Source organism: Canis aureus, chromosome 19, assembly GCF_053574225.1.
Source record: "Canis aureus isolate CA01 chromosome 19, VMU_Caureus_v.1.0, whole genome shotgun sequence".
Lineage (NCBI taxonomy): Eukaryota > Metazoa > Chordata > Mammalia > Carnivora > Canidae > Canis > Canis aureus.
In genome coordinates, this window is record NC_135629.1 from 45,805,302 (window position 1) to 45,866,249 (window position 60,948).

The 60,948-nt window shown below is 46.8% G+C and overlaps 1 protein-coding gene and 1 pseudogene across 5 annotated transcripts; both read right to left on the reverse strand.

The window, feature by feature from the left end:
* Nucleotides 1-8,967: 8,967 nt before the first annotated feature.
* LOC144290294 (peptidyl-prolyl cis-trans isomerase A pseudogene) lies at nucleotides 8,968-9,694 on the reverse strand (annotated as a pseudogene).
* Nucleotides 9,695-20,472: 10,778 nt separating this feature from the next.
* Nucleotides 20,473-54,555, reverse strand: PGPEP1 (pyroglutamyl-peptidase I). 5 transcript variants are annotated; one of them, XM_077859383.1, is made up of 5 exons: nucleotides 54,333-54,555; nucleotides 50,851-50,903; nucleotides 33,487-33,603; nucleotides 29,759-29,991; nucleotides 20,473-25,562 (listed from the first exon to the last, which is right to left on the reverse strand). In XM_077859383.1, exons 1-5 carry the CDS (start codon nucleotides 54,340-54,342, stop codon nucleotides 25,370-25,372), a joined length of 606 nt encoding a protein of 201 aa, XP_077715509.1. In that variant the 5' UTR covers nucleotides 54,343-54,555; the 3' UTR covers nucleotides 20,473-25,369. The 5 variants fall into 5 exon arrangements, with proteins under 5 accessions (XP_077715509.1, XP_077715512.1, XP_077715508.1 ...); XM_077859386.1 differs by lacking the exon at nucleotides 54,333-54,555 and adding an exon at nucleotides 53,377-53,492 and having other exon boundaries at nucleotides 20,473-25,522; XM_077859382.1 differs by lacking the exon at nucleotides 54,333-54,555 and adding an exon at nucleotides 53,377-53,492.
* Nucleotides 54,556-60,948: the final 6,393 nt, after the last annotated feature.

Below are 60,948 nucleotides of genomic sequence, written 5' to 3' on the forward strand. Positions count from 1 at the left end.
CCCCCCTCAGGCCGGGGGTTGGGGGGACCGAAAGTTAAATTCCCTACTCCCACAGTTAGGTGTTTTCCAAAAGTCACCTCATTAAGAAAACAAAAGACATGTTTGTAGCTCTTGGGGCACCTGGCTGGCTCAGTCGGAAGAGCATTGAACTCTCAATCTCAGGTCATGAGTTCAAGCCCTATGTTGGGCATGGAGCCTACTTAAAAAAAAATTGGGGATCCCTGGGTGGCTCAGTGGTTTAGCACTTGCCTTCGGTCTGGGGCGTGATCCTGGAGACCTGGGATCGAGTCCCGCGTCAGGCTCCCTGCATGGAGCCTGCTTCTCCCTCTGCCTGTGTCTCTGCCTCTCTCTCTGTGTCTCTCGTGAATAAATAAATAAAATATTTTTAAAAAGACACACAGCTCTCATCACAGGAATTCCAGGTTCAAGGACCAAACACATATTTCTTATTATAAGTGACAATGTCACACACATATGTGAAATCATACAACAGGCGGCCTTTCGTGTCTGACTTCTTTCACGGAGCACGATGTTTTCAAGGTTTATCCGTTTATCCACGGTGTAGCGTAATGTCAGGGCTTCGTTCCTTTTTACCAGCTGAGTAATACTCCACCAGATGGATGGACCATGTTTTGTTCATCTACTCATCTATTGATGATCATTTGGATTATTATCACCTTTTGGCAATTGTGAACAGGGCTGCCATTCGTATGCAAGGATTTGAGGAACTTGTCTTCAGTTCTTGGGGGGGATATGCCCAAAAGTGCAATTGCTGGGTTGTACCGGTTCAGTGCTCTTCCAACTGGGCCAGCTAAGTGCCCCAAGAGCTACAAACATGTCTTTTGTTTTCTTAATGAGGTGACTTTTGGAAGACACCTAACTGTGTGATTCTGTGTTTAACTTTTTGAATAGTGGCCAGCATATTTTCCACATCCCCTGCCCTTTCATTTTTAAATGTTTATTGAAATACGACTTCTATAAAACAAAAAGAAGGAATCTTAGCGTTTGGCTCGATGACATTTCACATACAGTAGTCCTGTGGGACCACTTCCCAGATGAGGTTCCAGATCATTCCTGGCCCCAGGAACACCATGGGCCCCCTCCCATCATTCTCCCTATCCCTGGATAATGGCCATGCCCACCTCTGTTACCATGGATGAATTTGCCCATTATCCAACTTTTTAAAAGATTTTATTTATTTATTCATGAGAGACACACAGAGAGAGGCAGAGACACAGGCAGAGGGAGAAGCAGGCTCCCTGAGAGGAGCCTGATGGGGGACTCAATCCCAGGCCCCCAGTATCATGACCTGAGCCAAAGGCAGACACTCAACCACTGAGCCACCCAGGTGTCCCTGGCCAACTTGATAGAACACAACCAGCCAGTTCATTCTCTTTTTTGTCTGGTGTCTTTCACCCACCACCATGTTTGAGACACTTGCTCTTCCTCTGTTGTGTGGTTCATCTTTTTTCCTAGCAGTAAAGTGGTCTGCTCTACAAATCCAGGAGTGGAGCTGCTGGCTTGTGAGTGGGTATCTGTCACTTTATGAGCAGGACCAGTAATTAATTTATTCCTGGAATTTCCCAAGGGTACACAGCTACACTGAGGGCCTCGGGGTTCCCCAGGGACAGGGAAGAGGGGACATTAACTCCTTGGTGTTTCCGGCTCACCAAACTCCAGAATGCTGGCAGCCAGGCCCATCTGGCTCTCCTTTACAACATAGTTAGCTGATGACCTCATAGCCAGCCCCAAGGCCAAGCTGGGAGGAGCAGTGGGGCGGGCTGTGGGCAGCCAGCCAGCGATGAGCTCAGCAGGCCAGGACCCTGCATTCCTCTCTGGCAGCTTCGATGGGTCCCCAGGGGCCAATTCAAGGTGGAAGTAAACAGCATGGAGGCCAGGGGTCAGGCTGTTTCTACCACCTGGCTTGGCCCCAAACCTCCCAGAATTTTTCCTCACCACTCTTGGCCATAGTCACCCTTGTCAAACACACACAACACACAACAAGACACACACCCACTTTTATTGTTTGTTTCTCGTGACATGAGGCAAACACAGTCATGGCAGATCTGGAAGAGGCAAAAAAGCAGGTTATTTTAAAATTTCTTATGAGTTTGCAGGACAAGGAGAATTAATATCCCATTATGTGAATGTACTTCCAGGCCAGCATGTGCCTGTGTCATCTAGGGGGTTCCACAGCCAGCCCTGGGGTCAAATCCCGGCTTAGCCCTTGAGATGCCCAGCAGATTTGGAAGCATTGCTAATCTCTTCCAAACATTGGTTTCTCAGTATGACACACCCTTAGAGAGTAGCACTGAAAAGATAAAGCTTGATTTGAGGTATAATCCCAAAAATTTAGGATTAATAACCATTATTAGGATAGGTTGGGCAACAATGTCTCTGCTTCAGCCAGAGTTGGGTTGAGCCAGGCCTGGGCAAATTTGCTTAGAAAGAATGTCTCCTTCCAACAAACTCCTATTTATCTGTTAAACCCAAGCTTTGAGGTCCTATATTCCAATAAGCATTTCCTATTCTCTGTCCAGGTTCCGTTCCCAGGCTGAGGGGTCTCCTGGCACTATCCTGCCCACACAAGACTGGAGTTTCTGATTCTGGCCCTGTGCCCCCATAGACCAGCATCTTATCAAGGACCAAGCTCCAGTATTACTATACTAGTTTCCTAGGCCACTGCAACAAAATCCCACCAACGGAGTAGCTTAAAACAACAGAAAACTATTCTTTCGTGGTTTTGTAGGCCAGAAATTTAAAATCAAGAATCTGCAGGATCTTACATACTCCTGCTAAAGGCTTTAGGGGAAGAAAGCCTCTTCCAAAAAAAAAAAAAAAAAAAGAAAGCCTCTTCCTGTCCTCTTCCAGCTTGTGGTAGTCCCGGGTGTTCCTTGTGTAGGGGCCAAGGGCAAGCAGCCCCAAGATGGGCTACTTTAGCAGGAACAGTATTTTGAGTTAAAAGCAATCAAAACCCAGCAGATTCAGGGCACCTCAGTTGGTTAAGTGTCTGCCTTAGGCTTGGGTCATGATCTCTACATGAGCCCTAATTGGGCTCCCTGCTCAGCGGGGAACCTGCTTCTCCCTCTCCCTCTGCCCCTTGCTTATGCACGCATTCTCTCTCTCTCTTTTTCTCGCTTGCTCACTCTCTCTCTGTGTCCAATAAATAAACAAAATCTTTTTTTAAAAGTTTCTCCTTTTAATCTGTCTCATGTCAATTTGCTTCTTAGGCCTGCTAAAGGGACCTTGAAGGGCAGAGAGGATTCTTTCTCCCCAACACTTGGCTTGTGGACACATCACTCCAAACTCTGTTATCTGTCTCTACATGGGTTTCTCCTCTTCTCTGTCTCTCCTCTTCCCTCTCTAAGGACACCTGTCATATTTAAGGCCCACCATAAATCCAGAATGATCTCATTTCAGATTTTAACTTAATTACATCTGCAAAGGCCCATTTGCCAACTAAGGTCATGTTCACAGGGACTGAGGGATAGATGTCAGATCACACATGACCCAGAAAAGGGACGCAGAAGACCCTGGAGACATCCGCAGCAGGGAATGGGGGTGGCAAGGGGTAGGGGGGAATGCCTACTTCTGCGGCACAATGTGGAGTAAAGAAATAAATACCAAGGGGGAGATTTCTGAGCCCCTATCTTGTGTCAAGTGCTTAAGACACAATCTTTATAAAACCTGGTGAGTTGGATGTGTAATCTCCATTTCACAAATGACACACTGAGGCCAGAGAGGTAGGCTTGCTAAGATCACATGGCTGGCAGCTAGTGGGGCCAGGAGTGGAGCCCCTTACAGACAGCCCCAAGCCTGCTCCACCTCCTTCAGAGCCACCAACGTGACAAGATATGGCCACCCTGAGGCTAAGTGTGAGATGCGGTGGGAAGGAAGAAGAATTTCTCCCCATCCTTCTTAGCTCTTGGGTGAGACCTTTTTTTTTCTTTTTTTTTTTTTTATTTATCCATTTGTTCATGAGAGACACACAGAGAGAGGCAGAAACACAGGCAGAGGGAGAAGCAGGCTCCCTACAGTGGATGTGGGACCCAATCCTGGATCCTGGAATCAGGTCCTGAGCTGAAGGCAGACACTCAACCATTGAGCCACCCAAGTGTCCCAGCTGAGACCTCTTGTAATAAAAAAAAAAGATTAAGAAGAGAAAAATAAAAGTTTAACATGTATACCTCAAGTATACATAGGAGAGACACAGGAAAATAGTAAACCTTTGAGACGGCCTGTTATCTTAAATTAATTACCATCTAAAATTAAAGACAAAAGGAAGTACCTGGGCGGCTCAGTGAGCTAAGCATCCAACTCTTGGTTTTGGCTCAAGTCATGATCTCAGGGTCATGAAATCCAGCCTCATGTGAGGTTCCACGCTCAGCATGGAGTCTGTTGGGGATTATCTCCCTCTCCCTTTGCCCCTCCCCTGTTTATTCACAAGTGTGCTCTCTCTCTCAAGTAAATAAAATCTTTAAAAAAAAAATTGGGACACCTGGGTGGCTTAGTGGTTGAGCGTCTGCCTATGGCTCAGGGCGTGATCCTGGGGTCGTGGGATCGAGTCCCACATCAGGCTTCCTGCAGGGAGCCTGCTTCTCCCTCTGCCTGTGTCTCTGCCTCTCTCTCTGTGTGTCTCTCATCAATCAAATCTTAAAAAATAATAATAAAATAATTTTAAAAATAATAAAGACAAAAGAAAAATGTCGGGGGTGGGCCTAAGGCTAGTTATGTGCTTCTCCATTGATTCTCTTGTGGTTTAGAGCCAGCCTTCTTGTCCTAAAGAGAGAGAGAGAGACATTCTTATAAATGGAGACCCCCTTTATAAATGTAAATTTCCCGTACAAAAGGTCACTCCTACTGTATTCAGAGCTTTTCCTGTGTCTCAAAATAATCCTTATGCCAAAGAGGCAGTTTCTGCAGTGGCGTTGTCTTCTGCTACCTCTGGATGGGAATGATATACACATAGTGTGAGGCATATGATGGGCTTGCAGTACTTAGGCATTGTGGAATGAACCCACGCTCAGGGAAAGGAGACTCAAGTTCAAATCCTGATTTTCCCAGTTCTTAGCTGTGTGATCTTTGGCAGGTGTCTTGACCTTTCTGGGCCAGGCTCCTCCTCTGATGTCCTGATCCCTGGACAAGCCACAGCTATGAAGATTCACAGGTCTTTCTCCTTTGTTCTGATAAGGGTAATTCGTATACTGGGACTCACAAAATAGAAGCCGTTCCAGTGGCCCTGTCCACATCACAAATCTAAACCTGTCAGTCTGCACTTACAGGAAGCCTAACATACACCAATCACGATCTTCCCATTCAGCTTTAGCTAGCTTACCTTCCCCTAGAAAACAGGACATGCTAGCCTTGTAGGAAATCCCTGCCCTCCTAGCCAATCATGCCCTCTTTCTGAGTTGCTTCTTCTAAAGTTCTATAAAATCCCACAGTCCTCAGGAAGTGCGCTTCTCTGCTTCTGACCCATATACTCTCCCAATTCATGGATTGTTTTCCCTTGAGAAAAGGACATCAAACTCGTTGCTAAACTGTAGTATTTTTGTCATTGGACAGTGCTCACATGGGAGGTACTTCAAAGAAACCCATCGATTGATTCATTCACTCGTTCATTCCACAGTACTGCTTTAACATCTCTCATGTGCCAGGTCTCCTTTCAAGGGCAAGAGAAGGCACTAAGTATGAAAGGAGTAGAGAGAAGGGAAATCCCAGAAGGAGACACAGCCCTGAGGTCAGAGACTCTCACACAGACAACCTGGAGGTGATAGCCTGGCTAAGGAACTTGAAAACAGACCCAGGCCCAAAGACAGTTCACAGCAGATAAGCCTGTTTGATGTCCGGTTTGGCTTCTCCTCAGCTCTGTGAGCTAGTGAGCTCTTCACATCCTGGATTCCTTCTCTTGTCAAGGGCAATTTCCCTCACCTGGAGAGGCTTATTTGCCCACTCTTCAGGATTGAGGTAAGATTAAAAATCTGTGAGCATGTAGAGTCACCCCAAAAGTATCCAGTCGATGGCAAGAGCTTCTTCTTGAGCAAAGTCAGTTTCATTATTAAAAAAAAAATTTTTTTTATTGTGTAAAAGACACATAACATAAAATATATCATTTTAATCATATTAAAATGTGCAGTTCAGTGGATTTAGTACATTCATAGTGTTGTGTAACCACCACATCTGTCTAGTTCCAGAACTTTTCATCACCCCTAAAGGAAACCCCATCCCATTAGCTGTCACTCCCCACCTCCCTCCCCCTGCCCCTGACGACCACCAACCTATTTTCTCTCCCTATAATTTTGCCTCTTCTGAACATTTCATACAAGTGGAATCATACAATATTTATATTATATTTTGGCAACTGTGAATAGTGCTGCTATAAACATGCATGTATAAGTTTAGTTGAACCCCTGCATTCTATTCTCTTGGGCCTATACTAAGGAGTGGAATTACTGGGTCATGTGATAATTTTATGTTTAACTTGTTGAGGAACTGCCAAACCTTCTCTTGTCAGTTTTATTTTCATCATGAAATATTTCAGGTATACACAAAAATATCAATAATAAAATAACTAAACAGTTACCTACCTCATACCCAGCTAAAGAAAGAAACATTCAGTCACCTGGGTGGCTCAGTTAGTTAAGTGTTTGCCTTTGACTCAGATCATGATCCCAGGGTCCTGGGATTGAGTCCCACATCGGGGCTCCCTGCTCAGCAGAGGGTCTGCTTCTCCCTCTCCCCCTCTCCCATGCTAAGCTCTCTCTCTCTCTTGTTCTCTCTCTCAAATGAATAAAATCTTTAAAGGAGAAAAGAAACAACAAAATAACAATAATAAAAAAGAAACTAAATATTCCCCAAAGAGTTGAAGCCCCTGTACGCTCTCCATTATCCATCTATCATCATGCTTTCCTCTCCAATCTCAGGGAAGTCTCTGTCTGAAACTGGGATTTGATCATCCCCAGGTCTATTTTTATAATAGTATATATATATATATATATATATATATATATATATATATATATATATACATTTAAGAGATAAGCATATTTAAAACTTTATCAGAAAGGGATGCCTGGCTGGCTCAGTCAGAAGAGTAGGCAACTCTTGATCTCAGGGTTGTAGTTGAAGCCCCACATTGGACGTAGAAATTACTTAAAAATAAAATCTTAAAAAAGAAAAAAAACAACTTTATCAGCAAAATTGTGGTGTGGACGGCTCCAACTTCTCCTTCCCCCACAGGAACATCAAACAAAAAACTATCAGAATTGACTTTGTCAGAACTCGGGAAAACAGTCAAAGGTTTGCAACAACTAAGTAAATGTTGAAGCCAAAAAAAAAAAAAAAGGCAGTCTGAAAATGGTAGGAAAGATTTGTGGCATTTTTACTTGCCCCTGCCAAGAGATAATTTCTCTGCCAAAGATGCTCTTGCCCTCCCTAGCTCACCAGTAGTGGTTTAGCAGATGCAGCCTGTGTTTCCAGTGCTAAACCCTGGTCACCGATTCTGGAGGAGGCAGAGCAGACTTTATTCACAAATTATTTTTTTTAAGATTTTATTTATTTATTCATGAAGGAGAGAGAGAGAGAGAGAGAGAGAGAGAGAGGCAGAGACACAGGCAGAGGGAGAAGCAGGCTCCATGCAGGGAGCCAGATGTGGGACTCAATCCTGGGTCTCCAGGATCACGCCCTGGGCTGAAGGCAGTGTTAAACCACTGAGCCACCGGGGCTGCCCCCACAAATTATTTTGTAGGTCTGTTCTAACCTACTTGAGGCTTCTTGTAGGACTGACAGAGAATGCTCATCTCTGAATTGCCTAACTGAGAGCTCAGGCCAGAAAAGTTGCGTGCATGCTCAAAAACACTGCAAGATGAACTCACAACCTGCAAACACGCAGGATAAAAGGTTATGGTCAAAATCAATCACCTAAACTCTGGGATGAAAAGTTGCGGGAGGGATTCCTGGGTGGCGCAGCAGTTTGGCGCCTGCTTTTGGCCCAGGGCGCGATTCTGGAGACCCGGGATCGAATCCCATGTCGGGCTCCCGGTGCATGGAGCCTGCTTCTCCGTCTGCCTGTGTCTCTGCCTCTCTCTCTCTCTCTCTCTCTCTGTGACTATCATAAATAAATAAAAATTAAAAAAAAAGTTGGGGGAGATTCTTTGGGAAATTAGGACATTCAAAGTATCCATAGATATGGGGGGAATTTAGAAAACTATGTTCATGGCCCAGAGCTAGCGTTAGACTCAGAAAAGACATGAGAAGGGCACCTGGGTGGCTCAGTGGTCGAGCATCTGCCTTTGGCTCAGATCGTGATCCTGGAGTCCTGGGATCAAGTCCCACATCAGGTTCCCTGTGGGAAGCCTGCCTCTCCCTCTGCCTATGTCTCTGTCTCTCTCTGTGTCTTTCATTAATAAATAAATATTAAAAAGAAAACGAAAAAGACCTAAGAAGATACTAAGTTTTCTTCTCAGGGTAATCCCTAGACTCAGTACAAGCCTGGCTTAATGTTGAAGGAATGCCCTAGCACAGAACCAATCTGCAAAAAACAGGATAGGTGGATTCTTTTGTTGTTTGATTGTAGGGTTTGGCTTTGTTTTTCAGTTCTTTTTTTAGCTCCTGGCATTCAAAGAAATCTCTATCAAGACAGTAACAGAGGGATCCCTGGGTGGCGCAGCGGTTTGGCGCCTGCCTTTGGCCCAGGGCGCGATCCTGGAGACCCGGGATCGAATCCCACGTCGGGCTCCCGGTGCATGGAGCCTGCTTCTCCCTCTGCCTGTGTCTCTGCCTCTCTCTCTCTCATTCTCTCTGTGTGTGACTATCATAAATAAAAATTAAAAAAAAAAAAAAAGACAGTAACAGAATCTGAACTAAAGAACGGAGAAGCCAGTAACCACACACAATAAAAAATACAGTCTTTGCACAAAATAGTTTGCAAAAATACCTACACAAACTAAATAATACACCCTTCAACAATTTATTTTTTATTTTTATTTTTATTTTTTTGTGGTTTAGGTTTTATTTCATCATCATAAACTGAACTCTGCAATCCAGCTAGACCTGGGGAAAGGAACCACGGAGCCCGCAGAACCGCAGTGAGAGTGGGAGACTCTGGGCTATTTCAAGCAGGTGGGGGTGGAGGGGCGCTCTCCTGAGCTAAAGGAACGGTCTGGAAGTTCAGATAAAACAGGAGTTAGATTCATCAGATCTGTCCGCAGTCGGCGATGGTGATCTTCTTGCTGGTCTTGCCATTTCCTGGACCCGAAGCCTCCATGGCTTCCACGATGTTCATGCCCTCCTTGACCTTGCCAAAGACCACATGCTTGCCGTCCAACCACTCAGTCTTGGCGGTACAGATGAAAAGCTGGGAACCGTTTGTGTTGGGTCCAGCGTTGGCCATGGACAAGATGCCAGGCCCCGTGTGCTTCAGGATGAAGTTCTTGTCATCAAACTTCTCCCCGTAGATGGACTTGCCGCCAGTGCCATTGTGACGCGTGAAGTCCCCACCCTGGCACATAAATCCCGGGATAATCCTGTGAAAGCAGGAACCTTTGTAACCGAATCCCTTCTCTCCAGTACTCAGAGCACAGAAGTTCTCTGCTGTCTTTGGAACTCTGTCTGCAAACAGCTCGAAGGAGACGGGGCCCAAAGGCTCGCAGTCCACGGTGATGTCGTGGGGTTTGACCATGGCTGGACGGCGAGGGCTACTCCGGGGCGGCGGCGTCTGCCACCCTTCAACAATTTAAAGACAAAAACAAAACCAGCAGGCAAGCAGAGACTCTGATTTCCAAGGGTACCACATTACAATGTTCAAATGCCTAGTTTAAAAAAAAAAATCAGGGGATCCCTGGGTGGCGCAGTGGTTTAGTACCTGCCTTTGGCCCAGGGCGCGATCCTGGAGTCCTGGAATCGAATCCCACGTCGGGCTCCCGGTGCATGGAGCCTGCTTCTCCCTCTGCCTATGTCTCTGCCTCTCTCTCTCTCTCTGTGTGACTATCATAAATAAATAAAAATTTAAAAAAATGAATTTAGAAAAAAAATCATAAGGCATAAAAGGAAATATAAACTTATGGCCCATTCAAAAGAACAGAATAGGGCCACCTGGGCAGCTCAGTCTGTTAAACAGCTGATTCTTGATTTCAGCTCAGGTCATGATCTCAGGGTCATGAGATTGAGCCCCACATGCAGTTCTGCACTGGGCGTGCAGTGTGCTTAAAAGAATCTCTCTCTCCCTCTCCCACTGCCCATCTCCACCCTCTCTTGTGCTCTCTATCTCTAAAAAGAAAGAAAAAAACCCTCTCCATCATGTGTAAGCTATTTTCAATAATCTTTTTAAAGGCTTTCTTTATTTATTTGAGAGGGGGGAGCAAGAGAAAGAGAGCATGAGTAGGGGAGAGGGGCAGAGAGAGAGAGCGAGAAAGAGAGAAACAGACTCCCCATTGAGCAGGGAATCTGACGTGGGGCTGGATCCCAGGACCCCATGATCATGACCTGAGCTGAAGGCAGACACTTAACCAACTGAGCCACTCAGGCGCGCCTATTCTCAATAAGATTAACAGCCTAACCAAGAATTCTAAATCCAACAAAACTGTTCTTTAAAAATGAGGAAGAGGGATCCCTGGGTGGCGCAGTGGTTTGGCGCCTGCCTTTGGCCCAGGGCACGATCCTGGAGACCCGGGATCGAATCCCACGTCGGGCTCCCGGTGCATGGAGCCTGCTTCTCCCTCTGCCTGTGTCTCTGCCTCTCTCTCTCTCTGTGACTATCATGAATAAATAAATAAAATCTTTAAAAAAATAAATAAATAAAAATAAAAATGAGGAAGAAATCAAGACATTCTCTGATAAGCAAAAGCTGAGGGAATTTTTGCCATTATATCTACCCTTCAAGAAATGCTAAAGGGATTCCTGCAGGTTGAAGTAAAAGGACGCTAGACAGTAACTTGAAGCCATATCTAAACATATATATGTCAAACAACAGAGCTCCAAATTATAAGAAACGAACATTGACAGAATCAAAAGGAAAAACAAATAGTTCTACAAAAGCAGTTGGAGACTCAGGTGCCCCACTTTTAATAATGAACAGAACATCTAGACAGAAGATTAAGGACATGGAGGGTTGAACAACACTATAAACCAACTAGTTTGAAGAGACATCTGTAGAACATTCCATGCAAGAATAGCAGAATACACATTCCTCTCAAGTGTACATGCACTATCCTCCAGTATAGGCCATATGCTGGGGGGGGGGGGCAAAGTCTCAATAGATTTTAAAAATTGAAGTCATACAAAGTGTCTTCTCCAACTACAATGGAATGAAACTAGAGATTAATAACAGAAGGGAAATTGGAATGGTTGCAAATATGTAGATATTAAACAACATAGTTTTAAAGAAACTGTGGGTCAAAGAAATTACAAAGGAAGTTGGGAAATATCTGGAGACTAATGAAAACAAAACACAACATACTAAAAGTCATGGGATGCAGCAAAGGCAGTGGACATATTAAATTTACAGCTATAAATGACTATATTGAGAAATAAGAAAGATCTCAAGTGAATAACCTAACTTTACACTTTGAGGAAGTAGAAAAATAAGAGTAAATTTTAATCAAAGCTAGTATAAGGAAAGAAATAATAGAGATTAGAGACAAGATAAATAGAGAATAGAGAAAATAGAATCACTGGAATCAATGAAACCAAAAGTTGCATCTTTGAAAAGATTAACAAAATTAAAAAATTTTTAGCTAGATTGACAAAGAAAAAAAGAGAGAAGATGCAAATCACTAAAATCAGAAATAAAAGTGGGGGCATTACTACTGACTCTATAGAAATAAAAATGATCATAAGAGAACACTATGAAAAATTGTATGTTGGGGCACCTGGGTGGCTCAGTCAGTTAAACGTCTGCCTTCGGCTCAGGTCATGATCTCGGGTCCTGGGATCCAGCCCCATGTCCAGCTCCATGCTCAATGCTCAGTGGGGAGTCTGCTTGTCTCTCTCCCTCTCCCTCTGGCCCTGCCCCAGCTTGTGCTCCCACTGTCTCTCTCTCAAATAAATAAAAAATCTTAAAAAAAAGAAAAGAAAAAGTGTATGTCTACAATTTAGGTAACCTAAATGAAATGTACGAATTCCCAGAAATACATAAATTATCTAAACTGACTTAATAGAAAATCTCAACAGACCTATAATATATAAAGAGATAGAATCAGTAATCCAAAACCTTCCAACACCCTACATCCAAAAAGAAAGACTGAACAATTATGCCCTCAACCCTTAAAAGGTTTTAAAACCTGCCCAGAAATCCACCTCAGTAAAAGGAAAGCCCTACATCCAAAAAGAAAGACTGAACAAAACCTTCCAACAAAGAAAAGTCCAGGACTAGATGACTTCCCTGGTGAATTCTTTTTTTTTAATTAATTAATTTATTTATTTATTTATGGTAGTCACAGAGAGAGAGAGAGAGGCAGAGACACAGGCAGAGGGAGAAGCAGGCTCCATGCACCGGGAGCCTGATGTGGGACTCGATCCCGGGTCTCCAGGATCGTGTCCTGGGCCAAAGGCAGGCGCCAAACTGCTGCGCCACGCAGGGATCCCCCTGGTGAACTCTAACAATCAATTATGGAATAATTACCCTTGAAGCACATGAGGATTAGGGGCACTGACCCCCTGTGCAGTCCAAAATCAGCATATAACATTTTTAAAAGATTTTATTTATTTATTTGACACACACACACACACAACAAAAGCAAGGGGACCAGCAGAGGGAGAAAAAAGCAGGCTCCCCGCTGAGCAGGAAGCCCAATGCGGGGCTCATCCTAGGACCCTGGGATCCTGACCTGAGCTGAAGGCAAATGCTTTAACCAACTGAGCCACCCAGGTGCCCCTAGCATATAACTTTAGAGTCCCCACAAATTTAACTACTAGTAGCCTATATTGACCATAAACCTTACCTATTACATAAGCACTCGACTAACATATATTTTGTATGTTATATGTATTATATACTATATTGTTATAGTACACTAAGCTAGAGAAAAGAAAATGTTTAGAAAATCATAAGGATGAGAAGATATATTTACAGTCCTATAACACATTTATAAAAAAAAAAAATCCACATACAGACCCACGCAGTTCAAGTCCATTTTATTCAAGTCTCAACCATAATACTAATTCTTATCCAACTCTTCCAAAAAATAGAAGAGGAAGCAACACTTATAATGAAGTCAGCATCACCCTATATATATATATATGTCAGTCTCTGCGTCTGGTTTCTGGAAGAGAGCTCCTGAAGCCTTTACAATTTCCAAGTGATAAAAGCACCAGGAGCATCTTTTGTTATAATATTTGGTCTTTGACCCCAGTTCCCGGCACAGAGTTCCTAAAACCCTTGGCATTTCCTGGATGGTAGGAGTGTCTTTTGTTGTAATATGACAACTCTGGGTGGGCTCCTGGTGGGGGCTGGTCACCAGAAAGGCCAAGCCATGATTAGGAGTTTTGAATTTCAGCCACACACCCCCATTCTTCAGAGAGGGAGAGGGGCTATAAATGGAGTTAATGATTTATTATGCCTACGTGACAACGCCTCCATAAAAATCCTAAAAGTACGGGGTTCAGAGAGCTTCCGGGTTGGTGAACATATGGAGGTGCTGGGAGAGTGGTGCACCCAGAGGATGGAAGCTCCATGCCTCTTCCCACATACCTTGCCTTACAGATCTCTTCCATCTCGTTGTTCTGTATCCTGATCATATCCTTTTATATAAACAGGTAAACAGTAAGTAAACTGTTGTCCTGAGTTCTGTGGGTCACTCCAGGAAATCAACTGAGCCAGAGAAGAGGTCATGGAAACCTTTGATTTATAGCCAGTCCGTCGGGACCATGGTTAGCAACCTGGACTTGCTATGGGCATCTGAAGTGGTAGGCAGTCTTGTAGGACCCTTAATCCTTAACCTGAAGGATCTGACACTATCTCCAGGCATATAGTATCAGAACTGAGTTAAATTGTCAGATACCTAACTGGTGTTACAGAGAATTGCTTGTTGTGGCGTTGCAAAGTGTTGTGAGTGTGGTAATTGCGTGAGAGTGAAGGCAAAACACAGAAGGAGGACTGAGGTTTTTCCTTAAACACAGATCAATATCCCTTAAGAACATAGTGGCAAAATTCTGAAACCAAAAGCTGGCAAGCTAAATCCAAAAGCATATGAAAAGGATTACATAACGTAACTAAGTAGGATTTATCTCAGGAATGCAAGGATGGTTCAACATAAGAAAATTAGTCGATGTGGTACATCATATAAATGGAACAAACAGGAAAAAAAAGATCACATGATCATCTTAATTGCTGCATTACAGGCATTTGGCAAAATCTAATATCCTTTTATGATAAAAACTCTCCAAAAACTAGGGATAGAAAGAACTTCTTGCACATCATAAAGAACATTTATGAAAAACCCACAGCTAACTGCATACTCAATGGTGAGAGGTTGAAAGCTTTCCCCCTAAGGTAAGGACCAAGACAAGAATGTCTATGTTCAGCATTGCTATTCAACATCACATTGGAAGTTGGTTTTTTTTTAAGATTTAATTTATTTATTCATGAGAGACACACACACACACACACACAGAGGCATAGACACAGGCAGAAGGAGAAGCAGGCTCCCTGCAGGGAACCCAATGTGGGACTCAATCCAGACCCCGGGATCACACCCTGAGCCGAAAACAGATGCTCAACTGCTGAGCCACCCAGGCGTCCCTCACATTGGAAGTTTTAACCAGAACAATTAGACAAGAAAAATAAATTAAAGGCACCTACATTTGAAAGGAAGAGGTAAAACTACTTCTATTCACAGATGACATGACACTATATATAGAAAATCCCAAGGCATCCATGAGAAAGCTACAACATATTTGCAAATCATATATCTCATGAGGTTTTAATATCCAGAGTATACAAAGAACCCCTACGATTCAACAACAAAAAGACAAACGACCCAACTTAAAAATGGGCAAAGGATGGAATCCCTGGGTGGCTCAGCAGTTTAGAGCCTACCTTTGGCCCAGGATGGGATTCTGGAATCCTGGGATTGAGTCCCACATCGGGCTCCCTGCAGGGAGCCTGCTTCTCCCTCTGCCTGTGTCCCTGCCTCTCTCTCTCTCTCTCTCTCTGTCTCTTGTGAATAAATAAATAAAATCTTTTTAAAAATGGGCAAAAGACTTGAATACATATTTCTCCAAGAAAGATATACAAATGGACAATAAACACATAAAAAGATGCTCAACAACACTGATTATTAGGAAACACAAATGAAAACACAATGAGATACCACTTCACACTACTAGCGTGGCTATTATCAAAATAATGTGTTGATGTAGAGGAATTGGAAGCTTCTTATACCATTGGTAAGAATGTGAAATGGTGCAGCTGCTGTGCAAAACAGTTTGGTGGCTCTTCAAAACGGTAAACATAGAATTACCACATGATCCAGCAATTCCACTTCTGGGTATATATCCAAAAGAATTGAAAGCAGGGACCAGAACTGAGCATGTGCACCGATGTTCATTGCAGCACTATTGATAACAGCTGAAAGGTGGAAACCACCGAAGTGTCCATCACAGGCTGAACGGATAAACAAAATGTGGTGTATCTACGTAGTAGAATATTACTCAATCATAAAAAAGAATGAAGCTATGATACAATTTGGATGAACTCTGAAAACACGCTGGGTGAAATAAGTCAGACAGATAGACAAGTATTATATGGCCACACTGATATGAAATAATCTAGAATGCGCCAATTCATAGAGACAGAAAGTAGATTAGAGGTTACCAGGGGCTGGGGGAGGAGGGACAGGAATAAGGAATTATTGCTTAATGGTTAAAGAGTTTCTGTTTGGGGGTGATGGAAACGTTTTGGAACTAAATAGAGGTCATGTATTGTGCATATTCAACCTTGTAAATGTACTTAATGCCTCTGAACAGTTAAAACAGCAAATTTGGCATTCTATATATTTTACAATACAAAAATGCAAAAAAAAAAAAAAACCCACATTGGGGCACTTGGGTGGCTCAGTGGTTGAGTGGCTGCCTTTGGCTCGAGTCATGAACACAGGGTCCTGGGATTGAGTCCTACATCAGGCTCCCCGCAGGGAACATATTTCTCTCTCTGCCTATTTCTGCCTCTCTCTGTGTCTCTCATGAATAAATAAATAAAATCTCAAAAAATAAACCTTTATAATATTGGTATCACACCGTATGTTCCCTTTTGCAACCTGCTTAGTTTTACTCAGTGTTCTGGTTTGGAGATTTTTGTATCAAAGTCGGGCTCATCCTTTTTCTGTACTGTATAGTATTCCGCGTTGTGAATTAGCCTTAGTGCTTTTCTGGGCTCCAATTCCTCATTATTGTCATCCAGGCTTCTGGGAAGACATCCATATTGGGTTTTTCTGGGATTCACACCAGCAGCAGAAAGGCCAGGTCAGAGGGTCCAGTCATCCTCAATAGCACTAGCGTGGCCAAATTTTTCTTCAACATGGTCAGACGGATTCCCTCACCCATCACCAGTGTGCTCCCAGCGACCTCTGCCCATTGACTCTAGTGCCTGCCTGGGAGCTCCCCACAGGGTGAGGACAGGTCTCAGAGTGATTCTTGTTCCCTGACAATTAAGGGTGAGCTTCTAGTTTTGGTTGTTTTTGTTTTTGTTTTTGTTTTAAGATATTTAAAATTTATTTGACAGAGAGAGAGCAATCACACAAGTAGGCAGACTGGCAGGCAGAGGGAGAGGGAGAAGCAGGCTCCCCACAGAGCAGGGGGCTGACTGCGGGGCTCTATCCCAGGACCCTGAGATCATGACCTGAGCTGAAGGCGGATGCTTAACCGACTGAGCCACCCAGCCACCCTAGTTTTGCTTGTCCTGATTCACCTTCCCTGAATCACCTGTCTTCATTGAATATTGGGTCCCCAAAACTCACATCCACCTGGAACCTCAGATTGTGATTTTTAGGGTTTTGAGATATAATTATTTACTTTAAAGTGAGGTCACACCAGAGCAGGGTGGGCCCTAAATCCAGTGACTGGTGCCCTTATAAGAAGGCCTGTTGAAGACAGAGGCAGAGATCCGAACGATGAAGCCACAAGCCAAAGGCCATCAAGGAGGGCCAGAAGCCTGCAGAAGCCAAAAGAGGGGCCTGGGACCAATGCCCCCGCACAGCCTCCAGCCCTGCCCACACTTCCATCTAGGATTCTGGCCTCCAGACAACGAGAGAATGCATTTCTTCTTCTTCAAGCCACCAGTTTACGGTAACTGTTTCCGCCACCCCATGAAAAACAATGTCATCCACTCATCTTAATATCCGGTGGAGTTTTTTTTTTTTCCTTCTAGTGTGTCTTCATAAGTTCTGGAAGCTATTCCTTAATCAGTAAAACGCATGGCAACTATTGTCTCTCAGTCCCTGGCTTGTCTTTTCAATTTCCTTATGGACTTTCTTGGTGTCCAACACGGTGACATTGTGATTGGGTCCAATGTACCCCAAAACCCTCCAATTATTTTCTTTTTTTTTTTTCCTTGTCAAGAGTGGGTCTCCATTTGGCAGGTGGTTAAGACTGGTGCACCGTGCTCCTCCGATGTTTCCAGGCTGACCTCTCTGCATTCCAGGCTTGGGCCTCTGCCAGCCCCTCCCGTTGCCCCCCAGGAAGGCTCAGTGGGGGTGGGGTGCAGACAGCTGAGCGTGAGTCAGCGGGGCCCAGCAGCCTGGGGCGGAAGTGGTTGGCTCAGCCCCTGGGACCGGCTGTGTGGGTTCCTGGCCCAGGGGGGCTACCGAGGCCTGAGCGGGACAGGAAGTGGGTCAGCTGAGGCAGCAGGCTTCGGACCCACGTGTTCCCTGACCGGAATGTTGGGCCGGGGTAACCCCAGCCTGTGCTCTCTCCCCCTTCTCCCCCTCTACATCCCCCCCTCTCTCCCCCCTCTTCCTTCCCCCTTAAGCCCTGGTTTCCTCCTGGGCTCCAGTAATGACTCTGCTAACTGCAATGTGCACTTATGAAGCACCTGCTGGGTACCCCGGCCGTGGCAGAGCAGGAACGCACAACCCTGGGGGGGGGGTGCGTGGGAGTCAGCTCCTTAACACGGGGGAAACTGAGTCCCTGTCTCACAGGACGTCTCAAATCCTTTTCCTTGGCAGGCTAGGGCCATCTCTGTCCTTCAGTGTCCTCACTCTAAACACGGGACTTTGGAAGAGAAAATATCTCAGGAGTTTCCACATTTTCTCTTGGCCCCTCTTTGAATTTCTCCTTGCTCTCTCTGCATTTCAGCTTCTCAGTCTCTTATAGTCTTTTTCTGTCTTGGCCTCCCCACTTCCCCCACCAGGGCCACACAATGTGTGTATGGGGGGAGGGGTGCCACTTGAACCTGCCCCTCCTCCTTTCCGGGGGACCTGGACATGTCAGGGCAGGTCTGAGGCACTCCTTGTAGAAACTGCTGAATGCCTGGTGGCAAGTTGCCAGTGCAGGAAGGATCGGGTAGGAAAGTTAAAGAGGGTGTGGGGGAAGGACTTTGGGATTTCCGGTTCAGTAATTCACCCCTACCCAGGACTGTTACACTCAAGGTGTTCTAAGATGCTGTTGGGTTTTGAAGGATGCATAGGAGTTTTCCAGGTGTAAATGGGGACAGATGGGCTTCCCAGGCACTGGGGACAGCTTGTGGTCAGTAGTAGCAAGAGAAAGGAGGTTCAAATGCCCAGGAGAGGAGTTTGGCTTTCTCCTGTAAGCAAAAGGGAGCCATGGAGGGAATGAGAGGGTGAGGAGGGGCCCCCATTAGATCCCTAGAATGGGGTGGACTAGAAGGATGAGACTGGTGTCCAAGACCCTCATCTCCAAGTAAGACTGAGAATGTCCAGGTGAGGGCTGAGGGAAACTGCTGATCGGGGCCAAACAAAGTCTCTCCAAGCCTTACCTTCCAATGAACTTCCCTCCATCCGCCTTGGATTGTTCAACTGCCTGTGTGCCCCCCCATCACTGCTGGGTCCCCTGCACTGTACTCCCAGCCTGGAAACTGCTGGAACCCTGGTGTGTCCCCAGCCCCAGGAACCTATGCACAGGAGGCACTTCCTAAGTGACCCGGGCAGCCACAGGGATCCAGGCTGAGACCAGGAACAGGCCCCCTGAGCCTGGAGAAGGAAGCCGGCCTTCTGGGGCGTGCCTTCCGCTCCGGGGAGGCTGCAGCGCCTCTCTGCGCCCCCTGCTGGCCGCAGCGTGGAACACCGAGCACTCACCCCTTTCCTGCCTCCTGAGGCTTATTACACACGCATTACGGGCCTGGAGCTGTGCTGGGTGCAAAGGACACTTCCTCTGAGGGTGCAAAGACCGTGTGTCTTCAGGGAATTGGAGGAGGTGCCCCCTCCCCTGGGACCCATGTTCCCCAAGACAAGTCCTTTTGGTTTCAAAGCTCTATCTTTGAAAGCCACTGACCTTAAAACCTCTTCATTCCTCAAGGACAGACATAGGGGAATGACCAAGTCCTGTTTCTGGGTCAAACTACTCAGCTCCAGAGAAGCTGGCCTGGGTTTACTTTCCTGCCTCTCCTCTCCCTGGCCATGACACAGGAGACAAGAGGCTTCACTTGGCAGAGCCTCAGTTTCCCTGTCTGCAAAAGGTGGTAATGGTACCCCATCACCACCACAGGGTTGTAAGTGGGAACTTTGCCCATGCTGGGGGTGTAAATGATCGTGATTCAATTAAAATAAATAAGTAGGGGATCCCTGAGTGGCTCAGCGGTTTGACGCCTGCCTTCGTTCGGCCCAGGGCGTGATCCTGGAGACCTGGGACCGAGTCCCACATTGGGGTCCCTGCATGGAGCCTGCTTCTCCCTCTGCCTGTGTCTCTGCCTCTCTCTCTCTCTGTGTCTCTCATGAATAAATAAATAAAATCTTTAAAATAAATACATAAATAAGTAAGTAAATAGGGGGATCCCCTGGGTGGCTCAGTGGTTTGGCACCTGCCTTCAGCCCAGGGTGTGATCCTGGGGTCCCAGGATCGAGTCCCACATTGGGCTCCCTGCATGGAGCCTGCTTCTCCTTCTGTCTGTGTCTCTGCCTCTCTCTCTCTCTCTCTCATGAATGAATAAAATCTTTAAAAATAAATAAGTAAATAAAAACAAATAAAAATAAAGTTTTAGTTAAAAATTTTTAAATTAAAAAATAATAACAAATAAAATAAATACATGATCATGATTCAAATCCCAAAAGGTTACTCAAACTCTCTGTGCATCAGAATAAATAAATGCACTGGGTTGTGAGGACGGAGACCATTCAGTACAGAAATCCTGTCATCATTATCCATTCAGGGCACTCATAAGAGCCACCACAGACTGAGCACCAGGTCACATACCAAGGACAGAAATCCCAGGGAATCAGGGCCCCCTCTGCCCACTGACGCCCCCAACCCCAGGCAGAGGATGACCACAGTGGACACCAACCTCTCACAAAGACACACAAGAAATCACACATTTCAACCGTTTTATTTGCTTTCTGGGGTGTCAAGTCCAGGGCCCAGCCCCCAGCAAAGTCAGGACAGACCCTTCCCCAGCCTGGGCTCCCAGACAGGAGGGTTTCAGACAAGGCACTCAAAGGAACTCTTGGGGGGTCAGGGAGGAGCCACCTCGAGGGTGCAGGGGCCAGGCCCTCCTTGGGGGACAAGAAACAAAGTTACCTTAGGTAGGAAAGGTTTTTCCAAAGAGAGATTTAGGATGAACTAGAAACCTGAGATGTTAAGAGAGCCCCGGAAACAAGCCGGGTACCCCGGGCAGGCAGGAAGCCAACTCTGCTGTCCAAGATCCAGATATGGCTTCCTTGGCATCTGGGGATGCCACGTGCCTCGGAAGCACTCTGTGTGCCCAATTCCACACTAGCTTTCTCTGGGGTTCCCTAGAGACAAGCGTGTCAGCCATAGAAGCCACTCACCCTAGATCCCACCTCTGTGAGTGGCTTCGGTGACCCTGGACTGGGCCCTGGGGGACCAGGGCCACCTCCCAGAGCCTGGGGTTGCTTCTCTCTTTCCCATCTCATCCCCTTTCTCTGTGCCTCATGCTTATTAGAGAGGCAGGCACTTTGTGGGTCTCCGGGCAGCTGAAAGGAAGGCCTGGTGAGGAGCGAGGGAGGGAGAAGAGGATTTGGCGAGAGGAGCAGCTCAGGGCAGGAACAGCTCCCACAGAGGTCTGGAAGCCCATGACACTCAGTTTGTGACAATGGCCCCTGCACTGGAGGACAGAATCTCTTAGCAGAAATGTTCGGCATCCACCCAGGAATTAACTTGCAAGATGTGGATGTTGGCAAACGCACCCCTTACCCCCAAACAGCCATCCTTCCGCAGGTGGCCATTAACGTGCTTCCCCGCTGCAAAAATAGAGATGTTCTCCTTCCCAGCCAGCAGCCCCAGGCCCTTGGGAGGCACTCATGCCCTGGGAAGGGAAATTTAATTTGGGATATAAAAACAAAGGCCCTTTTCGGCTCCCCCCCTCCCCCAGGAGGTGTATACAGTGGGATCTGTGGCCCAGGGTGGCCAGCTTCTGTGTGTGTGACAACCAGTGCCCCACACTGGCTGCAGGCTCCCCGGCTCTCAGGGTGGAGGCTGGGGCCCTGCAGAAGAATGGGGCTTTGTCCCACTATCCCCAAAGGGGACTTCTGGGTTTAAACACTCCAAGGGGTGGAGAGGTCAAAGGTCAACAGTCTAGACAGTGGCAGCAGAAAAGAGGCCAGTATGGTGGGCAGATTTCCAGGAGCAGCTCCCCTCCCAACCCAGGCCCAGTCGTCACCCCCGGGGGCACACAGGCATGTGGGTGTACACACACAGCAGCTGGCCTGGCTTCCTGGCAGAAACTTCTAAGACAACAAAAAGGCATCCTGAATCTACTTTTCCAGCCATCCCCCTGAGCAGGCCCTTTCTGTTCTAGAAGTTACCGTGCCAGCACAGAGCAAGGAGGCTGAAAACTATTCTCCTTGCTGACACTATTGCAATCTAACATTTCCACAAAGACCTGGCACCACCTGGGAAGCCGTGATTTCTGTCCCCTGCCTGTCCCTGTCTCTCCCCATGGCCAAGGGACCTTGGCTGTTCCTTGATCAAACCAGGTGAGCCAGGCGGCACAAATCCAGTCCACCAACTCAAATTCCTGCTTCTTTCCACCCTTCTTTCTTTCTTACTAACCACTCCTTCTTATTTCTTTTTCAAGCTACATGCTCATGTACATACCACGGACCTTTTCTTTAGTAAGCAAGGGGGAGTCAAAGGGGCTGAGAGAAGAAAAGTATGAGGTGCAGAGGCTCTGGCACCATTAAGGAGATGCCATCACCCAACACCTAGGTGACTGTTGCTGCCCTCCCCCACCTCAACATATCCCATGGGGGCCCAGGGAGAGGCCCCCCATCCACCTTCCTACAAGATTCCCCCAGCAGCCTTCCCACCACATCCCTCTGCCCATCCTTCTCCACCTTCTATGGAGAACACTTGCTGCACCCACCTGTTAGCGTCTCTCCCCTCCATGCCCTGCTAAGCCACATCCACTTCATAGACCCACCCCTCTGCCCCATTCTGTGTGCCTCCCTCCACCTGAGACTCTGCAAATGACAGGGGAGCAAGAATGGGACTTGGTCCTCTCTTTACATGTGAGGACATTTCAGTCCCGAGATCCAACACATGCAGACAGACACACCATGGAGAGAACAGATGAGTTTGGCCAAAAGACAAATTTTAGGAAAATTTAAACTGGAAAATAAAAACTAAAAAGCTGGCAGTGGGCAGCCCGGGTGGCTCAGTGGTTTAGCGCCGCCTTCAGCCCAGGGCGTGATCCTGGAGACCCTGGAATGAGTCCCACGTCGGGCTCCCTGCATGGAGCCTGCTTCTCTCTCTGCCTGTGTCTCTCTCTCTCTGTATCTCTTGTGAATAAATAAATAAAATCTTAAAAAAAAAAAGAAAAAAGAAAAAAGCTGGCAGGAAGTGAGTGAAATGTTTAATGGTTGTCTGATTAAATAAAAATGAATGAAATAGGCTGCATCATGGACAAGGACAGGATTCCGGCTTGACTTGATGAGGAAATCTAAAACCATTGCAAGAACACACAAATGACACACATACACTCAACAATGATCAGACAATAAGTTATATCTCTAAATTTCTGAATCATATGGTGCTTTAAACATAGAGGGGAAAATGAAGACAAAGGAAAGATGAAAATGTGGAGTTTGGGGATGGTATGTATGTCCAGGTTCCAGTGGGTACCCAGCTAAGGGCAGACCTGGCTCATGTTCAGGTCCCCCCCCTTGCTTGGATTCATTTCTTCCTCACATCCCTGTAGATCAGACCTTTGGGGAACAAAGCTAGATGAAGCCTGATGTTCTGAATAAGACCTCCGGGGGACCCCCGCCATGAGCCTTGAGCTCCTCACATTCAGAAGAGCCACAATCTCCGCTCACAGAGTCCCACACAGCAGGTTTTTCAGGAGACTACAACCTCAGACTGGGGACATGAGAGAGGGGTATTTCTGGCAGAAGGCAGGCTGGCATGGACAGAGAAGCAGAGTCCTAATCATTTCAACCTGCGAGCCACAGGCCATGCCCACTGCCAAGTGCCCACCCCGAGTCACCCACTCGGGGCAGCTTCCTCCAGAGAAAACCCAGGACCCAGAGAATGCATTTAACTCAGAAACCCCTTAACCCAGTTCTCCAAGCGACACAGCAGCTCAGCAGAGGCGGGACCTCCCCTGACCCTCGGAACAAGAGGCAAAGAAGGTGAATGTTTAAGAAACAAAACAAAACAAAAATATCATCTGTTTCAGAAAGAACTGCATGCTGGGTAACACCAACATGATCCAACACGGCATCACATTCCAGCACACCTCGCACTTAGGGAAATGATAAAACTCCATAATTCTCCCCCAAATAGGAGAACACTTCCAAAATGTGTGTTTTCCTCAGTTGGCATCATGGTTCCTGTTGTCATTCTTTTCCTCCGATGGGTATCAAGGTCCAGCTGAACCCAGTCACTTCCTGGGTGATGTTACCCTCATCTCTGGTGGTAAACTGAAAGTTGCCTGGGAGCGAGATCAAAATTTACTCCTGAGTCCTGGGTGCATCTCCAAAACCATCTACACAGAAGTCCACTGGCTTCTCCACCACCCTCCTGCTCAAACACGCCAGTGTGCATGGAGCTCAGCCAACTCCAGCCCCCAGGCCCCATTCTGGGCACCCCTCCCCTTAAGGAGAGAAAGAAGCTGGTCCCCAGCACCAGGACTGGAAAAATCCAGGCCAGATGTGGGGTAGGTTGCAACTGCTACAAATTTTTACATATTAGAAAAAAAAAAAGAAGTCATGTGCGTGCCAAAATGACCCACCGGCTGCCCTGCCCCAGGGTCCCCACGGGGACTGCTCATGGCTCTGGTGTTGAAAGGGTCAGCCCACCTTTTTTAACCATCTGGGGCAGCAGCTCCCACCCCACACTGCCTGGCCAAGGGCCCTGCCCGCCCTGAGGAAAGGGAACCAACATCAGCTCCAGCACAACGTGTAGGTCCAATTTTCAGGGGAAGAGGCGCAATGGGTCGCATCCCAGGAAAAAGAAAAGACACTTTGCTGTTGGCTAAAGCCAAGTTTTAACCAAAGGGATTATAAACTCCTCTGTGCCCAAACTAGCACTATTGTTTTTTTAAAAGAGAATAAGAGGGGCAGCCCCAGTGACACAGCGGTTTAGCGCCACCTGCAGCCCAGGGTGTGATCCTGGAGACCCGGGATGGAGTCCCACGTTGGGCTCCCTGCATGGAGCCTGCTTCTCCCTCTGCCTGTGTCTCTGCCTCTCTCTGTGTGTCTCTCATGAATAAATAAATAAAATCTTAAAAAAAAATAAAAAGAGAATAAGAAAGAGAGGGGGGGAAAAAGCCCCCGCCGTATCTCCAGGCAGCCCTTTCGGGGGTCATCCCGGCTTTTGGGACACGGATCCAGGCAAAGACTCTTCATGGAGTTTTTAGGTTTGGGAAAAACCAATCAGGGATGGAGGGAACACCAGAATCCCTTCACCAGAGCAGGTGAGCAGGTGAGCCCAGACGTGGGATCAAAGAGCAGAGATCCACTCGACCCAATGTTCTCTGTGCAGATCGGGACCCACCAGCTTCCCAGCTGTTGTGAATGTGTCCCCAGATGCAAAGGGAAATAGAGGAAAAAGTCTCCAGCCACCTCCTTCAAATCGACCAGCCCTTTTGCAGAGAAAAAGGGAGAGGAAGTGTTTAAGTCGGAACGTTGATCCAGATTAGATCCCCGGCTGACAGGCTTATCTTCCTTGGCCAAGCCCGGGAGGGCAGAGGTCCCTCCCGGGGTCCCTAGTGGGATGAGGTCTTGGGAGGCCTGAAAGGCTCTTAGTGTTTGTGGCGACAGTTGATTTTGCCTTCCGACTGCTCCAGGACGTCCAGCATCTCCTCGATGATGGCCCGCAGCGCCCTGCCCAGCTGGTCTGCGTTGTACGGCTTGCCCAGTGGAGGCACGTGAACAAAGGCTGAGCGGCCGTGACTCTGGTACAGAGAGGTGTAGTAGGTGAAGTCACAGAGGTACCTGTGCGGGGGCAGGAGAGAGACCAAAATGAGGTCAGAGAATCAATACACACAGACTAACAGGATGGCCTTCCTCCGCACCTGCTGTAAGAGCCCCAGCCTTGCCAGAAATACACGAAATGGAATACTGCTTCTCCCCTCCTCCCAGGTTGGCAAAAATGAAGAAAACCTGGGAACTCCAGGTGCTGCTGTGTATGTGAGGAAGGAGGCAGTATGAGGTGCAGCTAGCGGGAATGCCAACTGTCCCAGGGGAAGAGTTTGGCAGGCTAGTAATGTGACAGACGCTTAGACTTTAGGACAGGTTCTTTCTGGTTTTGAGAATCTACCTTCAGAAGCCACCTGCACAAGGGCACAAGAAAGGTGAAGAAGGTGTTCGCTGCACCATTAAGTATAAAAGAATAAGGGGACACCTGCATGGCTCAGCGGTTGGGCATCTGCCTTTGGCCCAGGGTGTGATCCTGGGGTCCCAGGATCAAGTCCCACATTGGACTCCCTGCATGGAGCCTACTTCTCCCTCTGCCTGTGTCTCTGCCTCTCTCTCTCTCTCTGTCTCAAATAAATAAATAAATAAATAAATAAATAAATAAATAAATAAATAAAAATTTTTTAAAAAGTATAAAAGAACAAGAAATGGGGCACCTGAATGGCTCAGTCAGTTGAGCCTCTGCCTTCAGCTCAGGTCATGATCCCAGGGTCCTGGGATCGAGCTCCGTGTCCGGCTCCCTGCTCGGCAGGGAGTATGCTTCTCCCTCTACTCCCCTTGCTTGTATTCTCTCTCTGTCTCTCTCTCAAATAATGAAATACAATCTTTTTTTTTTTTTTTTTAAAGTAGAATAAGCAGCCACCTGCTAGCATCTGAATGTCCTTCCTCAAATTCACTGTTGAAGCCCTGACTCCCAATGTCATGGTATTAAGAGGCAGGGCCTTTGGGAAGTAAGAGCCCTCACGAATGGGGTTAGCACCCTTATAAAAGAGACTGCACATATACAATGGAATATTTACTCAGCTATCAGAAAGGACGAATACTCATCATTTGCTTTGATGTGGATGGAACTGGAAGGTATTATGCTGAGTGAAGTAAGTCAATAGGAGGACAATCATTATTTGGTTTCACTCATACAGGGAATATAAGAAATAGTGAAAGGGATTATAGGAGAAAGGAGGGAAAATGAGCGGGAAAAATTAGAGAGGGTGACAAAACATGAGAAACTCCTAACTCTGGGAAATGGACAAGGGGTAGTGGAAGGGGGGGTGGATGGGAGGATGGGGTGACTGGGTGACGGGCACTGAGGGGGGCCCTTGACGTGATAAGCACTGGGTGTTATGCTATATGTTGGCAAATTGAACTTCAATAAAACATATATATATATATGAAAGAGAGACTGCACAGAGCTCTCTTCCTCCTCCTGCCAGATGAGGACACACTAAGGAGCCAGCAGACTGCAACCCAGAGGGAGGCCTTCATCACAGTATGACCAGGCTGGTGCCATGATCTTGAATTTCCCGGCCTCCAGAATTATGAGCAATCACCCTGTTGTTTATAAGCTGCCTGGCCGGTGGTATCCTGTTATAGCAGACCTAAAGGGCTAGCATGCAACATAAACGTCCGCAGACGGGAGAGTGGCTTAGTAAGTTGGAACAGCCACTCAATGGAATATCACATAGCCATTTACCAGGCATGTAGGAGATCCAAAGGAAGGGATGCCTGGGTGGCTCAGTTAGTTAAGTGTCTGCCTTTGGCTCAGGTCATGATCCCAGGGTCCTGGGATCGAGTCCCATATCGGGCTTCCTGCTCAGCAGGGAGTCTGCTTCTCCCTCTGCCCTGCTTGTGCTCTCTATCTCAAATAAATAAATAAAATCTTTTTAAAAAAAAGTCTCAGATTTACCAGAGGGATCGCTAGGGAGAAGGAGAGAGAGCAAGAGAATTTTTCACGATGGGAACATAGAAGATGTTCTAGAATTATCGTGCCATTTAGAATTCGTTTTAAAAACAGAAAGATGGTTGGGATCCCTGGGTGGCGCAGTGGTTTGGCGCCTGCCTTTGGCCCAGGGCGTGATCCTGGAGACCCGGGATCGAATCCCACGTCGGGCTCCCAGTGCATGGAGCCTGCTTCTCCCTCTGCCTATGTCTCTGCCTCTGTCTCTCTCTCTCTGTGTGACTATCATAAATAAATAAAAATTAAAAAAAATATTTAAAAATAAATAAATAAATAAATAAAAACAGAAAGATGGTAAATTTGGTTACTCCTTTCAGTCTACTGAATCAGCCACCTGCCGCCTTTGGGCTGGAGAAGTGTACAGAGTGCTGAGAAATGGAGATATGGGTGCTAAGAGGACATGGAACAGAGAGGACACAATTTGGTCTGGGTGCTGGCAGAGACCCCCCCCCCAAGGCGGCAACATGTTGGAGCTAAGGCCTGAAAGATGCCTTATCAGAGGGAGGTGAGTTCTGGGCAGAGGTCACAGCACCTGCAAAGACCCCCAAGGCTAGAGTGAGCATAGTGTTTGAGCAACCAGAGAAGGCCAGTTTGTGGGGCTGGCGCATAGTAGGGGAGGAAGAGTGAAGGCTGACACGAAGTAGGGGAGGGATGGGCAGGGGCTAGACTACACATCACCTGTGGATGGTGGAGGACAGGTTGGGATTTTACTCTAGGTGCAGTGGGAACTTCAGGAGGGATTTTTTTTTTAAGATTTTATTTATTTATTTATTTATTTATTTATTTATTTATTTATTTATTTATTTTAAAGATTTTATGTATTTATTCATGAGAGACACACACACACACACACACAGAGAGAGAGAGAGAGAGAGAGAGAGGCAGAGACACAGGCAGAGGGAAAAGCAGGTTCCACACAGGGAACCTGATATGGGACTCGATCCCAGGACTCCAGGACCACGCTCTGGGCTGAAGGCAGCGCTAAACCGCTGAGCCACCCAGAGATCCCCAAGATTTTATTTATTTATTCGTGAGAGACACACAGAGAGAGGCAGAGATGTAGGCAGAGGGAGAAGCATGCTCCATTCGGGGAGCCCGATGTGGGACTTGATCCTTGGACCGTGGGATCACGCCCTGAGCCAAAGGCAGATAGATGCTCAACCACTGAGCCACCCAGGCATTCCTGCAGGAGAGATTAAGCAAAGGAGGAACACCATCTGACTTAAATGTATAAAAGACCTTGTAACAGGCTAAAGAGTTTCTTCCCAAAGTTGATGTTCACCTGGAACCTCAAAATGTGACCTTATTTGGATAGAGGGGTTTTGCAGATATTAGTTAAAATGAAAACATACTGGATGAGGGTGGGTCCTAAATCCAATGACTGGGGTCCTCATAAGAAGGCCATGTAAACACACACACAGGGAAGAAGGCCACGTGGAGATGGAGACAGAGATCAGGGTAACGCAGCCATGAGCCCCCAAGGGTTACCAGCAGCCACTGGAAGCCAGGAGGAAGGCAGGGGGCAGATTCTCCCTCAGAGCCTCCAGAAGGAGCAAACATTGCCCACACCTTGCTTTTGGCCTTCTAGCCTCCAGAACTGGGAGAGATTACATTTTTGTCCTAAGCTATAAAGTTGATGGCTTTGTTATAACAGCCACAGAAAATGAATACAGAGGTGCTAGGGTGGCTCAGTTGGTGAAGCATCTGCCTTGAGCTGAGGTCATAATCCCGAGGTCCTGGGATCGAGCCCTGCATCAGCTCCCTGCTCAGCGCAAGGCCTACCTCTCCCTTTCCCTCTGCCTTTCCCCCTGTTCCTGCTCTCTCTCTGTCAAATAAATAAATAAATAAATAAATAAATAAATAAATAAGTAAATACATACATACATACATACATACATACATAAAATCTTTAAAAATAGAAGAAAGAAAAAACAAAATGGATATAGAAACAACTGTTTGGAAGAGGAGGACTGTCAGGGCCAGGCCAGAGGTGGCAGGAGGAACACCAGTGAGGTGGCTGGGGCAGTGACCAGAGGCAGACGCCAAGGCCTGGGTAGGGACAGGTGGGCAGATTCAGACATCCTGAGTTCTGGAAGCAGGATCAGTGGCATCTGTTCCATGCACATGCTTCACTCTGGGGCTTATGGATGCCGAGTGCTCAGTCCACAAGGGGCCAAAGTCAACACACTTGGCCTGTTCAACACTAGCTTGGGCCCGTGGAGGAGGGAAAGCACCCCCACTCACCCCCAAGGTGCCCTACCTGCCAGCATCTTGTGAGATGGTCACCGACACATCCAGGCCCAGCGTAGTGACCCTCTTACAGACCGCATCCATGTCGATGATGGAGTCGATGCTTTCGGGCCCGTCTTCCACGCAGCACTGGGAGCCGGGGCAGAAGCGGCAGTTGTCCAGCCCCTTGTAGCCCTTGTTATGCCCACACTTCTCCAGTGTGACAGTGGTCGCCATGCCCGACACCCCCACATGCACCACGAGCTGCAGATAGACATGCAGGGCTTAACAGGGGTGTGGCCAAAAGACTGGGGGATCCCCCCCAGGCCAAGGAGAGGCCCCTTGTTGCTGGAATAGGCCATACAATACCCCACAGAAAGGTCTGCCAAGAAAACATGCCAGGATGTGCAACACGCAAGGATATTCATTGCAGCTGTGTTAACACAAATACCAGAAAACGACCTCATTAGCCATTAGCAGCTGGGAGGGGGGGTGTTGGCTACATAAATTAATAAATTAGGAGCTACTACTATGTAGCTGTTAACATGCCAAAAGCAGTTCTGTTAAGGAACTATCTTCAAGCCATATTGCCAAATGCAAAAGACAAGGTGTAACTTCCAGGAATCTAACCTATGATCAAAGAGGTAATAATGTGTCAATGGTCGTTTCAGTGTTTTTTCTAAAAATGAGGGGAAAAACTCATGAAAACACTGGCATGCTCCATTATAGGAGAACAGTTACATTCATTAGGAAAAACTGCCCAGCTGTTAAAATAACGTAAGGGAAAAATTTTTAACGACCTAGGCACTAAAATGCTCATGATAAAATATTTATGGAAAGCAGGACACCCGCACTGAATACAGTTGAATTTCAACTATTCATTATTAGTGTGTATGCTTACACACAGAAAGGGCATTGTACACATAAACATTTACACATGTAAACATTTAAAATGTGGGCTGAGGAGCATGCTGTCCCATATGGCAGCCAGGGGCCATGGAACTAGTGAGCACTTAGAACGTGGCTGGTAGGAATTGAGATGCGCAGTCAGAGCAGAACACACACCAGATTTTGGAGACCGGGCACACACACACAAAAAGAATGTAAAATCCCTCTGTAATAACTTTTCTAAGGTTGATGACACGTCGAGATGATAATATCTTAGATACACAGGGTTCCAAAAAAGATATTATTAAAAATGTATTTCACCTCTTTGTTTTGACATTTTATTTTTTTATTTTTTTAAAGATTTTATTTTTTATTCATGAGAGACACAATGAGAGAGAGGCAGAGACACAGGCAGAGGGAGAAACAGGCTCCATGCAGGGAGCCTGGGACTCGATCCTGGGTCCCCAGGATCTGGCCCTGGGCTGAAGGCGGTGCTAAACCGCTGAGCCACCTGGGCCACCCTATTTTAACATTTTAAAAATGTGGCTAGAGGGACACAGAGGGGCAGCCCTGGTGGCTCAGCAGTTTAGAGCCTGCCTTTGGCCCAGGACGTGATCCTGGGGTCCGAGGATTGAGTCCCTCATCGGGCTCCCTGCATGGAGCCTGTTTCTCCCTCTGCCTGTGTCTCTGCCTCTCTCTGTGTGTCTCTCATAAATAAATAAGTTAAATCTTTAAAAAAATTGAATATTGGGGAATGTGAAAACAAAGCAGCAGCTGTAGTATAATGAGCTGAATGGTGATACTCCTTACATACCAAAAAGAAAAAGTCGCCTGGAAACTGTGACTGATACCTTATTTGGAAAAATAAGGGTCTTTACTGATGAAATTAAGTAAAGGATCTCGTGATGAGATCCTCCTGCATTATCTGGGTAGGCCCCAAACCCAATGACACATGTCCTTAAAAGAGACACTTAAAGGAAAGACAGAGTGCAGCCCTGGTGGCTCAGCAGTTTAGCACCGCCTTCAGCCCAGAGTGTGATCCTGGAGACCTGGGATCGAATCCCACGTCAGACTCCCTGCATGGAGTCTGCTTCTCCTTCTGCCTGTGTCTCTCGTGAATAAATAAATAAAATCTTTAAAAATAATAATAATAAAGGAAAGACAGAGACTGGAAAAGTCCATGTGACCACAGAGGCAGACACCAGAGTGACCTGGCCCGCAAACCAAGGAATTCGAGGAGCTCCCAGAAGCCGGAGCAGATGAGCAATGACCCTCCCTCCTGAGGGAGGGAGCACAGCTGCGGAGGCTTGGACTTTGGAGCTCTGGCCTCCGGGGATGTGAGAATTCATTTCTGATGTTCTAAGTTTACAGCAGCCACAGGAACTGAATCCACACGGATTGCTTCAAGAGCACACGTCGGGGGTTGCCTGGGTGGGCTCAGTGGTTGAGTGTCTGCCTTTGGCTCAGGGGATTATCCTGGGATCCTGGGATCAAGACCTGCATCAGGCTCCCTACAGGGAGCCTGCTTCTTTCTCCCTCTGCCTGTGTCTCTGTCTCTCTGTGTTGCTCATGAACAAGTAAATTAAATCTCAAAAAAAAAAAAAAAAAAGCACACATAGTGGCACACTAGCACAGATGCACATGCGTGTATGCAGACACATGTGTGAGCAACAACAGTAATCATGGTGCCAGTTAACCAAGCAGGGGTGATTCTCTATGTTATGAAAATTTTTACAAACATGTTCATGCTTTCGGGTAATTTTGTTTGTTTACCTGGAAAAAAGGCAGGACTCCACATGCAAAGCAGAAAAAAAAAACCCATTGACAGAACTTTAGTCACATCTCACTAAGTCTTCAGGTCCCCCTCTACAAAGCGACAGATTCCACTTGAGACACCACGAAGGGCTCATTAGGAAGGAAGTCTCCACTGGTTGGTCCTGGAAAATCCGCAAGGGCAGGCTAGTGTGGGAAGCTGGGTGGGGCCCCCCTAGATGACCAGTACATCACCTATCAGAGACAGCAGCCCAGGTAACTTCACCTCCGACCCCGTGGAGCTCTCTGTGCCCAGAGTCTTGGCTGGGCCATGTGTGTCTGTGGTGTCCTGTTTGTCTGGCCTCCATTCCGCTGCATTGGTAATAGCCAGTTCCCTCCCATATTCAGTTTCCCTTTGTGGAGCCCCGAGAGCCCCCATCTTCTTTCAGGAGGTTTGAGAGAGGTGATGCCACCCCTGGCCACCAGAGTTTGCATGTGACCCAGGCCTCACAAATCAGAGCATTCCTTCCTTCCTCCAACCCCCAGCCATAGTGCTTGGTTCAGGGACTAGTGCTTGGGTTCAGGGACCCAAGTGGGCCAATGAAAATCAGCCACGGACCCTGGGTAATTATCAAAAGGAGAGTTGTAAAAAAAACAAAAAAAAAAAAGGAGAGTTGTTTTCTTTCTGCGGAGGGGCTGGGTTGGGAAGGTATAAATCAGCAGCCATCTGTCTTTGCCAAAGCAAAAGCAAAGTGCAAAGCAAAGCTGAATGGCCAAGTGAGAATGCTGATGATAACACTGGGTGAGTGCCTGGATCAAGCTATACCTGAAGCACACTGATGTTTGTGCTTAAGCTGACTTAAGGTGTGTTCTGACTGTCACATATAACTAAACAGGTCATGACTGATACAGAACTCCAGTGCGACAGAGCCAGTCTCTGTGAGGTTCCAGATGTTTGCTCTCCTCCCTCAAATCCACGGGTAACTGTGGCTCTTTGGGGGACAAGGCCATGGCATCGGCTATGTGATGGAAGCAGGAACAAAGCCACACAAATCATCCATGAGTGGAGTGCCCACCTGCAGGTCCTGATGAGGAAGCACCTGCCTTCGCCCCACTCACCTGTGGGCTGTGCTTCTCCCACAGGGCAGGGATGAGCCTCTGGACCGTCTTGTACTCGACTGGAATCTCATACACGTGCAGGTCCACGCTGTCACCAAGCCCGAGCTTCTCTAGTTCCTGGAAAGGAGGGGAGAGGGAGTGTTGTGGCATCAGGCGAGGGCTGCAGGGTTAATGCGTTCCCAGGGGATAAGCTGACCCATCCTCAGAAAACAGGTGGAGCTCCTGACTCAGTGTGCAGAGTGGAAGGTCAGGTTCATGTGCTGTTCTACCCCAAAGCTCCTCCCTCCTCCCCCTACCCACCCACCCATCTCAAACTCTTTCTGCATCTCTAGGGGCATCAGTATAATGCCACGGCCTTTGGAGCTAGGCAGCCTGGTTTGAACCCTGTGTGGCCTTGGGCAAGTTACTTAACCTCTCAGAGCCTCAACTTCCTCATCCATAAAATTGGGATAAAAAAGTACTTAATTCATAAGGTAGTTATAAGGATTAAAGGAACAAATTCACACAGAGTCCATGCTATGCTTGGCACATAACAAATGCTCAAATAATGTTGGCTACCATTACTACTACTGTTTTTGCTGTTGTTATTATACTTTCCCCTTCATTACACCTATTAAGATTGATTGATTGATTGATTGATTTATAAGATTTTATTTAGGGGATCCCTGGGTGGCTCAGGGGTTTAGCGCCTGCCTTCGGCCCAGGGTATGATCCTGGAGTCTCAGGATCGAGGCCCACATCAGGCTCCCAGTATGGAGCCTGCTTCTCCCTCTGCCTGTGTCTCTGTTTCTCTCTTTCTCTATGTCTCTCATGAATAAATAAATAAAATCTTATTTTTTTTTATTTATTCATTCATGAGATTTTATTTATTCATTCATGAGAGACACAGAGAGGAAGAGACATAGGTAAAGGGAGATGCAGGCTCCCTGTGGGGAGCCGGATGTGGGACTCAATCCCAGGACCCCAGGATCACGACCTGAGCCAAAGGCAGATGCTCAACCGCTGAACCATCCAGGTGTCCCCCTTGGATTCTCAGTGTGGTCTATCAAGTGTCCACCTGTTAACTCCATGGAGGTAGAGCCCCAGACCAGGCTCCCTTCCCCAGATGGCCCAAGGCACAATGCACAGTAGACTCAGGACCAATTTTGCTGGAGGAACAGTGATCCTGCCAGCCCTGGCACCCAGGGGCAGGGAGAGATGTTTGGGGATGAAGGTATGGCTTAATATAAAATACTGAGTTTTTTCATAGTAAAATTAATACTCTGAAAAATGATTATTGGCAGGATGGTCTCTTATCATTCTCCGCTCTCATGCACTGGTTTGAAAAGGCTACCACGGGTGGATGTCCCGGGGTTCTATGGATGGGCCCCAGGCATGCATGTGGCCTCACTGAATTAATTCACTGCAGGTGAGTTCTTGCATCTCCTGAGGTAGCTTCAGGATTTCTTTAACTGGTTGCCTTGACCTTGCTATCCATGCTGTCCTGACTCCATGGTCTTTTTTGTTGTTGTTGTTTTAAGATTTTATTTATTTGAGAGAGAGAGCACACAAGATGGGGGAGGAACAGAGAGAGAGGGAGAAGCAGGGTCTGAGCTGAGCAGGGAGCCCGATGCGGGACTCGATCCCAGGACCCTGAGATCAGGACCTGAGCCAAAGGCAGACATTCAACCGACTAAGCCACCCAGGTGCCCCTCCATGCTATTTGACCACAGTTGCTGGAGAGTATCCAACACCTGGAAAGGCAGGTCTCTCCTTATAGACAGATAATTCCAAATCGCTCCCCAAAGACGGTGCGTCAGGGTCACCTGGAGACAAGGACACCTGGAGGGTAGGTGGGACATGGTGTGTGTATTTGAGGACTCTCAAACACCAATAGAGAACTGGGACCCATCCCTGTCACCAAGCCCAACGATGTGCGGGATCAGAAGGATCCCCCCTCAAGAAATCCCATGGCCAGACAGACGAGGGCGAAGGGCAGAACTGCCCCCCCAAACACTGGTACACATGTGGGCTGCAGACCAGTGCTGGGGCAAGCACCCTGGGAGGCAAGGGGGTGACCTTTTCTGTGAAAGCAATTTCAAAACATTGAAAACATACTTAAGACAAACTTTGTCAACGATTTAGTTTCTCTTACAATTATTTCAGTAATTAGTATTTTTACTCTTCATGTTCCCTTTTCACCTAAGCCTTAACTCCCCTGATGGTGCAATGGGATTGAGGAGAACATGCTTTAAAGGGTGTGGGGATTTGGAGACAAAGCGGGAGTGGGGCTGGCCGGTGAAAGCCTGGAAAGGCTTCACATCTGTGATTCCTGTTTCCATTCCCACTAGTTCATCAACACTCACCGCTTGGAGCCTGCCACGCAGCCAGTGATTGTTTCTCAAGGCCACACACATGCACGGACAAACCATCTTCTGCTTGAGAATTCGTCATAGTAAAGTGAATACTCCAAATAATAATTACCAGTAGGGCTGTCCCATAGTTTTCCCAGGTCTCACTCAGCCGTTTGAAAATGTGACCCTGGTGGATACTAGAGAGTTCCATGGGATTTATGGGATACCCCAATTTTGCTTAGCAAATTGATTTTGGCACCCCACACTGCCCCAACCTCCCGCCTCCCTAGGCCAAATCTAAAGTCACATCACACCCTTCCCCTGTTCCCACTCTGTGGTGCCTCCTGCCACACTCAGAATAAAAATCCTAACTCCCCACCATGGTCCATGAGGCCCTGTGGGAGCAAGATGCTGCCAACTTTCTTGCCCTCCTCTCCCTTCTCTGCCCCCTCCCTGACTTTACTCACTTTCCTCCAGCTTTCTCACATGGCTTCCCACACACCACACTCATTCCTGCCTCAGGGTCTTTGCACTGACTGTTCTCACTGCACAGAACACTTTTTAAAAAAATTTTTTTTTAATTTTTATTTATTTATGATAGTCACACAGAGAGAGAGAGAGAGGCAGAGACACAGGCAGAGGGAGAAGCAGGCTCCATGCACCGGGAGCCCGATGTGGGACTCGATCCTTGGTCTCCAGGATCGCGCCCTGGGCCAAAGGAGGCGCTAAACCGCTGCGCCACCCAGGGATCCCTGCACAGAACACTTTTATCCTTACTTTCCTGTCAGTGGACTCTCTCCTTAGCTTTCATACCTCAGCCTCCTGAGGGGTCCTTGCCACAGCACAGGACATGCACACAGTAGGTGCTTATGAATATTGACTGAACAGCTGAGCAGCTCAAGCAGGGACCAAGAACAAATATAGACCTAAGTGCCCATTTTCTTCAACTATTAATGTAGGTTTGGACTAGCTGCTAGCTGGGATCCTCTCTTTCCTTTTCATCCTTTCCTACATTTAAAAGTAGCTCCTGGGAGCCCTTTGGGGGCTTAGTCGGTTAAGCATCTGACCTCACCTCAGGTCATGATCCTGGGGTCCTGAGATTGAACCCCACATTGGCTCTCTGCTCAGCAGGGAGTTCTGCTTCTCCCTCTGACCCTCTCTCTTGCTTGTGCTCTGTTTCAAATGAATAAATACAAAATCTTAAACAAAAAGATAGTTCCTCCAAATAATAAGAGATTACTTAAATAAACAAACCTTAAAAATAAATAAATAGGGGATCCCTGGGTGGCTCAGTGGTTTAGCGCCTGCCTTTGGCCCAGGGCGTGATCCTGGAGCCCCGGGATCAAGTCCCACATCAGGCTCCCGGCATGGAGCCTACTTCTCCCTCTGCCTGTGTCTCTGCCTCTCTCTCTCTCTCTCTCTCTCTATGTCTATCATAAATAAATAAAATCTTAAATAAATAAATAAATAAATAAATAAATAAATAAATAAATAAATAAATAAAAGTAACTTTTCACTATTCACAAGAGTGAAGAGATAGAGATAGCCCAAGCATCCATCAGTGGATAAAAGGATAAATAAACAAAATGCAGTCTAGCTACACAATGGAATATTATTGTTCAACCACAAAAAGGAATGAAGCCCTGATTCACGTTACCATGTGGATGAACCATCAAAACAGCATGCTGATGGGATGTCTGGGTGGCTCAGTGGCGTGACCCTGGAGTCCGGGGATCGAGTCCCACATCAGGCTTCCTGCAGGGAGCCTGCTTCTCCCTCTACCTATGTCTCTGCCACTCTCTCTGTGTCCCTCATAAATAAATGAATAAAATCTTTAAACAAAAAACAAAATAACAAAAACAAAAACTGCATGCTGAGGGAAAGAATCCAGACACAAAAGGCCACAGAGCATATTGACTTCATGTATATGAAATGTCCAAAACAGCCAAATCCATAGACACAGAAAGTAAATTAGTGGTTTTACCAAGAGCTATTTACCTATCCCCTCCTTTTACCAGGAGAATGAGGGGATAGGGAGTGGCTGCTAATGGGGATGGAATTCCCTTTGGGGTGATAGAAATGTTCTGGAACTAGATAGGGTGGTGGTTGCACAACACTGTGAACGTACTAAATGCAATTGAATTGTTCATTTTAAAAGTGATAATTTGGGATCCCTGGGTGGCGCAGCGGTTTGGCGCCTGCCTTTGGCCCAGGGCGCGATCCTGGAGACCCTGGATCGAGTCCCACGTCGGGCTCCCGGTGCATGGAGCCTGCTTCTCCCTCTGCCTACGTCTCTGCCTCTCTCTATCTCTCTGTATGACTATCATAAATAAATAATAAAAAAAATTAAAAAAAAAATACATAAATAAAAGGGATAATTTTATGTTATGTAAATTTCATCTCAGTAAACAAAGGAAAGGGAGAAAAAAGTAGCTCTTAACCACATGGATGGTGGAGGGTAGGAGTCAGGGACATGGCCTCCAGAGCCGGGGGACCATGTTTGTCCCTTCTTCCTACAACTCACTGATTTGTGACCTTGGGCAAGTCATTCACCCTCTCTGTGTCTCAGCTTTCTCATCTGTAAATGAGATTAACAGGAGTACCCATGTCATAGGTAGGAAAAATAAAACAATATACACAAAAGGCATATTGTCTAATAATGGATCAAAAGATGTTAATTTAGGGGCAGCCCAGGTGGCTTAGCAGTTTAACGCCGCCTTCAGTCCAGGGCCTGATCCTGGAGACCCGGGGTCAAGTCCCATGTCAGGCTCCCTGCATGGAGCCTGCTTCTCCCTCTGCCTGTGTCTCTGCCTCTCTCTCTCTCTCTCTCTCTGTGTGTGTGTGTGTGTGTTTCATGAATAAATAAATAAAATATTTTAAAAAATAACACTTTTCAGACATTGAGGAGTCAAAGCTAGAGTTCTAGAAAGGACAAGAAGGCTACAGTTTGCAGAGCAGAGTCCTGGAAAGAAGATAGCAGGGGGGAGGTAAAGCAGAGAGCTCGATCAATGCAGAGAGGGTCTGAGAACTAATGGGCATATATTTGTGCCAAGACCAGGGACAGAACCACTTGAAAGGAGCAAAGGGAACAACCCTCAGAGTTCACACAGGGTGTAAACACTTGGTGTTCTTACCAGCCAGAGTGGAAAAACTTTATAAGGAAGTGGAGAAAAAATTAGCCCCAGAATAAAGACTATTCTGGGCCTGCCTCACAAAACTTAACAGCAAGGCTGGAAAGGATCAAACTATTTCTAGCAACTTAATTGTCTCCCAGAACAAAAACTCAAGAACATGCAGAGGAAAGGAAAAAGTATTCAATGTCCCACAAAGTCAAATCCACAAGGCCTCGCATTAAACTGAAACTCCCCAAACAAGCAAAGAAGCAGAAAATTGCAAGCCATAATGAGGAGAAAAATCAATCGCTAGAAACAGGCCACTAGGGACGCCTGGGTGGCTCAGCAGTTGAGCATCTGCCTTCAGCCCAGGGTGATTCTGGAGTCCCGGGCTCGAGTCCCACATCGGGCTCCCTGCATGGAGCCTACCTCTCCCTCTGCCTGTGTCTCTGCCTCTCTCTCTGTGTGTGTCTCTCATGAATAAATAAAATCTTTAAAAAAAAAAAAAAAAGGCCACTAAACAACAGAGAATTAATTAGTAGATAGACATTAAAAGAGCATATTTTAAAAATCCATACAGATCAAGTCTGAAGCCACCTCTCCACCAAGCCCAGGTCTCATCCCCAGACTTCAGAGGTAAGTACTGTTAACAGCACACACACCCATGCAGACCTATCCCCATTGATTATACAAACCTACCTGAGAAAACACATAGTATTCACTTTTACATCAAGGGTATCCTTGAGCAGTTACTGTTTTCTCCACTCAGAGGCCAGTTTCAGAGTTTTAGCTTCATTGTTACATGAAGATCTTATTCCTTCCCTTTTCCCCATGACACAATACTCCATTTCAGACACTAGCTGCCAGGGATTTAAAGATTTTGCTACACTGGAAATATTTAAGTGGCTTCCAAGTTTCCTCAAATACAAGCCATGTCACCTCAAACGTCCTTTGGGTTTGAGAAACGTCCAAGTACATTTCTTGCACCAATGTGTGAGGCATAAATGCTTATAAGTGACCTTACTGTGTTGTAAGTCAAGAACATCTTTACTTTTTTTTTTTTTTTTAAGATTTTATTTGTTTACTCATGAGAGACACACAGAGAGAGAGAAGAGGCAGAGACACAGGCAGAGGGAGAAGCAGGCTCCATGCAGGGAGCCCGACATGGGACTCGATCCTGGGTCTCCAGGATCAGGCCCTGGGCTGAAGGCGGTGCTAAACTGCTGGGCCACCCAGACTGCCCCAAAAACTGCTTTTTAAATCTCTGACTCAGTACCTCCTAGAGGCAGGGAAAAACTTTAGAATTTATCAATGAATCTTCCCCTAATGCCTAAGAAGAGACCCACTGAGCTCTTTTTTCTCTTAAAAACAAATCCAGGGAGGCCTGGGTGGCTCAGCTGGTTAAGCAGCTGACTCTTGATTTTGGCTCAGGTCATGATCTCAGGGTCCTGGGATCAAGCTCTGCATCAGGTTCTAAGCTCAGCAGGGAGTTTGCTTGAGGATTCTCTCTCCCTCTCCCTCTGCCCCTCCCCATGCTTGCACATGCACACTCTCTCTCTACAATATACAAATAGGGATCCCTGGGTGGCACAGTGGTTTAGCGCCTGCCTTTGGCCCAGGGCGCGATCCTGGAGACCCAGGATCGAATCCCACGTCGGGCTCCCGGTGCATGGAGCCTGCTTCTCCCTCTGCCTATGTCTCTGCCTCTCTCTCTCTCTCTCTCTGTGACTATCATAAAAAAAAAATAAAAAATAAAATAAAATAAAATAAAAAAATAAAATATATAAATAAATCTTAAAAAAAAACACCAAAAACAGAGACAATAGTAGAAATTGGATTTGATAAAAATGAAAAACTGTTTTGCATCAAAGAACACCATTAACAGAGTGAAAAGACAGCCCGTGAATTAGGGAAAATATTTGCAAATCACATATTTGACAAGGGATCAATATCTTGAACATATAAAGAATGCTTACCACTCAACTGAAAAAAAGAAAAAAACACCCAGATTTAAAACAGGCAAAGGAAATGAATTGACGTTTCTCCAAAGATACACAAATTGCCAAGTAAGTATATAAAAGGATGCTCAAAGTTACTAGTCACCAAGAAAATGCAAATCAGAATTCCAACAAGGTATCGTCCCACACCTGTCAGAATGGCTAGTATCAAAAAGACAAGAAGTAACTATTTTTGGTGAGGATATGGAGAAGTTGGAGCTCTTGAGCACTGCTGGTAGGAAAGCAAAATGGTGTGGCTTCTGTGGGAAATAATTGTTGTTCCTCAACCGGTTAAACATAGAATTACCATATGATCCAGCAAATACAAAATAATTGAAAACAGGGTCTTGAACACACATTTGCACACCCATGTTCATAGCTGCATTAGTCACCATAGCCAAGGGTGGAAACAATCCATATGTCCATGAACTAATGAATGGATTCACAAAATTTGGTCTCTCCATACAATAGAATAATTTCAGCCTTAAAAAGGAAGGGAAATTGGGATCCCTGGGTGGCTCAGCGATTTGGCGCCTGCCTTCAGCCCATGGCATGATCCTGGGCTCCCTGCATGGAGCCTGCTTCTCCCTCTGCCTGTGTCTCTGATTCTCTCTCTCTCTCTCTCTCTCTCTCTGTGTGTCTCATGAATAAATAAATAAAAATCTCAAAAAAAAAAAAAAAAAAAAGGAAGGAAATTCTGATCTAGGCTACAACATGGATGAAACTTAAGGACATTATATTGAGTGAAAGAAGCCAGCTACAGAAGGACAATTACTATGTGATTTCACTTATATGAGGTCCCTAGGGGAGTCTCAATCCTTGAGGCAGAAAGTAGAACGGTGGGTGCCAGGGGCTGGGGGAAGAGAGCAGGAAGTTAGTGTTTAATGGGGACAGAGTGACAAGAGTTTCAGTCGGAGAAGATGAAAAAGCTCTGGAGAGGGACTGTGGTGATGGTTTCACAATAATGTGGACGTGCTTGATGCCACTGAACTGGACACTTAGACATGGTTAAGACAGTAAGGAGATTTTGGCTCAGGTCATGATCCCAGGGTCCTGGAATCGAGTCCCACATCAGGCTCCCTGCTCAGCAGGGAGTCTGCTTCTCCCTCTGCCCTTCCCCCCTGCTCATGATCTCTCTCTCTCTCTCTCTCTCTCTCACTCTCTCTCTCAAATAAAAAATCTTTTAAAAAATAAAACTAACTCAAGTAATTCTTTTGTACACAGTGTTTGGACTTTTTTGCCTTCAGGCTAAAGTCAAAAGGAACCATAAGAAAATGCTTAATTTAAATGCAAAAGCTTTCTTTTTGGAGAAGCAATTCTGAATTCTTTTCTCTTTGTTCTTGAATTGAACCAAGTGAGGGAGCAGAGGATCATGGGAGCAGAGTTCTCACCCCCACCCCCCACCTCCCCTGCTGTCAAAGGAGGAAGCCCTGAGGCTGGAAATAAAAAAACATCAAAGTAAACCAGGTCTTGCTGGATTAGAATTGAAGATATCTGTGTAAACTCCTGGGTTTTGACACAGGAATGCGTACAGGTAAGGGTGTGTATGTGTGTGTGCGTGAGTGAATGTTTCCACCTCTACCCGCTGACAGAGCTCAGAAGTAAAGACAACACCAGGAGCAGTGGTGTCACCCAGCTCCCAGCTCCTGGTTTTTAAATGTTATTATTGAAGACAAGAATGAAGCCTTTTTGTCAAAATTGCTGAGTTCAAGACTGGAGCAGAGAAAATAATGGGTGAAAATACATGGAGTCCCCATATGATCATCAGTTCCCCTCCAAGGTGTCTGTATACCTAAGAGAAATGAAAATCTATACTGACATAAAAACTTTTACATAAATGCCCATAGCAGCATTATTCATGACAACTAGAAGGTGGAAATAACCCCAATATCCATCAATAAATGAATGGCTAGTAAAAATGTGGTATGTCCATACAATGGAATGTTACTCAACCATGAAAAGGAAGGAAGCCCTGACACATACACTACATCTTGGATGAAGCTTGAAAACATGATTCTGAATGAAAGAAGCCAGACATAAAAGGCCATATGTTGTATAATTTCATATAAAATGTCCAGAACTGACAAATCCATAGAGACAGAGACTAAATTAGTCATTATCAGGCACTGGGGAAAAGGAGGAATAGGGAGTGACAGTTAATGAATGACATGGGGTTTCTTTCTGGAGTGATGAGAATGTTCTGGAATTAGATTAGTGGGGATGGTTGTGCAATTCTGTGATTATACTACAAAAATTCCCACAAAATTATATATTTCAAAAGGGTGGATTTGGGGATCCCTGGGTGGCTCAATGGTTTAGCGCCTGCCTTCAACCCAGGGCGTGATCCTGGAGTCCCAGGATCAAGTTCTGCATCAGGCTCCCTGCATGGAGCCTGCTTCTCCCTCTGCCTGTGTCTCTGCCTCTCTCTCTGCGTCTCTCATGAATAAATAAATAAAAATCTTTTTTTTTTAAGGTGGATTTTATGGTACATAATTATTTCAATAGAGTTATATCTTGGGCTTTTGTTTTTGTTTTCTTTTCTTTTTTTTTTTTTTTTTAAGGACATGAAGCACCTGACATCCAACACTCAAGTAGAAATCAGAAAAGAAAAAAGAAAGGGATGCCCCAATAAATGCAGTGAAAGGTCCTGGATGGGATCGTGGAACAGAAAAAGGACATTAGTGAGATAATCCATGAAACCTGAATAAAGCCTCAAGTTTAGTTATAGTAATGGCTCAGTGTCTGGTTCTTCATTTTGAGAGATGTAGTAGTTACTTAAGATGTTAACACTAGGGGAAATCCAGTGAGGCATACATAAAATCTCCATATTCTCTTTGTAAGCTTTCTAAATTCATAAATTAATTTCTAAAATGATTCTGAAATAGCATTTATTTACAAACAGCCTGAAACCAAAAAAGAAAGATGTGCTCAGAGGACAATGGGGACATGGAAAAGGAACACAGGAGCCAGCCTGAAGGGGCTGCCATAAGCCAAGTCTGGGATAATTTGAACATCAAAACAGAGAGAGTAAGCAACTGTCATATATTGAGGACAGTAAGTATCCATGAGTCCACATGGATACAAATAGACTCCTAAAAGTAGAAGGCCATAAAAAGTGTCAAAGGAAAGATGAAATTAGAAACCCACCATTTGGTAACCATCAACTAAAATGTAACTGATTCAGGCAAGACTCACCAGGGGATGCTAAAAGAAGGGGGTAGAAGTCTAAAGAAGTATTTATCTGATACAAAGTATGGCACTATAGGATACTTTTTAATTACAAAGGGTAAGAGAGTAATGTTGTAGGAGAGAAGCCCACTAGATCTCATCTTTAGCAAGTCACCAAGGTCAATCAAAATCTTGTGGCTCCTGATACAATGCACCAAGAAGGACACAACATCACTTCTATGGGATTCCTGCCAAAACCAACACCCTCACTGCAATCATGAGGAAACATCAAACCAACCACCCTGAAGGATACTCTACAAGGAAGTGAGTGATCCCCAGCAAAGGTCCTGATGTTTGACACAAAGAAAGACTGAGGAACTTTCCAGATGACAGCGGATTAAAGAGATGAAACAACTGAACACAACATATGCTAGCATTTTTCTTTTGCTAGGAAGGACATTAATAAGGTGATTGGCAAAATCTGAATAAGGGCTGTAGATTTTAGAATTGTATCTATGTTAAATGAGTCTGATTTTTTTTTTTTTAATGAGTCTGATTTTAATCATTGTGCTGAGGCTGTGTTTTAGGAAATACACAATGAATTATTTAGGGACCAAAAGGGTTATCATGTCTGCAATCGACTTTTAAGTGACCCAGAACAGGGGTGCCTGGCTGGCTCAGTGGGTGGAGCATGTGGCTCTTGATCTCAGGGTGGTGAGTTCGAGCCCCACGTTAGGTGTAGAGATTGCTTAAATAAATACACATAAATAAATAAATAAATAAATAAATAAACTCAGAACAGGGTAATTCCTCAAAAAAAAAAAAAAAAAAAAAACAACTGAACAATGGAATTATAATATGATCCAGCAATTCCATTTCTGGATGTATATTCACAAAAATTTAAAGCAGGCTCTTAAAGAAATATTTGTACACTAGTGTTTGCAGCAGTGTTAGACACTATAGCTAATGTATGGAAGTCACTCAGGTGTCTATCAGTGGACAAATGGATGAGGAAAATGTGGTGTATCCATAAGATGGAATATTATTCAGTCTTAAAAAGGAAAGAAATTCTATCCCAGGCTACAACATATATGAACTGTGAGGATACTATGCTAAGTGAAATCAGCCAGTCATGGGGTACTTGGGTAGCTCAGTGGTTGAGCATCTGCCTTGGCTCAGGGCATGATCCCAGGGTCCTGGGATCGAGTCTTGCATCAGGATTCCTGCAGGGAGCCTGCTTCTCCCTCTGCCTGTGTCTCTGCCTCTCTCTGTGTGTCTCTCATGAAGAAATAAATGAAATGTTTTTTAAAAAATGAAATCAGAGTCACAATAGGACAAATACCATAGAGTTCCACTTCTATGAGGCCCATCGAGTTGGCAAACTCATTACAGACAGAAAACAGAATGGAGGGCTAGAGCTGAGGGAGGGTGATAGGGAGTTAGTGTTTAATGGGGACCTAGGGCAGCCCGGGTGGCTCAGCAATTTAGCGCCGCCTTCAGCCCGGGGCGTGATCCTGGAGACCCAGGATCGATTCCCACGTTGGGCTCCCTACATGGAGCCTGCTTCTCCCTCTGCCTGTATCTCTACCTCTCTCTCTCTCTCTCTCTCTCTCCTCTCTGTGTATTCTCATGAATAAATAAATAAAATCTTTAAAAAAAAATAACGGGGACCTAGTTTCAGTTGGGGAAGATGGAAAAGTTCTGGAGAGGGATGGTGGTGATGGTCACATGATAATGTGAATGTACAAAATGCTGCCGAACTGTACACTTGAAAACGATTAAGATGGCAAATTTTATGTTATATGTATATTTTACCACAATAAAATAAAATGATTTACAAGTCATTTTTTTTTTTTTTTTGCATAATACGTATCTAGCGGGATCCCTAGGTGGCGCAGCGGTTTGGCGCCTGCCTTTAGCCCAGGGCACGGTCCTGGAGACCCGGGATCGAATCCCACGTCGGGCTCCCGGTGCATGGAGCCTGCTTCTCCCTCTGCCTGTGTCTCTGCCTCTCTCTCTCTCTGTGTGTGACTATCATAAATAAATAAAAAAATTAAAAAAAAGTATCTAGCTACGTTATTATTTATTTATTAATTTTTATTTATTTATTTATTTATTTATTTATTTATTTATTTATTTATTTATTTTAGCTACCTAATTTATCTTTAGAGAAAGAGCAAATGTAATACAAGGTTAACATCTGGGAGAGGCTCCCTCGGTGGCTCAGTGGTTTAGGGCCTGCCTCTCTCTCTCTCTCTCTCTGTCTCTCATGAATAAATAAAGTCTTAAAAAATCTGGGGAAATCTAGGTAGGAAAGGACTTCCCTGCCCTATGCTTATAGCATGTCAAAATTTTTATTTAATTGCAATGAGAATAAAGACAGTTGCTTCTTCTCCCCCCAGGGCTGAGAGATGTCTCCAGCCAAAGCTTTACCTCAGCATGAGGTAAATAATCTTGTCTATCTTTATATCCTCTCACCAGGACCCCTCTTTTTTACCCTCCTCCCTCACTCCTTGAATTCCCCACTTTTATTTTCCTGTGGTCCTGGCAGTCCTTTCTGACGAGAGAAAATATGTTGAAAGGCCAGGAATTAAAAGAATCCATCTCCCAGGCTTAAACTGGGGACTTAAAGGATCATCTTTACTTGTTTGGTTCCAGCTGGGGAGTTGTCCCCCAGTTGAGCCTGTTGTCCACGGGGCACGTGTACTTGGTGAACCACTTCCATGGGCAGGGGGAAAAAGTATGCTAACTCGATTAGTGACCAACCCAAGAAACCTTCTCTGGGCACAGTAACCCCCCCCCCCGCCCCATAATTCCCCTGGTGGTCACTATGACATGGGATGTGCCAAGGCTGGATGCCTGGCTTGAGACCACAAACTCTCCCATGGATCCTCTCTGCCCCGCAGAATGGTCACTACGTGCTGAGCAGCCTCACTCGCCTAGAGCAACTCAAGGGTTATCTCCACTGGGTGATGTTTCTTGAGCATTACTGGGATGGCCACACGCCCACAGCGGTTCTCAGTAGTAGGAAATGGGTTGACATCACCAGAAAGCCACAGAGTGAGTCACTTTCTTATTTCAACTTTTTTTTTTTTTTTTTTAAGTAAGCTCCACATCTAACGCAGGACTCAAACTCACAACTCTGAGATTAAGAGTTGCATGCCCTATTGACTAGCCAGCCAGGTGCCCTGTGAGTCACCTTCTTGTCCTAATCTTTGTTCCTCATATCCTCTGGGTCCTCACCTACCCTGCCCCCACCACCTGGGGGAAGAAAATCTAAAATAAGAAAACTGTCACCGAAAATATACCACCACCACCACTCCCAACCTACCCTACCCCCTCACCCCTGGCCCACAGCATCCCCACAGTGAGACATCCACGTGAGTGCCAAAGACCTTGAGAGGAGCATCCCTGTTGTTTCATTATTAAGGAGCAAACTCCAAAGCCCCCTAATGCCAATGTCAGTGGGAAGAGGGGGTGAGTAGGGAAGAGAGCCAAGTACCACTCCCACCACCAACTCAGGCCAAGCAAAAGCAGCTGGCACACAGGGGACACAGAGGCTGTGCCACCCTGTTCATTTGCAACTTGAGACCAGTCAAAAGTCATGTAAGATGACTGAGGCCAAGACAGCAACTGCCTCCAGGGCAGTGTGGGGAATGCTGGGGGAGGGGGAGCCAAATGGGAGGGAACATTCTAGGTTGATGGAAAGGTTCACTATCTTAATTGAAGCATCGGTGACATCGGTATAAATACTGTTCCCCGAAGTGGTAGGGGTACTGAAGATCTGTACGTGTCACTTTATGTAAATTATTCCCCAATTTTAGAGAAGGCAGTGAAGGGGAAGGAGCAAGCTATATGGTTCATCCAAAGTTATTAGAAGTGGGTGGTTTGTCATCTAGCTAAATTCTTGTCTCTGAACACTTTCTGTTCCAACAGAGCTGGCCCATTCTCCCAGGGGAGGAGGGGAGTGGCAGCAAACCCAAGTCCCCCAACACTGCAGCGACCGCAGCCGCCAAGCACACACCGTGAAAAGAACAGGGCTCACGCGCCCCAGACCCCAGACGGCGCATTGTCTACACCCCAGTCTACCTGACAAGACCCCGCCGAGAGGCCGCATCTGACCGATTCCCTTGACCCCTCAACAAAGACCCCCTTTGTTCCCTGGTTAATATCCTTAGCAGGTCTGTCTAGACTCACTGTGGCAGTAATTGTCCCGTGATGTCACCAGGACCTGTGACCCAGCTCCTCCTCGCTGTGCTTGGGCAGAGAACACTCCAGATGGACCCAAGCCAAGGGGGTCCCGGCCCTTGACACCCACCTGAGCCTCCTAGGAAGAGAGAGACCTGCAGCCAGTGTCCCACGTCCACCACCCTAGACCTGGGGGAGACAAGATGCTCCAAAAATGCAGCCTGTGGGAGGTGCTTAGGGGCAGGACCATGCTGGGGAATGATCAGATGGGGGGGGGGGTATGCCTCTGTCCTCAGCACTCCCACCTCCCCAGTGTGGCTGGTAGGAAACGGTTCACTCTTCCACTAGAGCACAAGTTCATCCAAGGTGGGAAGAAGTAGAGTCATATGAGAGAGAGGGACAGAGGAGATGGGGGGAACAGGGGAGAGGAGAGTGACAGAGACAGAGAAAGAAGTGGAGACCTGATGGGAGAGAGACCCACAGAAAGGCCTAATGTAACTGAGAAAGAGACACACAAGGGGAGAGTGACAGATGGAGAAAGACATGGAGACATAAGGGGAGAGAGGGAGAGACCAAAGGCAGGCTGAGAGAGACCTCTTGAAAGGCAGGTAGAGAAGGGGGAGACAAGAGAAGTTAGCTGATCCCTGAGGCAGGAGGAGTTCCTTCTACAGATGACAGCTTGGGCTTCAGAAAAATCCGTGGGGACAAGAAGTTAACTGTGGCCCACTATGGGTTACAAAACTCCCATCTTCAGCCTGAAGTGACCAACACGAACTGCCACCCACAACTCATGTCTGGGTCACACCAAGAACACTCCGAGCCATATTTTCTTGAGGGATAGAATGAACCCATCCAATGGGACACCTTTACCTGCGCAAATCTGTTTTATCCAGGACAACTAAAACACACCAGGGGCAGCTCCCAGCCACCCCACAGGTGGATCCCGCAGACACTGTGCTGCCAGAAGGCACCAGACCCAAGTGTAACTCCACTGACGACAAGTTCTAGAACAGGCCACACCCAAGTGGGGGTTCAGCAGAGAGATGCACACCTGAGGGAAAATAGCTATGAGGGGCCACAAAGAGCTTCTGTGATGAGAAAGGGGCTGGGAGTGTTCTAGATCTTGATAAAGACACAGGTGAGGTGGAGGTGCACAGGCATAAATTTTTGTGGGGCTACGCTGATGCACTCACTCAGAGTGTATATGTGCAACTCCAGCTTTTTGTTTTTGTTTTAAAGGGAAACAGTCACATCTGGGAAGGTTGGCGTCTTTTTATCCGTGGCATGGTAGAGAATCCTCTCTTCTTGTTTCATAAGCTTGAGGAAGAAAATTGGAAAGTCTTCCAGAGGCGAGGTCTGGCAAGATGGGCGACCAAAATATAAGGGGCATTTCCCCTCTGGCAGCAGGATGAAAAGCTGCCATCCTCCACCATCCACATCCCAAAGCTCAGAGGGATTTCCAAAGATTGTTTAATTGATTTTTCTCCTATTTAGATGCAGATCATAGTGTCTGGGGCCCAGGAATTCAGACACACGGCTTTGTGTCCACTCAGCCCCGTGAAGGCTCCTGTCTGAAACTCGCACAAAGCCAGACACACAACGTCTTCAGAAACACGCTGTTTCCTTTTTGTCTGGGGCTCCAGGGAGCGGGTGCAACGATCAGAGCCTCGGACACGCTCCCATCTGCAGGGTCCTGGGGACCCCGTTCTTCTGTCCCGCTCACAAAGTGGGGTGAATTTTTTTTTAAAGGGAAGTAGCCAAGATTTTGAGGTCTATACTAGGCATGATATAAAAGGTGAGGGGCCCCCAAACTAGGGATTGACACACTGAGGTTTCAACTTGGATTTTTCTCCAAATTCAGAGCTCTGGAGTGAAAAGCAGGGGATGCTTTAAATCAAGCAGCTAATGGGCTAGGATTAACATGAGTTTGGCTCCAGTCTCTGCAGATCTGATTTATATAAGGAGAAAACGTTTCTCTCTTTCTCTCTCCCCATTGTTCCCGTCTGTCTCTCCCAAATGCCCCATCTGACAAAGAAAGTGGAAGGCCTGCAGGCTGACAACCTGCTCAGGACAGTGGAAAAGACACCCCCCTACACATAATATGCAGCCTTCTCCTCCCCCAGCTGCTTGGAAGTAAAAGTGAGGGTCATTATATCCTCTCTACAAGGTTAATACACCTCTCAACATCCCTGCCTAGTCACCCTTAAACGTGGCTGGGGCATGAGGCACTTTTAAGTCAGTGCCACTCCAGTTTCCTGGCTATGTGACCTCAGATAACTCTCTCCGGGCCTCAGTTGCCTAATCAGTAAATTGGGCACAAGAATAAGCACACCCAACCACACAAAGGTTATGGGGGGAGTTCAGAATGCTTGGTGCAGAGCAAGCCAACGAGTGTAAGTTATAGTGGTTACCATTTGGAAAAATGTGTATATCAGACTTAAACGTTTTTGCAGGAAGCTTCAAGGGAGACGTTCTCTTCATAAATTCCTTCCTCTCTTTGGTGCCATATATTTCCAGGGGGACCCCAGCCCTGAGCCTGATTCCTACCCTTCAGATCTGAGTTACCTGGACTGCAATCCAGCTGGCGTTCACGGTATGTTCCCCAAAAGGGCCAAACCCTGAAAAAAAAAAATGACAACAACAGTAAAAGCAGCATATCACCACCCAGTGACCTTCTCTAGCCTGCCCAGGATCAGGCCGCTGCCTCTACCTGGCAGAACAGAACAGGGAACTTTGGGAAGAGCCACCATCTGGGACAATGTCAGGGGCCTGATCCTGCATTCTGGGGTGCACCCAGGGCTCTTCAGAGCACCCCCCCACCCCCCCTGCTCTTAACTGCTTTTAACTGTCCTTTCTCCCCCCTCCTTTATTTTAAAGATTTTTAAATGTATTCATGAGAGACAGAGAAAGGAGGTAGAGACATAGGCAGAGGGAGAAGCAGACTCCATGTAGGGAGCCTGACATGGGACTGGATCCCCAGATGCTGGGATCACGCCCTGAGCCAAAGGCAGATGCTCAGCCACCCAGGCATCCTGGAGCCTGGCTATTTAAAGAAAGAACACTTAAGACTGATTCTGAATGAAAAAGGATATTGGAGAAGGGGTTTCTGAAGGAGACTTTTTGAGATTTTTTAAAAAGATTTTATTTATGTATTCATGATCATGAGAGACACACAGAGAGAGAGAGAGAGAGAGAGAGGCAGAGACACAGGCAGAGGGAGAAGCAGGCTCCATGAGGAGAGCCGGATGCAGGACTCGATCCCAGGACCCTGGGTTCCTGCCCTGAGCCAAAGGCAGATGCTCAACCACTGGGCCACCCAGGCATCACTTAACTGTCCTTTCTTGTTTCCACCTTCACCTGACCCTTGTGCCCAGCAATGAGCCAGTGGCCTGCTTTTGCCCCAGAAAGGGCTGGCCTTTTCCCTTCTCAATTTTCTCCACTATCCCTGAGCCCCATCTATAATTATTTTATCACTGTCTTGGTATAGGGCCTCTGTGCCCTGTGAATCACCACAAAGTGAAGAATGGCCCTTATGGAATACATGTGGGTGTCTCCCAGGCCAGGCTGTCCAGACACCATCCTGCCACCCTCCACCCCACTTGTTCAAACTCCAGGCTCCACTTAACAAACCAAGAGAGTGGCCTGAGGATGTGCTAAGTGTTCTGCATGCACTGTGGCATTTGGCCTCACTGAACCCCCTTCCAGGCAAGGCTGTTTCCTGGGCCCCTTTTATAAGAGTGGCACTCAGGGCACAGACAGGTGAAAACAGTTGCCCAGGGTCACATAGCAAGTAGCCAGAAGAGCTGGGATTTGAAACTAGACCCATGGGAGTCCAAAGCTCTTCTATTCTAAACACCCTGTCACCCTGCCTAGAAATGAACATCTGGCAAGAGAGGCTGCCCTAGAAGTATGGGTCACTCCAGCTGGACTGAGGGTCCCATATGGTGTCATGGCCCTGGGAGGGACGCTGTATCCTGGAACAGCAGCTTCCCCACCCTCTTAGAGGAGGCAGGACCCCTCCCTCCACCCTCTCTCCTCTCTTGCATAGACCAAGTATGAGTCCCAGCTCGGCCACCTCCAAACAGGGTGACCTCTGTAAGCCTCCGTTTCCCCTCTGCAAAAGAGATGGTACAGGTAATGAATCCATGCAAGAAAATGCCCAGTCCAGTGGCTGCCTGCACAGTCCAGTACTAGAAGAACAAATACCAGATACAGGGGGGTGGAGGTGGGGGGAGCAACCCTCCCCCAGTTACACACACCTGTGAATGCCTTCCTCCATCTTCCTGGATCAGCCTCACCCTCCCGGGGCCACAAAACACTTGTGTGAATCTTAGCTGGATCTCCCACTCTGACCCGTCAAAATGACCCCCCAACCAGAGGCCGGGCGGAAGTTGACGCCCACGTGGCCCTGAGGCGGAGTCTTCTCAAGGAAGAACAGTTAGTTTCAGGGAGTTGGTGACAGTGGGGACGGGCTCACCCATAAACAACCCGGGGAGAAACGATTTTGACCCACACGGTCCTGGGGACGGACGACAGGGGGAGCGGCCGGCCACCCAGGGTTCCCCGACCTCCTCTTGCTCTTGCCTCGGAGAACAGCCCCCCATTAGCACAGGGCTGGGGGAGCAGTGGCTGGCAGAAGGCTCATTTGTCACTGGGGCACTTCCTGCCCGCAAATCGGCTTTGTGCCCTGGGGCAGTGGGTGGGGACAGGCCCGACCTCGGGACGGGCAGGAAGGGGAAGTCCAGTCCAGTCCCTGGCCGGTCAGACGGAACAGACAGGTGCCCAGAGGACCACTGCGCTCACCCGGGGAAGGAAGGACGCCAGAGGGGCCCGCTCCGCGCGGGGCACTTGACCGGACCCCCACACCCCAGCCTGCCGCGGCCCCTGACAGTAGGACCGCAAGGGGCCCCCCCTTCTGCACTTTCTACGTGTTGCGCGGACTGAGCTGGGAGATGACATCTTCCAAACCTGGGACGACTTCTAGCCTCTGCCCCTCCCGCACCACCCCGCCCCTGCTAACCCCGCCGGCTCTGGAGCCGCCCAACCCGCCCCTGCCCGCGGCCACTGTCAGCGCGCCTGCCTTCAGCGTACCCGTCACCACCACCGCCTTCCTGGGCTGCTCCATGGCGGGATCGGGCTGCGCCTCTGACGCGCTCCTGGCCCGACTGGCGAGTCGGCCGCCGCAGCCGCCGCCGCCCGGCCCCGCGCCGCCCCGGCCCCGCCCCGGCCCCGCCCCGGCCCCGCCCCGGCCCCGCCCAGGCCCCGCCCAGGCCCCGCCCAGGCCCCGCCCAGGCCCCGGCCCCAGCAGGGCGGCTCGGCGTGCGCGCCCCCGGGCCCGAGACGCAGCGTGCGCGCCCCGCCCCCGCCCCTGAGTCCCGAGCGCCCTGCTCCGCGCCTCTGCCGAGCTCAGTTTCCCCACCTGGGAGATGGGTACAGCTCGTTCTGTACGCCGTGGCCGCTTGAACTCACTGAGTCAGGCGCTGCGGCGAGCAGGTTGTTTACTCCGCGTGTCTCTGAGCGCCCGCGGGCTGCCCGCCCCTGGGAGTTCTTGGCTTCCTCCCCCGCCACCTCCCTGGGAGACCGCGTCATTCACTCCGTTTTGCGGAGGAAGAACCTGAGGAGACTTGGTTCGTTGGGCCGCTGGACTAGAGCCTCCTGGAGTCAGAGAAGAGGCATGCATGTGGGCCGGGAGGTTGAGAGGAGAGCGGGATAAAGTGAAAACACAGCAGCACAGTAAAGTGGTGCCCAAGGTCCTCTGCAGGCTCTCATGTTGCAAAGGAGGCTGATGTGGCTCCACAGACCTCGGCCTCCCCTCTCTCCATCTCCGCAACACTCAATCCACTTCTAGCCCCAACAGTCCTTCAACAGCTTAGCAGAGTCCCACCCCAGGGCCTTTGCACTTGCTGTTCCTTATCCGCAAACCTAGCTGCTTCTCTTTCTTCAGGAGTCAGCTGAACGTCGCCTCTTCCTGGGGGTTCTACTTACCCTCCCTGGCTGAGAGCCTCCATCCCACCCCTCACTCTCTGTGAGCAGGTCCATCTCCTTACCTTGCTTCATCCTCTTTGTAGCAGTGATCACATTTGATTATAGACACTGCTTTTCTGGTTTGTTTCCCATTTCTTCTGACATAGGGATTAGGACTTCTAGGACAAGGATGAGTCTCCATTATAGCAGTGTCTGTGTACCCAATATGTGCCTGACATACAGTAGGTCACCCACTAATGTTGATCAGAGACCAGAATTTCTCCAAAAACAGCCAGAAAACTAAACCTGAGTTTCTGACCACATCATCAGAAAAACAGGACTAGACCTTGGACTTGGGTCTCTGACATATCATTCCAAGCAGCTTTGGTCTGAGATTAGCTAGAGTACTGATGACTCAAGAACCATCTGCCTCTGACCCTGGCCTCGGAATACCCAGGGCAGAGTTCATTGGACTGGCCTGGAGCCCTGTTTACAAGCACAGACCAGAGGTCACATACTCAGTGGCTATTTTGGTCTCTGGCAGCTTCAGGTAGAATTCAGAAAATCTGAGAGCCAGCCTAAACCAGCTGTGGGGGCAAAATCCAAGCCAAGTGGGAGAAGAGAATGAACAAAAATCTCACCAAGGATCACGTTTCATAACTCCAACATGTAATAAGTATCTGCCCGCATTGCTAGAAGCCAGCGTTGTGGAGGGAGGGAAGCTACATCATTTTCCTTCACCCTATTGTACAAGAGGAAGGAAACATATATAACATCCAGAGTTGGTGGGCAGCCCAGGTGGCTCAGCGATTTAGCGCCGCCTTCAGCCCAGGGCCTAATCCTGGAGACCTGGGATGGAGTCCCACGTCAGGCTCCCTGCATGGAGCCTGCTTCTGCCTGTGTCTCTGTCTCTCTGTCTCTGTCTCTCTCTCTGTTTGTGTGTCTCTCATGAATAAATAAATAAAATCTTTAAAAAAAAAAACATCCAGAGTTGGTGCTGATGGGGAGAAACTGAGTCACACACTACTGCTGAGACTGGACAGGAGAAATGCTCAGATACACTGGTAGCCCAAGCCACACTTTGGCCCTGTCTGAGCATGTCACTGGTGTTTTCTTTCTTAACCTCACAAAACCCTTTTGAGGGGAGACTGTTCTTATCCCACTTTTCAAGTATGGAAACTGAGGCCCAGAGCAGCTCAGTCACTTGTCCCAGGGTCACATATGGGAGAGACAGGGATTTGGAGCAGGAGTACATAGGCCTGTCCTTAGGGAGAACAAACAGCCCCCAAAATATCCTAGCTGACGCTTGCAAAGTCTGTGCTCAAGGATTTGCTTTGCAACAGTGGTGGGATAGATAAAAGGGCAGGGAGAAACAGAGAGAACTTAAAAAAAAAAATAAGATTAGGGGTTGTCTGGGTGACTCAGTCAATTAAGCAGCCACTCTTGATTTTGGCTCAGGTCATGATCTCATGGGCCTGGGATCGAGCCCCATTTAGGGCTCCAAACTCAGTGGGGAGTCTGCTTGAGGATTCTCTCTCCCTCTGCCCCTCCCTCTGCTCACAGGCATGTGTTCACTCTCTTTCTCAAATAAATCAATAAATCTTTTTTTTTAAAGATTTTATTTATTTATTCATAGAGACGCAGAGAGAGAGGCAGAGAGAGACACAGGCAGAGGGAGAAGCAGGCTCCATGCAGAGAGCCTGAGGTGGGACTCCATCCAGGGTCTCCAGGATCACGCCCTGGGCTGCAGGCGGCGCTAAACCGCTGCACCACCGGGGCTGCCCTAAATCAATAAATCTTAAAAAAAAAAAAAAAAAAAAAAAAAAAAGCAAGATGGTGACTTGGAAAGCCAAGTGCAATAAAGTACTGCTGCCACCTGGAAAAGCTTGGCAGTTCCTCAAGAAGTTAAACATAGTTACCAGAGGACCAGCAATTCCACTCCTAGGTATAGACCCAAAATAATTGCAAATAGGTGTTCAAACAAATGCTTGTACGTGAATGTTCATGACAACACCATACAATTGCCAAAAGGTCAGTACGAACAAATGTCCATCAACGGATGAATGGGGAAAGAAAATTGGTCTATCCAGGCAATGGATTATTACCCAGCCATAAAAAGGGAGTTCTGATACATGCATGGATGAACCTTGAAAACATCATGCCTAGTGAAGGAAGCCAGCTACAAAAGGCCACAGAGTGTAGGATTCCACCTATATGAGATCTCCAGAACAGGGAAGTCCATAGAGATAGAAAGGAGATTAATGGTTGCCAGGGGCTGGGGGAGGGGGCAGGGAGACTGCTCATGGGGGTGGGGTTTGCTTTTGGGTGATGAAAATGTTCCAGAACGACATAAAGGTGATGGTTGCACAACATGGTAAATGTATATAATGCCAATGGATTATACACTTTAAAGTGGTTTAAGTGATAAGTTTTACATTATGTTCATTTTATCATAAGGAAGGAAGGAAGGGAGGGAGGGAGGGAGGGAGGGAGGGAGGGAGGGAGGGAAAGGAAAGGAAGGAAGGAAAGGAAAGGAAAGGAAAGGAAAGGAAAGGAAGGAGGGAGGGAGGAAAAGAAAAAGAGGGACGCCTGGGTGGCTCAGTGATTGAGTGTCTGCCTTTGGCTCAGGGAGTGATCCTGGAGTCCCAGGATCCAGTCCCACATCAGGTTCCCTGCATGGAGCCTCCTTCTCCCTCTGCCTGTGTCTTTACCTCTCTTTCTGTCTCTCTCATGAATAAATAAATAAAATCTTAGAAAAAAATAAAAGAAAGAAAACATTTTGAGCATTCCCAGATAAGAATAAGCTCTCTCAGGCTTCTCTGGTACCTGAGGACACATCCCGTTCGTGGATGCACAAAATAAGTCAAAATAAAACACAGATGCTCGCAGCCACAGTTCAATGTTCTGGTGGCTTGATGCTGGGATGCTGAGTGCAGTTCTCAGAGAAGGCACTTGGCTTGCTGCAGAACAAACGCTGAAGGTTATCTTTGCTTTTCACCCTTTTTCCGTAGAGCAAAAATCCCTTCAGATTTCTTTCAGTTGGGGAAAACAGGTACTAATGTGTCAGTATTTTGTAAAAGCAAGTGGTATAATGCAAACTTTTGAAAAGGTGAGTATACCTGTGCTCAAAAATAAATACAATACAGAAACTTTTGCTTTCAAGAAATGCCACTAGGGTTTTGATGGTGGTGGTGTTTTTCGGGGGGGCACGGGACAAAAGGAGAGAGAGAAGCTTAAGCAGGCTCCATGCTCAGCGCAGAGCCTGATGTCAGACTCGATCTAACAACCCTGAGATTATGACGTGAGTTGAAATCAAGCATCAGATGCTTAACTGACTGAGCCACCCAGGTGCCCTAGTGTTTTGTTTTGGTTTGTTTTTTTAATTGAGGTAAAACATAACATAAAATTTACCACTTTTAAGTTCAGTAGTGTTAAAGGTACATTCACATTGCCGTGCAGCTAATCTTCAGAACTCTTTTCATCTTGTATAACTAAAATGCTGTCCCCACTAAACACTAATTCCCCATTTCTTCTCCCCCAGCCCCGGCCCCCACCATTCTACTTCCTTTCTCTATGAATATGACTGCTTTAGGGACCTCATATGAGTAGAATCATACAGTCTTTGTCTTTTTTTTTTTTTTTTTTTAAGATTTCTTTATTCATGAGACACAGAGAGAGGCAGAGACACAGGCCTAGGGAGAAGCAGGCTCCCTGCAGGGAGCCAGTCTTTGTCTTTTTGTGACAGGCTTATTTCAGTTGTTAGCATTGTGTCCTCAAGGTTTATCCACATTGTGGTATATGTTAAAATTTCCTTCCTGTTTAAGGATGATAATAAACCACTGTATGAATACAGCACATTTTGTTTATTCATTCATCCGCTCTTGGACACTTGGTTGCTTCTACCTTTTGGCCATTATGAATAGAGCTGCTGTGAATATGGGTGTACAGGTATCTCTTTGGGTCTCTGCTTTTTTTTTTTTTTTAAGATTTATTTATTCATGAGAGGCAGAGAGAGAGAGAGAAGCAGAGACACAGGCAGAGAGAGAAGCAGGCTCCATGCAGGGAGCCTGATGTGGGGTTCAATCCTGGGACTCCAGGATCATGCCCTGGGCCAAAGGCAGGCGCTCAACTGCTGAGAGTTGCAGGAGTCCCATAACTTATTTTGAAATAGCTTAAGACTAATATAAAGTTGCAAAAATAGTAGACCCTGAATTCAGTCTCCAGGATTAGGCCCTGGGCTGAATTCAGTTTCCCCCAGTGAAATGATCTATCTTACTAAACTATTGTCAAACCAGAAATTGACACTGGTACAATGTCATGGACTCAGGAACCACACCTAATGTCCCAGGGATGTTGGGGTGGGGGGGAAGTTTCATTTAAAAAAAGTTGTTTCTTTGAAAATGTTTATGCAAGGAGCCCCTGGTGGCTCAGTTGTTTAAATGGCTGCCTTTGGCTCAGGTGGTGATCCCAAGGTCCTGGGATTGAGCCCCATGTCAGGCTCCCGAAGCAAGGAGCCTGCTTCTCTGTCTCCCTCTGCATATTCGCCCACTCATGCTCTCTCTGTCTCTCTGTCTCTCTCCCTCACTCATAAATGAAATCTTTAAAAAAATAAATAAAATGAAAAAAATAAAAAATAAATAAAATGTTTATGCAATTTTCTTAGGGAGACTATGGAGGACAGCAAGGGTGGTGGTAAGAGCCAGTTGACCTGAGCTCAAATGCATGCCCTCAAATGAGTTACTTTCCCATTCCAAGCCTCATTGCTCATCTGTAAAATGGGGATAACAAAGTGCTGGGGCCCCAGAGAGTACTGGGAAGGAAGGTAGAGTCTAAAATAATAGTATTAGCATGGGTAGCAATGTGGTCGTACAGAATAAAGAGGATCTTTTTTTTTTTTAATAGATAGGATATGTGTCTTTTCTTGCTGTTCATAACCTTAACAGTCTTTTTTTCCTCCTTTAACTAGGCTCCATGCTGGGTATGGAGGTTGGAACTCATGCCCCTGAGATCAAGACCTGAGCTGAGATCAAGAGTTGGATGCTCAGGATGCCTGGGTGACTCAGCGTTTGAGTGTCTGCCTTTGGCTCAGGACATGATCCCGGGATCCAGGATCAAGTCCCACATCAGGCTCCTTGAAGGGAACCTGCTTCTCTCTCTGCCTATGTCTCCCTCTTTCTGTGTGCGTCTCTCATGAATAAATAAATAAAAATCTTAAAAAGGCGGGGGGGGGGGGGGGGGGGGGGGGGCTCGGATGCTTAACAACTGAGCCACCCAGGCACCCCATGACCTTAGCAGCCTTGAGGAACCCTGGCCAAATTCCTGCAAGATATCCCCAATCTGCATCTGTTTGATGTTCTTGTTGTGATTAGAATGGGGCTGTGGGTGTTTGGGGAAGACCACAGAGGTGAGATGCTCTTTCCATCTTGTCATATCAGGGGTTCTGACATCCCCACAATTTATCACAGTGGTGTAATCTGGGTCACTTGGTGCAGGTGGTGTGTGAGTTTCCTGTGGCTGCTGTAACAAATTACCACAGACTTGGTCGCTTAAAACAATGCAAATTTATTCTCTCAGAATTCAGGAGGGCAGATGTACAAAATAAAGGTGTCATCAGGGCCACATTCCCTCTGGAGGCTCCAAGGAAGGATACTTTCTTTGTATCTTCCAGGTTCTGGAAGAACGGAAGTTCCTGTGGGCTCCTTGGCTTATGGTTGCATGGCTCCAACCTCTTGTCTCTGTTTTCTCTAGGTCTCAAATCTCCCTCTGCCTTTCTCTTAGAAGGACATCAGTTACTGGGTTTGGGTTCCAGCCTAAACCCCAGACAATCTCATCCAAGGGTCCTTAACTTAATTAAATCTGAATAGACTCTTTTTCCAAATAGGGTCACGTTCACAGGTTCTGGAGTTAGAACTTGAATATGTCCTTGGGGCCTGCCATTCAGGTCACTGTGTATGGTAACTGTCACATGTCTCTACTGTCAAGTCACTATTTCCCCATTTCTCTACTCTATTCTTTGAAAGTGAGTCACTGGGCCCAGCCCACCCCTGGTGCTGGCGGTGAGGTTACATATAATTTTTAATGAATGGAAAATATTCTGTAGAGTGGGTGAACCATAACTTACTCAACCAGTCCACTGCTGTTCTTTCTGTTCTTTTACAATTGGCAACATTGCTGCAAGGCCTTGGCAGAGAGTGTTTCCCTTCATTTGCAAGACCTCAGTATAAAATTTCAGAAATGGCTTACTGAGTTGAAGGGCATGACACTTTTATGGACTTTGAGACATAACTGGCAGATAATGCCAATGTTTTCCCCACTTAAAAGGAAACATATATGTCTACCAGTTTCACCACAACCTTGACAGCATTGGGTCTTATAATCCTCCTCTCCTTTTCTTTGTGAAGGGAAGAGTGTTTTTGGTACTTTGATATGTATATTGACCTGCACTCTTGAGGTTTCTGCTGTCAGAAATATAATTTAAAGTGGATTTTTAAAATAGCATTAAATAAATAGCATTATTAAAAATAGCATTATTGGTTCAAGGGATAAGGAAAGATGTGGATTAATGAAACATTAGGTATGGCGGGATCTAGGATTAAACAGGGCCAAGATTCTGAAGAGACAGCAGGGTCTGTACCTGACTCACATTACCCCAGCTCTGTGGTTTCAGAACCTTCCCAGGGAAGCCCTCTGGTGGAGCAT

Coding starts and splice junctions, on each gene's coding strand:
- PGPEP1 (XM_077859386.1), bottom strand. CDS start 53,410: ATGGAGCAGCCCAGGAAGGCGGTGGTGGTGACGG. Junction 33,604..50,850: donor CCAGCTGGATTGCAGTCCAG/GTAACTCAGATC, acceptor CCTCCTTTCCAG/GAACTAGAGAAGCTCGGGCT. Junction 29,992..33,486: donor GGGAGAAGCACAGCCCACAG/GTGAGTGGGGCG, acceptor GTCTATCTGCAG/CTCGTGGTGCATGTGGGGGT.